This window comes from Dipodomys ordii, unplaced genomic scaffold, assembly GCF_000151885.1.
Source record: "Dipodomys ordii isolate 6190 unplaced genomic scaffold, Dord_2.0 Scaffold8, whole genome shotgun sequence".
Lineage (NCBI taxonomy): Eukaryota > Metazoa > Chordata > Mammalia > Rodentia > Heteromyidae > Dipodomys > Dipodomys ordii.
In genome coordinates this window covers 33871428-33943516 of record NW_012267224.1, presented here as the reverse complement: position 1 = coordinate 33943516, position 72089 = coordinate 33871428, and positions in this window count along the sequence as shown.

The following is a 72089-nucleotide window of genomic DNA, read 5'->3' as shown; positions in this document are numbered from 1 at the left end:
GACTGCACCCAATATGTCTCAATCTCTACTGGGTTATTTTAACATTATTAAATTTAACCAACATATACCATCATGTTGCATTGCTGTACATTCAGCCTTAGCTAAGACCCTTAATTTCTAAAATTATTATTAAATTTTCTAAAGACATTGGTTTACATAAGTGATATTAATCATCATTAGACTCCTTCTAAAGAAAACTCAAAAGAGGCATATATAAAAATAGAACTATTTGTCAAATAAAATAAGCATGTAACTTTGCATTATATTGAACAGAAATAAATGCTGACACAAAATTAAAGGCAAACATTTATAGAATTACAATAGATTTTTAACGTTAAATTAACACAGTGAGCATCTGATGAGTTATATAATAATGAGAAAAATTCAAATCATACTAGCACTTGCATATAAAATAAGAATCATAATATAATAATTCAAAGTTTTATAACAATACTTTCTTCACTTACCTGAAATTATCATTTCCACCTTACAATACATATAGCAGCTTGGAATACTGTATGAATGTAGTAGATATTCTTATATATTTTTACCTTGTCTTATACATTTGCATGATTTACTAAGTCTAAGATAGTATATATTTATGCAGGCAAATTTAAGGTGTGTGTTTTGTTTCTATTTTTATTTTTTGTTATTCATGGGGCTTGAACTCTGGGCCTGGGCTCTGTCCCTCAGCTCTTCAGCTCAAGGCTAGGGCTCTACCACTTGAGCCACAGCACCACTTCCAGCTTTCTGAGTGGTTAATTGAAAATAAGAGTCTCATGGACCTTCTTGCTGGGCTGGCTTTGAACTGCAATACTCAGATCTCAGCCTCCTGAGTAGCTAGGATTACAGGTGTGAGCCATCACGCACCCCCCCTTTTTTAAGGTAAAAAAAAGTCATGTACTCAGATAAAATAATCTTGCAGTATACAGTGTATTTCACTAAACTTTTAAACTGTTATAACTGGGTTGAAAGAGAACAAAGAGAATACATATGAATTCTTCATGTCCAAACAGTTCTATTCTTTGTAAATAGATAATCATAAAAGTTGAAATTAATTTGCTGCTGTATGCAAAGTTAATCAATATGAACTAGAAACCAAACAATAAATGTTAAATTATATTTTTCACATAGTGAAAATTGGTTGGGATGGAAGAAAATAATTGCATCTCTATCAGAGATAGTTAATGTCACTCTGAACAGACAAATTTACATCATCAAATTTGCATCACTTTCCACAGTTGATTTCTATCTGCATACAGATAGGAAATATACTAGTAAAGACAAGGAAAGGCCTTCTCCTTTACCAACCATCCACCAGCTGGGAAAAGACAAACAGTAATAATTTACTGATGGTTTCAAAGTGTTTCACATTTTCTTTTCATTAAACAAGTGTGTGTGTGTGTGTGTGTGTGTGTGTGTGTGTGTGTGTGTGTTAGGTGGGCATTCTGGTTCACATCTGTAATTCTAGCTAGTCAGGAGAGTGAAATCTAAAGATTGTGGTTCAAAGCCAGCCCATAGGAAAGATTATGTGATTTTTTTCCCCCTACTCCTGAAGCTTGAGCTCAGATCCTGGGCTCTGTCCATGAGCTTCTTTGTGCTCAAGGCTAGGACTCTACCAATTGAGCCACAGTGTCACTTCCCACTTTTCTTAGTAGTTTATTGGAGTTTATTTGAGATAAGAATCTCAAGGATTTTCCTGCCTCCTCTGGATTCTAACTGTGATCCTCAGATCTCAGCTTCCTGAGTACCTAGGGATTACAGGCATGAGCAGCCAGTGCTACCAAAAATAACCAGAAGTAGAGCTATGACTCAAATGAGACAGCACCACTAGCCTGCAGCAAAAAAGCCCAGAAATAAAAATCAGTGCCTAAGCACTGAGTTTAAGCCCCAGGACTGGCACCAAAATAAGAATAAAAATTAAAAAAATATATTTTAAAAAGGGGGAAATATCTATTTAAAGGAACCTATAGGGAATCAGGCATAAATGCATACAAGGAAACTTTAAAAAGATTCATGTTCTCTGATTTTGAATGTATGAGTAGATATATAAATTATGCAAATAAAATTGCATCTAACTTACTATAAATTGCTTCATATGGAAGCAATTGGTTGAAAGTCAGTTTCTTTGAAGATCATTGTTCCACCTTTGCTTAGAAGCAAGCTAAAAGATCAAAGATGACTGACTGTATAAATAAAATGTAAGTCAAAATAAAGATTTTATTTTCCATTTGTTTATTCTTATTCTTTTCTGATCAAAAGGCTATGAGATCCACCTGAAGAGGTCTCATAATAAAAACAAATACATAAAACTAGGAGATTGATTTGTATCAGGTATCATATATATATACTATATTTATATTTATATTATTAGTTGCATTGGCCAGGTAAATCCTAAATGATATACCTATATTGCTTTCTATGGATATCTCTCAAGTCAAAGAGTAATCTCTTATGCTACTTTCTTTTAGCCTTTGCCAGTAATGTGAACTCTTTCTGTGGGCATTAACCTCCTAGAAAACATTAAGCTTTGTCTTGAATTCACAGAGCTGAGAGTCTAGATGGTTCACTGGTGAAAAGGCTCATATCTGAGTTCTATTGTTTTTTCCATCAGGGTTATTAATATTATAAGAAAATTGCTCACAATAGCCATTTTCTTCCTCATTGCATTTTAATAAGCTGTGTAAGGTAAGAAGTTGTCTGCAATTCCACTTTTGTAAGAGGGGTCCACATGTCTATCTACAGGATAACCAGGTAGATTGTCCTCCACTTGGACTGAGTCATTTACATGCATCTATTAAATATGTATGAAAAATTTTCATATCAATTCAACTAGCAAGAGTTAAATGTTCCTTTTGACTCCTTTCAAGCAATAAAACTAAGAAAGATACTAGGGACTCAGAAAGATGATTCTCAAATTCTCATTAAATCTATACAATACAAATAAGAAAGCAAAATTCTGCAGATTCAAAAGAACACCCTAATCATTTTAAACTCTAAAATCACTGAAAATTTGTGTAAATAGTATATGCTGAGTTTATATTCTAGGCCACCATATTGGAAAATATTAAATATAAATTGTAAGATTTGTATAAAATCGACAGTAGCAGTGTTGGCTTCTCAGCTCTAGGTCTTTTCTATAATATAGGGGTTTTGGGGGGGGGCATTGCTTGTTTTTTCTTTGGTCAGTCGTGGGCCTGGGTGCTGTCTCTGTGCTCTTCAGCTCAAGGCGAGCCTTCTACTGCTTGAGCCACAGTGCCACTTTCGGTATTCTGGTGGTTTATTGGAGATAAGAGTCTCATGGACTTTCCTGCCAAACTGGCTTTGAACTGTGATCCTTAGATCTCAGCCTCCTGAGTAGCTAGGATTACAGGCGTGAACCACCAATGGCTGGCTAATATAGGGTTTTTACAGTGAACTTAACCTAAGAAAGAGTCAAAATGTTCTGCAGAAGCAGAGAACTAATTATCTTTTGTAACTGTGCATTTTTTTTCTTGGTTACAAAGAGCAATATAGTTTCACTCAATAAAGTCAACTGGATAGTATGGAAAATGCATACAAGAGGCACAATTTGCCTTTATTGAGATGCTCAAGTGATTCCCTTGCACATAAAAGTTTAGAAAAACAGCAATCAAAAGCTGCAAGCCTTCAACCTAACTCTGAAATGATGCAGTATTATGCAGTAAATTTTCATATGAAAAAAAATTTGATCTTTATAGGAAGATATATTAGATCATGTTGCTGTTTGAATGAGAATATTAGTTTCAATTATCTCTCAAAAGCACAATCCAAATGCTTAATACTTAAGACCTATCATGATTTAGTATAGCACAACCCTATTACAATTATATGCAAATTCCCTAGATATATTAAATGCATGTAATTTTTGGAAACTCTGTCTTTTTTACCTCTATACTGTACATGAGCCCATTGTTTTATTTCAATTTTTGCATGTATATCACTCAGTTAATTCTGAGAAGTTCAGAGTCAGTATTGTGTTATTTTCTATTGAGTTTTAATAATTTGGTCATCTAATGTGCATTTCCCTGTTCTTCATTTGGTGAAAATATGCCTACAAAAAGCAAATCATTCTGTAACTATGCTTAATTTAAATGATAAAATAAAATTTTAAGGTTTCATCAAAGGCAGAACTAAATGGGATCGAATTACAAGAAAATGGAGCTCATACCTGTAGTATCTGAGATGGAGAGCTAATATCTGCCTTGGGTAAACAGTATGAAGTGTACAGCAGTGATTTTTGAGACAGTAATTTAACTTACTCCATTTAGTTTCAAGTTATAGATTCTCAGATCTGCTGTACATAAAGTATAAGTAATGTAAGTAATTTTAGAGTAGTGAACTTAATGCATTCTGAGCATTCATGGCTTTTCCTCAATAGTGTTCTCCTTGGAATCATTTACCTGTAGATAGCAACAGTTTATTATAGCCACAATATTGTATGTGATTCAGTCAGATGAACAAAAGTTTTCTCCTTTGAATGAATGAGAAATGTAATGATTACATAAATTTGAATGAATTATATTATTATGGGAACAATATGGCTTCCTTGCTTCACTCTTCCCTGATCAAGATTTGTATTAAAAAAGTATACTCTCTGGAGAATACTTTATGTTCCTTGATTCAGTTTTATTAAATTTTACTTAAGAACAAACTATTACAGAGAAAGGGATCATCATTAGATCACATTTGTCTACCTTATATAAAGGAAAACTTGTATCTGTTTTTGACTTAAAGTATTACAATATTTGAACTATGATTCTTCCTTGTAATTGTTTCTAAAGTATTTATAAGGTACCATGTGACATTTTTTTTGCTATAACGTGTCCCTCCTCCATGGTATAACCCCTGTTTTCACTGTATTTGATGCTGATATAATTTTGGGAGGGTAAGGGAATAAACAAATTGTTTAAATAGGGATACAGATTGACCCATTGCAACAATGGAATTGAATGTATAAGATGCTATGTCAAAAATCGAACTTTACAATTTAGGCCAGGGAAGGGGGGAGGAGGGATAGCTGAGGAGGTGGGAGGGAAAGGATGGTAGGGGACAAACAACGAGGAGGCAACAATGCTGAATAAGAAATGTACTCATTACATTGCTCATGTATCACGTAACTGTAACCTCTATACAGTATTTTCACAATAAAAAAACTTAATTAGAAAAGAATTGCTTAATCATCTTTTATTTAAGATACATTAGTCAGTGAGAATGTTATAAATTATTCTTAGAAGTAATGGCTTAATTATTTTCAGTGCACACTGGCTCAACAAACCTCAAGAAAATATTCTGACCCAACAAACACAAAATACACCTATGTAATATGTATAAATTCTACTGTGCCCAGTCAATTCACCAAAACCCAAATCTTGGAGTAGAAGGATATTTGCCTGCTCTTATGTTTAGAAAGGAGTCCCCCGCCCTTGGAAATGAATGGTGAAAATTAAATTCCTTTTTTTTAAAACTGTATTTTACAAATGTAAAACTTATCCTTTGTACAATTGTAGCTGAATGGTATCTGAATACTAAGCTAATTTTCTAGAAGAAAAGGAGCTCTTGCATTGTTAATATGAACTAAAATAAGAAATAAAAGAAGAAATTTATCTACTCCATAAAAATAATGAAAATGTTTATTTACATGCAGAAATTTAGAAATTAATTCAACTAGCAATATGTAACTATGTTAAATTTCTCCACCCAAAAAGTAACAACACTTATTCCTACAATCAATATTTATGAAAATTAACTTGGGAAAATATGCCACATATCTAAAATATAAATGTAATTTTCAAAGGTATTATAAAGCTATTATAAAGCTAAATGTAATTTTTCAAAGGTATTATAAATTTTTCAAAGGTATTATAAAGTCCCATTGGTAAGGTTTGTAAATGGAAGTTGAACAGTGGCAAACCATTTCTTCTGATTGGAATATTAGCCCATACTAATTAGTGAGGGTGTGTAGAAATAAACACTACCATACCCTGTTCCTGTTGACCAGTGAGAAAATTTGTTCAACCTTTTTGAAAGTCAATATGCATAAAAATTAAAAACATACTTATACTTTGACCTAGCAATTTTACCTCTAGTTATTTATGCAGAGAAAATAATTGGAAAAGTACAAAGATGTACAGAAATAGTTTTTCACAGTCATATATATGGCCTCCAAACAGTACCATCAATTGAAATGTCAATGGGACTGGCATGTTTAAGTAATTTATGATTGCAAATATAATATATGGCTGTGCAGCTATATATAAAAACTGCAAAATATAAAATTATTTAGAGTAGATATCATTTGCATGTGTGTGTGTGTATGTGTGTGTGTGTGTGTGTGTGTGTGTGTGCGTGCGCACATGCACTGCTCCTGAGGCTTGAATTCAGGGCCTGGGTGCTATCTTTGAACTTTTTTTTTTGCTCAAAGCTAGTGCCCTACCAGTGGAGCCACAGCTCCAAATACAGCCTATTTTTTGGGAATTAATTTTTGAGAAAACTATGATGGACTTTCCTGCTTGGGCTGGCTTTGAACCTTGATCCTCAAATCTCAACATCCTGGTAGCTATGTTTATAGGCCAATATTATCTGCTCCCGGCTTCAGAACATAGTATATTTTTATTAGACAAAATATACTTTATTTTTGAAATCTTCAGATACCCAAGCTGAATCCCATAAAATAGATTATAACAGATAGGACCCGTATCCATATTTATCCAATTATTCTGATCAGACTAGACAGAGAGAACAAAATAAAAATATTTTAAACTTCCACTCAAAATTTCCTAAATGATTATATTACATTAAGAAACTTGAATATAGTTTACTCTACCTAAAGCATAAATAATAAAAATCTCATGACATCAAATTTTAGTAAAAAGTAATTTACATTTGTTGAAGTAATTCAACAACTTTTTAATATTTAATCTGCTCTAACATTGGAGTAAATAGATTAGTATGTACTTTGTAATGGCCCTCAAAATTAATATAAATGAGATTTTCAAACATTTGTAAAACAGTAACAATTCATAATCAACTTGAATTGGAATTGATCATGGAATGATCTTATGACTTATTTTTATGATAATTTATATTCATATTGGTAAATATTAAATTTAAGCCAGCTACAAAGAAAAAACTAAATTGTCTTTAGTTCTTCAATATATAATCATTAGAAACAAAATATAATTTTTCAAATTTATATTAGATTTATTGAGCTCAGACTTTCATTTCAGTAATATTTCACTAAGTTATTTGCAAACTATTTTGGTGTCATTAAAAAATAGAGTTTAGTTAAGAAACAGCAAGAAGTAGAAAACGTAATTACTAAGAATATTATTCTTTACTTGTCATCAAAATCCTGTAATTCTAATTGTCGAAACAAGTACTTTGAAGTGTACATTTTAAAATAACCCCTAAAAAGAGGACAGTTATTATTTACACAGAAATACAAATTGAGATGGAAAGGCAAAACCACATCTTAATACCAACAGCACAAATAGTAATTAAACCTCTGCCTACATAGTAAAGAATTTGAACAGCCTCAGATAGATAATGAATGAGAGAGACACAGAGATAGATGATAGATGAATGATAGATAGGTTGATATATTATAGATGATCAATCATCTATCTACAGCAGATCTCTCTTTCTATCTATAGCATTATACCTGCCTTTTTCACAAACATGTATTTATTTTTATTAAATTAATTAATTTATTTAGTCCATCTTGGGGTTTGAACTCAAGGTCTAGATGTTGTCCTTGAGCTCTTTCCTCTACCACTTTGAATCACAGCTCCACTTCTGGTTAACTAGTGGCTAACTGGAGATAAGAGTCTCATAGCTTTTCCTACCCAGGCTAATTTTAAACATCAGTGCTCAGATGTCAATCTCCTGAGTAGCTAGGACTATAGATGGGAGCCACCAGGGCCCAGCTCTTACACATATGTTTACATCTATCTTCATGTTCAGACAGCTTTTCTATCTGATACCTACCTTAGTCCACCCTTTCTACATAGCAGAGATCTTTCTACAGGAAGAAAACATTGATATCAGACACCTAACTAATATGGAGATTAACCTCAGCTGGCTATTGCCTAGATTTCATCTTTGTGTAACAAGATAAAATTTGCCCAATGTACCATTCATTCCCTTAACTTTTCAAGGCCTGCACAAACTCCCCTTCCCCTAGAAAGTTAAACTCCATCCCTTTGTTAAGTTCTATGTAAGTTTCAGCCTTTTTCTTTCTTTATCTTGCATTTATTAGATACTGAGTAAAAAATTTCAATTTCTTTTTTCCTTATTATTTCTCTCTTAATCACTTTATCTGATAGACTGAAACTATTGAAACTTCAAAAGGAAAAGAATAAGTTTCATGCTTCCCCACACAGGCGTTTTTCATGCTTAGAGCAATAACTATAAGAATTACAAAAATTGCTCACAAATGGATTCAAAGAGCTTTGGAAATGCAATAAACACATGGGAGAATGATTGTGATAATTATGTATAATGTCTATTACACTAGCTTGGAAGCATTTTAAAACCTAGAAATTTGGTATGAATATGTAACACCTACTTGTATATGGCTTTGGGCAAAATTACTTAGAATTTCTGATGTTCTATTTCATACTTTAAATAATGGAGATCTTGACAAATTTACCTCATGGTTATTGTAAGGATTAAATAATTTATTGAATACAAAGTGCTTAGATCAATGCCTAGAATATAGTGAACAAGTAATATTAAGTTTTCTACCATTATTTTATATTATATGTTTATATTTTAAAATATAATTACTCTTTAAAGTTTAATTTCAAACTGACTTTGTTAAAAGGCATCCCTTTTACATTTAGGAAGAATCAGATGTACAAATTTTAAATACACTTGAATCAAATCCAAATATTCAAATTCCGGAGAGGTTTGATTTACTAAAGTTTTTTCTTTGAATTTTGTGGTAAGCATTGTTTGTTTGTTTGTTTGGTTGGTTTTTTACTTGAGATAAAATAAATGCAGAAAATTACTATAACTTTATAAAATATGCTTCTGAATGTAATAAAAGTTTTTCAGTCTCATTTCCCTAGTCTATTGCTTTCTGGCTGTGCTAATGCCATTGTAGCTATCATTTGAACATATAAGTATAGCATTAAACAGTAATTCACTATTATTATTTGAGAAATCCTATCCCAAGAGATGGGGTCTAATATCACATTGTCTGTCATATGAAAGCTTTAAAGCATCCAGGGGCCAGGCTTAGATGGAGCCTGACAGTAAATACTGTTCCTGTCAATCAGATCCAAGTACAAAGTAGTACTTGGGTATTTTTGATATAGTTAATCTTCATGCTTAGCATAGGAGATCGAGTTAATCAGCCACATGATTCATATTATATGTCAAATATTCAAAAGTTGACACATTTCCCATAAAAAACATTGTTTATCCTCATGCGAAAGATTTTATAAGGCACAAAATAGCCAAAGACAAACAGTATATATTTTAATTTTGTCATCTTTCTAGATTCTTTTTGTTTTTTAAGTAACTATCACTACAAATTCTAACACATGTGACTTCTAGCTGTAGAAATTTCCCATGGGGGTTAACTAACAAATTAACACTAGTTTGGGTAAAGGTTTGCTAATGAGCTGATCAAGGCCTTCTGGCCAGGAGAGGAAGCAAAGCACCAAGATATTCTTAACACTTTATATACTGCTCTCTCCTCATCTTCCCTCCTTCCTGCTAATTCCATCTGATTAGTTCTGAGGCCTTGAAATCAGCTTAGCTATTGTAAGGAACCTTTTGTAAGTTGCAGCCTTTCTTTCCTAAATATATTTGTTGTCAGCAAGCCAAAAGTACCGTTAAAATCTTCTGTATAAGCTTCAGCTGAGGCGGATCCAGGCTTATTATAAGAAGATACTTTGCATACATATTATGTCTAGAATAAGGAGGAGTGGAGACTGAGAAATGCTATTATTTGGAAAGAAAATAGAGGACATTCTCTGATTAAAACCATTTTTAAAAGTTTGTGGGCCTGGAAGATTTATATTTCTTGTGGCACAGCAGCTGCAAGTTCAGGGAAATTCTGGCAATCTGCTGCATTCCCAGTGAAGAGCTTGTGTGACATTTAATTGAAGATCAACATTCTGTAGGAGTGTATAAAAAGGATCTGTGTGGCATTAGCACAAAGTAAAGTTCTTTGCCTATTCGGAATATTGGAAAACGTTCAAAATACTGTAGTGGTACATTGTGTATATGAAACCTTGCATAAAGTTTTAAAAAAACAATCTAATTAATATAACACATATCCCATTCACTTATAATGAATTTTCTTTCACAAATATTCTATTTATTATTATACTGACTAAAACATAGTGATATTCTGAAACAAAACACTGTGCCTATAAATGTAGATTTAAAAAATTGACAGTAGTATATTTCCTAGGTCATGTTTGAAATGAACTATATATCTGATGTTTAAATTGTTTTGACAAAAATACATTGTAGCTACAAGAGAAAAATCTACCATTCAGTGAAAAGTCAACATTCTGAGAAATATAACCACACATTCAATAAAGGATATGACCCAGGATGAAGTCCTCTGTTGGTCAAAGCACAAACCATGAAAAACCTGTGGCCAAAGTTTGACCACAATATGATTCAGTTATGTAACAAGAGGGTTATTTGCAATTTACTTCTAATGAAAAAGAGGAAGGGAGGTAGGAAGATAGGAAGGAAGGAAGACATATAGGAAGGGAGGGAGGGAAAGAAAGAAGGAAGAAGAAAGAAAGGTAGAAAAGAGAGAAAGAAAGAAATTTGATGACAAATAGACACCTTGTTCATGAGATAATACACTGACCAAATTAAAAATTTAATTAGCTAGTCATTTAGATTTTTGTGTGTTCATTTGTCCTAATTCCTCCCTTCTTTTTATCTTAAGTTTCTTAATTATTTTTTATTTATTTACTTTTCAGTGGATGATTATTTTATTTTAGTGGAATATGAGTTGACATTAATTATGGGTGGGAAATTCCTAGGAGTAATTAAGCCATGACAATTTTTTATTATTCATAAGTATAAATATTTGCTTAGAAAACTATTTTGTGAGGGGTCAATTTTTCCTGTGAGTTATGCCTTTAGTCTTACTGATCCCAAAAGACAGTCTTGTACAACCTTGCTCCTCTTTTATAAAGTTCATTAGACCTGGTAAGAGTAGGATGACTACATCCTATGTGAATCTTTCTGAGTGCAGTTTTAGAGATGTGAATTTACTCAGGTTAGATCAGTAGTGAAGATGATTTGGGTTATTTCAGTATTTACTTCTAAAAATGAACTTTTCTCTGGTGACAGTGACAAAGTTGTAGATTTTATACAGTTCTTTCCTTAAATAGAGATTATTTATGGTGCTCTTTTCTTTAAATTTAATATGTCATTAAATGTCCTTAGTGTGATATTAAGTGTCAGTCCCTTGTTAAGATCTCTTATCTACATGATTTCTCCTCCTTGAAAGGCAATGCAACATTTAATTGGACACAAATCACTAAACTAGACTAAAAATGATAAAATGTTAAATATTTTCTTCTTGTCAATCTCTTTATAGCTTATGACATCTCTCATTATTTGATGTCTGGTTAATTCTGGAAATTTATCTATACCAACTGCTCCTGCATTCATAAGAAAATAGGGGGATATTCTTTGTAAAATATAGCCACAACATATATCTCACTACATTAACTAGGTTTCTTGTTTTCCTCTATAAATCAATTTATTTTTAATCCTACAAACTGACACTTCTGCTCTTATTTGCTCACTCTGATCCTTGCCAAACGTAAAACTATATTATTTTATTTACATCTTTTTATGCAGTGGTATTTGGCTGCAATATAATTTAGGTAACTGTTCAGTAAACAAATAAATAACATATGGGTCATACTAATATTTCTATAGAGGTTGAGTTAAATAAGTATATAAGAAGGGTAGGATTACCCAGTGATAGACACCATAAAAGACAGGGGAAAAAAAGCTGAAATGTAACTCGCTGCACAAACATTTATTTGGCCTACCTCCATTGTACACTAAAACAAAATTAGATAATGCAGATTGTGAACTGTGGATATGATTTAGATAAAAATACATAAACTTGTAATTTTAAGATTTTAAAAGTTAATTACTGCATAAGCATGTTTACATATTTTAAATTTCAACGTAATATATTCATAATATTTGTTTTATAGTTTTCCACTAAAATTGAGTCTAGCATAAGTTCTATATCTGAATGTCTTTATACAAGTCATCTCTTAGCTTGAAACACTCAACCTATTCCTTTCCCTTCCAGTTAATTTCCTACTTACCTGACTTCCCTTTCCTTTCCATTTCCTATCTTCTGCCTGGCTAGAACACAGTTTTGGAAAGGCCATCTAGGGCATGACATTTATTTTTACTGTTAACAGTGTGTTTATTTTTTATTAAGTTTTTTAAATTGTGAAAATACCATATATACGGATTACAATTACATGAGCAAGGTAATGAGTACAATTCTTATGATTATTATTGTTGTTGTTGTACCATTCTTGGGGCTTGAACTCAGGGCCTGGATGCTTTTCCTGAGCTTTTCTTTTTTTCTTCTTAAGATTAGTATTCTACTACTTTGAGCCACAGCTCTACTTCTGGCTTTGGGGCAGTTTATTGGAGATAAAGAGTCTGAATAGCTTTCTTGCCCAGACTGGCTTCAAACCATGATCCTTTCATCTCAGCCTCTTGAGTTGTGAGGATTACAAACATGAGCCACTGGTACCTAGCTGTATTTGTGTATTCTATGCATGGGAAATATTTACGTCTCAAGTATTCCTTTTTATTTAAAAATTAAATTTTATTCTACTAATAAAAATTATTAAATTCAAAACTACATTTTCTTAAACATGTATTTAAACATTACAAGTATTATTCAACTATTCATTAAACTGGCAAATTTTAATAATCACTTTAAGTGGTCTTATGATTAATATTTGTTGTAACAAGCAAACCTAGATAAATTCACTAAAATTTTAAAGTGCATTTACATATTTAATACATTTGAGCTTCTCATTAAGTACTCCAATAAATCTTGTCAACTACTTAACTAATACTTGTGGATTTAATAAATTAAACTAATAAATATTTTTAATATTATCAGTTAAGTATTCCAGTAAGTTTATAACCTGATTAATGTTTTCATAATGTTTATATATAATACATGAACATAAAATATTTGGGGAAGAACTATTTCCCAATTAAGCCAAATTTTCTCAAGCATTACATATACTATTAATACCAAAGATGAAAAAATAGTCCCTAAAGGAAGGGAAGTTTCTATGTGTTTCATTAAGTTCAGTAATTCTACATGGAATCTTTAATTTTTCTGTGAATAACATGCATTGATGCATCAAGGAATATTTATGCAGTTAAGTGGAAAGTAAAAGATTATTGCACCTTATCCTGCATTTGCCCAATATTTTTCCCCACCCTAATCTCTAGAACTTCTACAAATTTATCTTAGATAGCAAAATAAAAATTTATAGATATGATTAAGGTTTGGATTTTTGAGAGGGATAAGGTATTTTATTCTGTTTTGTGTTGCTGTAACAGAAAAGGATTATTTTAGTTTACAGTCCTGGAAGACCCAGCACATGGTGGTGTCATTTGTTGATTTTTGTCTAAGGCCTCATTGTGGAAAGAAAAGAAAAAAAGATGTGTACTCAGAGAGCTTTTGTATTAAGAGGGGAAGTTACAGAAAGCTGGGAAATCAAGCTCATTTTAAGATAATGAGCTCCTCAAAGTAAGTACTCCAGTCACATGGGAGTGAATAGTCAGTCACATGTATTCTACTCCAATAACCCAAGTACCTCATGGTAGGCTTCACCTTAATGCTGTGATTCTAGGCAATTAAGCCAGAACATGAATTCTGGTGAGGACAAACCATAGTCAAAGTAAACACAGGAATTATTTTGGGTGACAAGATTTATCCCAAACAACATATAAGTCTTTGAAAAGAAAAATGTTTCCTGTCTGGGTAAGAAAGAAATGGCAATAAAAATATCAGTAAGATATAATCTGAAAAGGACTCAATTGGATCTCAAAAATGGTGAAGCCCATGAATGTGTCTTCTGGAAGACTGGAATGTTCTACAGCTGATGCTATTCTGAAACTTGAAAGAGAATTTTGCTAAACACATGAATGACCAAGGAAAAGGAATCTGTCTAAAAGTCTCCTAAAAGGAATGTGTATTTTCTATCACTTTCATTTTAGTCTGAAGAGACCTTTGTGGAAACTCTGATCTCCTGAACTATAGTTAATTGTTCCATTTTTTACCATTGAATTTATAATAATGTTCTATGGAAATAATATATAATTAACACAAGACCTAGGCAAATTCTAAGACAGCCTCTTATCTGATTCATGTAGCATGTTCGTGAGGGTTTTAGCCCAGTTTTGGACACTAAAAAATAAATACTTCATCCAGTTTTCTTGTGCTAAACTGCTGTGTTGAACTCTTGACAACCTTTTTCACGTTGGGACATTTCAAAGCTAAAAACACACTGCAGTTAATAGTACCAGAATTAATGTTATGATCTGCAAGAATATACTGTCAAGCTACCTTTTCCCATATGGACTAGTGCAGGCAGATTGATTGAGCAGTATATTTAACCCCAGAGTAATTACTTTTATGATCTAGAATTACTTTCATGATCTAGAACTGCTTAAGTCCAACAAAAGAGTACAACAATTAAACCAAAATTATGTTTTGTTTTGTTTTTTTGATCTGTTGTGGGCATGAACTCTGGGCCTGGGCATTGTCCTTCAGCTCAAGGCTAGCATTCTACCATTTGAGCCAAGTGCCACTTCCAGTTTTTCTTGCTTTTGTCATGCTGAGGAATCGAACCCAGAGCCTAATGCATGCTAGGCAAGCACTCTACCACTGAGCCACCTTGCCAGCCCATCAACCAAAATTATGTTTCAAGTGAATGGTACATGAGTCATCCCACTTACTGTGGCCAGAAATAGTTTAATACATCTCAGTTACTTCTCATCTCTTTCCTACAGATCATTCACTAGGATGAAAGGGATCTTACTTACACAGTAAATTTGGAATTATTCATTAAGGATTATTGAATCTCTTCTCAATATCTACTTCTTATTAATTAACTCTGAATCCAATATGTTAGTATAAATAAGTCTAAGCAAATTTCCAAGTTTAAATGAAAGAAATATATACTATTCAAAGGTACTAATTTATATTTTATATGAGCAAATTATATTCAGTTCTTTGAAGTAATTGTTATTATGACACTTTTTATTTATTTATTTATTATTATTATTATTATTTGGTCTGGAATGTTTTCACTTGTTGGCCGGTGTTCTACCACCTCAGCTTCATCTCTACCACCTTATGATTCTTTTGTAAAAAATTATTTTGGCAATAATAAGAACTCAGAATAATAATAACTCAGAATCTTGCCTTGGCTACTCAGGTGTTGTACAGCTTAAGCAATGTTCCCCCAAACTCTTCTTGTTTTATTAATTTTTAATATAGGTTTTTATTTTTGTGAGGGCTGACCTTAGACTATGGTCCGCCTAAGTATAAAATCAGAGTAACAGGCATTATGGTCATGCATCAAAACCAAAACAGGCTGGTTCTCATGGATAGGATGTAACTATCATTTTTCCTTGGACTGGCCTTGAATCGTGATCTTACAGATCTCTATTTACAGAGTAGCTAAAAATATAAGCTTGTACCACCATGTTCTAACCCTTAGTACCTCTTTTGATTATTCTAACAAATACAGAGGAGATGTTATACATTTTAATCAATAAAAATTAAGTTATTTCTTTCATGTCTTATAGTACTAGAAAAAAATACACCAAGGTAGCAGTAGAAAATTCAACATATATTAAGTACATTCTTGTTTTTGTACCTCACATTAATACCTCTGAACTTCATCTAAACATTTCAAGGAAAAATATATCTTCTGGTTCTGGAGTAGGGACTAAGTCACTGAATATGACAAGCTTCATGGTGAACAGTGCTGCTGTGGTGTGGAGTACATTATACTAATCAAATTCTATATCAGACTGCTTCCTATTAATGTTAGCTTAAATTATACTTGGGCACATTGTCTTCATCTTGAAAAGTCTTAGGAAAACTAAACACTATAATTGTTGTGCTTTCCCCTCAATTGTGCATATTTTTCATATCTTATAAAATCAGAAATGAAATAGCCTTGACTCACATGACTTCGTCGTATGTACTCACTGGGCTAAAACCCTCACAAAGATGCTACATGAATCAGATGAGATGCTATCTTTAAAATTTGCCTAGGCCTTGTATTAATTACATATTATTTCCATATAGCATTATGACAAATTCAATGGTATAAAATGGAACAATTAATTATAGTTCAGGAGATCAGAATTCGCACAAGGTCTCTTCAGACTAAAATCAAAGTGATAGAAAATACACACTCCTTTTAGGAGACTTTCAGACAGTGAGTGAGTACTTACGATAATGTGAGTATTTACTAAAGTGTCACTGTAGTTTAGCTCCAAAAATAATTTTAGAAAAATATAATTAGTAATAGTAAATATATTAAAATATTAAAATATATTAGTCTTTATTCTGCTTTCTCATAAACCCAATCTCAATTCTACAGTTTAAAATCTTGTCCTGTATTTTTTACAGTTTGAATACAAACTAGGCATTGATTGTTCATAATGCTATAAAACTCTTTGCAGCTTAGAAAAAATCACCACCATCACAAGTCTTCAATTTGCACTATATACCGAGACATGTTGTAACTATAAAAGCAATAAAATCCACTCAAACCTCTCTCAAGAACTACATTAAATGTTACTTCACCATCCTGGCCTGGGCTTCCAACTCTGGTCCAAGGATTTCCCGGTCTCTATGGTAATGACACCTAAAATCCTTGGCTTTCCTAGAAAGAAAAATCATTTCAGCACAGATGGAACTTTACTGAACCCTACAGGAAAAGCTTAAATTCCTTTTTATGAAAGAAATGCCCGGTAACAGACACAGAAATGATACATATAATGGCAAGTATGAAAATCCCCAAAAGCTTCTCCAAGAAATTTCTCCAAGTCGATAACTGACAACAGAATCTTTCTCTCTCTTGCTACTGTCCTGTTGCACATCTATCCCAGAAAAACATGGATCAAAATTAACTTTTTGATCATTAGACCGTGCCTAAGCCATCATCCTTGATGTTAATTGGAGTGAAGGGGAAATGTTATCCCCCAAAAGTTGTTAATTAGGAACATTTGAGTCTATTAAATGTAACTTAGTATTAATAATGGGCATAAGATATATTATTATTAAGGTAGGAAATGATATAAATTGATAAAAGGAATGCTTACATTTCTAGAGCATTTTTCTTTAGATAACATTCAAAAATAAGTTTGTATATATACATATATATGTATATATATATGTTAAATTGTAATTGTGTTCATATAATATTCCACTTATTTTATTCATAACTGCATCACAATGTCCTTGGGAATAATTTCAGGGGATTTCACAATTATCCCTGTGAAGATAATAATGATGGTACTTATAAACACTTTAATAGAGGATCATTCATTGAAAAAAAACAAGTTTTTCACAGTTTAATATGGCTACCTAATAAGATAACAAAATCAAAGAATATGAAATTTCTAAGACAGTACATGTCTCCTTTTGGAGTAGTGATGCTTCCTTTCCAAATTCTCAGTTGAAAACAAATTATCAGTTGAAATCCTTAACACATAATTAGTACATAGCTTGCATCTGGCGCTACACATTCTGAGAAGATATCAGGAGTCACAAGTATAACAAAATAAGCATGGTTTGGCTTTGTAAAGTAATTTCACCTAGTTATTGCAGTTTGAGAAATCACCACCCATATGTTTTTTTTTTTTCACTGATCTTGAAGTATTGAGGGCTTACTCTCCTGGTTTTGGTATATGGTAAGGTGAGGTGACTTTCTGTCATGGCAGCATTGTTCTTGGTTCTTAAGCTTCTGGAACATTTCCATTTACAAGCTACAAAAAGTAAAACAACAAAAGTGACATTTCACCAAGAACTCCACAGGTGTGAACAACAAGTTTATCAGAAAACACAATTTCCAGAACACTACCTCTCTTGAATTGTGGGCTGAGGTGTATTTTTGTTTGTTTTTCCTGTTGGAAATGACTGAAATTAGACAATAATACTGTTTAGCTGAACATAAAAGCAAATCTTAACACCTATGGTAGCAGCTATTGTCTTTCACACAACCCCCTTAATACATATATGTGCACACAGCTAGGGCTATTTAGAAGGCTGAGATCTGAAGATCATGGTTCGAAGCCAGCCCAGGCAGAAAAAACCCTGCGGGACTCTTCCTCCAATTACTCAGAGCAAAAGAACTCAGTGCTGAGACCTTGTTCAAGCCCCACAACCACCACAAAAAAAGGGGGAAAAAAGAGAGAGCTATACAATGTTGTTTTTAAGATTTTGATTAGAAAAATATATTCATGTACATGCTACATCATCTCACATTGCAATAAACAATTTTATCTCAAGTAAATAATGAATAAATACTGGCCAAATAATCTATTGTAAAAAACACAGTATAGAAAGGCTGGAATTGTTTTATTTTCAAGAGTGCACATATAGATAAACACTTTCACACATACATATACACAGAGAGAAAGATATATATATATATATAAATATATATATATATATATAGGGAGAGAGAGAGAGAGAGAGAGAGAGAGAGAGAGAGAGAACAAAGACATTGGCCAAGAAAGAAATTTCTTTCCAAAAGGTTATACATCAATTAGGAAAAAATAGTATATTAGTAACTGCATCAGAACAGACCTTTGACAGTCTTTTATTTTTCTCTCAATAAAGGACATATTTACCAAAAGTAAATTGAAACGCTATTGATTCTTTTTGAAATGCAATACAGTTCAAGGCTGACATTTAAACATAGAGTCAAGGTTTAATAATGTTTTTAATCTTGAATCTAGTTCTTTCATAGAGATAAAATTCTGTACTGCTGGAGTAGGTAGATTTACTGAAAAAAATTGTAATTGTCAAATAGAAGGAAACATACATATATACAATGGTAAATTTTTTCTGTCAACTTCATTGGGGTGCACATGCATATTTAGCAAGAATCATTTAGGTATACCTTTGTGAGTATTTTTAGATAATAACATTTGAACTTATAGTTGAACAAAGTCTAATGTCTTCCCCACTGTTAGTGACCTATAATAAGCTAAAAAAAGTAGGCATAGTAAAAATTCAAATTTTGCCATAATTATGAGGAATCACCTCCTTCTTTCTTTTTGAGACATCATTCTTGTACTGCCTTTGGAGTTGAATTTAAGTATTGGCTTTGGGTGGGTCTCAGAAATTTTGGATCTTGGATAGAAGCCTTCACCTCCAGCTCAGATCAATTGTGTGACATCTTAATATTTTTATGAATACAAGATATTTCCTTACACTTAAATTCTATTTATGTACATGTCTATATGTCATGCTGGGTTTCTCTGGAGAACTTGAGTAATACCATCCACTAGGGATTCAACTTTTCATTATTATTGTTATTTCATTTCTGCCTTTCCAACAGCAAATATTACAGTCCATTGACTTCATTTAGAACATTAAGATGTTATCTGTGATTTTTTATCAGAATAACCTCACAGGTAAATGATTTTCTTTGTCAGATTGGTTTGATCATTGGCCTGTGCTCAAGATCAATATTAGGAGAGTCAGGTCCTAATTCGATGAGGAACTTTATGACTTGACATAAAAAACAATTATTATAGTTGCTTATTCTACTTACTATGTAAAAGAGATGAAGTAGATAAGTAACCCCAAAGATATCCTGTTTATTAACAGCATTTACATACATACATTTAATTATGTGTGTTTACACACATGTATTTAAACATAAAAGCTCATATATAAATTTTAGTGAGCTATTTTTAATAGGCTCAAATCTATGTTCATTTCAGAAATATTTATGAAATGCTCATTCTATGTCAAGAATTATTCTGTTTATGGGAAATCAGAAATATTTATTAAATGCTCATTCTATGTCAAGAATTATTCTGCATATGGGAAATCAGAGAGTGAATAAAACACCTCACCCCCACAATGCAGACATTCATCAAAGAGACAAGAATGGTTTAAGAACAAATGTATTGCATTTGTTGGAAACGATCTGTACAACTTGGGGGAGGGGGCTGGGGGGAATACCAAATTCAACAAGAAATGCACTTGCTACCTTACTTATGTAACTGTCACCCCTCTATATATAACCTTGACAATAAAAATAAAATAATTTTAAAAAAATTTTAAAAAGCATCCAAGATTCTCCCACAGTCTTGCATAGAAATAAAAATATATGGCTATTTAGAAGCCATATGACTTTAGATGACTTGTTGGTTTAAAGTTATTCAAAGTTTTACAATTAAGATAATCCTATTACTTTAAAAGAATTTGGGGAAAATTCTGGAGATGCTGTCATTAGATTTAACAAGGTGTATATTAATAAATTTTATTCTTTAGAATTCAGAGACATTCAACCCCTGATGTTTGGTCCTAGTTATATAATAATAAAATACTTTATACTAATAGCTTAACTTGTTGGTTGTAGATCTCAGATGCCATGTTTGAGGAGTAGCAGACAAAGAAGTTGTACTTCCATGGACACACAGCTTCTCCCTCTTTTGAATAAATTTCCTCCTTCCTGTATACCTAAAATGATTGTGATTGCAACCCTTTCATTCTCATTTGCATTACTTAGACCTCAGCTTCTTTAGTCACCATCAGAGATATCACAATATGGCAAGCAAAATAAAAAAGAGAAAGAGAGAAAGAGAGAGAGGGAGAAAGAGAGAAAGGAAGAAAGAAAGAAAGGTAGGAAGGAAGGAAGGAAGGAAGGAAGGAAGGAAGGAAGGAAGGAAGGAAGGGAAGGAAGGAAGGAAGAGAAAGGAAGGAAGGAAGGAAGGAAGGAAGGAAGGAGCGAGAGAGAGAGAGAGAAAATTTTCATGGAGTAATGTGAAAGATACAACAAAAGAATGCCCTGTGGTCTCCTATTTTCTTGTGATAAGTGAATGAAATTAGCCCATGGGAATGAAATAGAATGCATCAAAGCCAACTATATATGGTAGATGAATCATTGTCACAGGGGTAAAGGCTGAAATCCTCCAGCAGAATACCAGAAGCAAGGAGGTTCAAGGGACAGAGCTAAATCCGTGACTGTGTATAGAATAGCACATCTATTTGTATCTGAGATGTGCATATGAAACGATAGATAAACATGAATGTATTCTCATATTTATACACACATATGCTTGGGCATGGGATATATGTTTATCACAGGTTTGGAAGCACATTAATGAAAGTGCATATGAAATAGGATTCTTCAGAGAAACAGACATTAAATATGTGTACAAATTTAGTCTTCTTTAATTCAAAATGAGCTGAAATATTTTCTCTCTGTTATATCTCTTAAATTAACGTGTTGATTCCTAGGTATTATAAGAAAATCACCCCACTGACAGCACTTATCCAGAAGAAGAAACCAGCCATGTGGGAGAAAAAAAATAGTTATTTAACTATTAGTGGGAATTATTTATTTTTGTGATTCCTGAATTAGAAATGTTAATAATTTCCTATGCTATACTAATGAGTAAAAATTAGTTTAGAGCTAAAATTCTAGGCAAAACATTCTACTACTCTTCTATCTGGGGAATTTTTTGAAGGGCTGTTCATCCACATTCTCAGAAATAGATGTTTCTAAAACAGTTTTGACTAGGACAAGCAGAAAAGGTCAAAAGCTATGTACATATGACCATATAAGATGATGCTAAGCGAAAAGAACCCCATGAGAGGGACACAAGTGGTTTTCATCTTTCTTGCGATTGTTTTTAACATGTTTTAATGTACTATGTTTTTTTTTGTTTCTTTTGTATGTTCCTCCCCTGTTTTCACTGTATTTGATTGTGGTGTCCTGTATCTTGTGTATACATTTATCTAATTTGGGGAAGGGAAGGGATAAAACAAAATGTTTAAATAAGGATATAGGTTGACCCATTGTAACAATGAGATATACAAGACACTATGTTGAAAATGAACTTTACAACTTCAGATGCAGGGGACTGGTGGGGAGAGAGCAGGGGAGGGAGCAGTTGGAGAGGTGAGGAGGGAAGGAAGGGTAGGCGATAAACAAAGGAGGGGTAACAATGCTCAATGCTCAATATGAAATGTACTCATTACCATACTCATGTAACTGTAACCCCTCTGTACAGTATCTTTACAAATACACACACACACACACACACACACACACACACAAAGTTTACAAAGCCAGGCTCTAGTAGGTCACACCTGTATACCTAGCTACTCAAGAGGCTGAGATCTGAGGATTGCAGTTCAAAGCCAGCCCAGGCAGGAACCTCCGTGACTCTTATCTCCAGTAAACCACCAGAAAACTGGAAGTTGTGTTGAGCTTGCCTTGAGCCGAAGAGCTGAGGGACAGAGAACAGACCCAGAGTTCAAGCCCCACGACCGACCAAAAAAATAAATAAATAAAAGTTCACAATATTGGAAGATGTAATAAAGGACCTTAAAAATAAAAATAAAGAAAACAATTTGGGTTTAAGTAACAAAAGTGGAATCTGCTTGACTATAGCAGTCATTTTGCCAAATGTATGCATAAGAAGTCATGTATGTAGTCCTTAAATATCTCCATTTAAAATGACAAATATTAAGTTGAGTCTAAAAAGCTCTTTATTAAAAGTCTTTGGAAGCATTCAGTATGTAGTTCAATCCACTGATAATTTATTTTAATTTTTCTCTGAGTTTTTAAAAGTCATACCCATGTAGGTATTGTGTATATTTTATGTAGGAAGTTATAAATTAATTTTTTGTGTTATTTATTGTAATGATTAATATAAAATACCGAGAGAAAAATCTAAACAATATAATTCCATATCACTTTTATTACACTAGATAGAGAGAATTAAGAGTTTGGGATTAAAATTATGTTTGGTGAAATACATAAGGCATTTCTTCAAGCCATATGTCATAAAATAATGTCTGCCAATTTATAAAGTCACCACATATTCACATTATCCATTTCTTATGAGTTATACTTTTATAAGTGATATTTTCACCATATGAATATTGGATTTTCTATGTACAAACCCAATTATATGATTTACAAGCCAACAAGTGATCATTCCAGACCATAATTACATACATAAACAGGTTTGCTATAATCCAGAAGTTAATCACACTCAAATGAATTTATTAGTTAACCAACATATTTGTGATAAAACTCCAATCTGTTAGGCACACACAATTGTCTGGGTTTGGATTGTGTTGTTGTTTGCACCATATGGTTATCTTTTCCCCCTTGAAAGCAAGTTTGGATGACCATTGATGATGGTTCTATTTTATTCCTTGGTTTTTAACACCAACAAGATGAACAAGATTAGCTTGTCCATAATAAATTTTGTATAAGATACTTGAATCACTGAATGGACTGGTAATAAATGTTAGTTGTAAATAAATTGTAAATGTAAAAGGTGTGTTCTTATGCAAATAATGCTCAGACATTGTATTAATGATGGGATATTTAACACGTAGAAGAAATGGTTATCTCAAGAAATGCCTCTAGGTGTTTTCATCAATAAGGAATGAGACACAAATTATTCAACATAGAAGATATAAAGTTGCACATATATAAATATTCAAGTTATTTAGAGTGTAAATTCTTTAGGATGATTAGTGTTATTGATGAGTTTTTGGCTATGGCATAATAGAGGGTTTAGGTTATTGCCTGTATATTAAGTATGGGGAAATGTTTACTGGGAAGTTAAAATTGTCAAGCATTTTATAAGGGATAAAACATTGAAAATAGAAGCAACCTTTTTGTTTTAAGAAAAATCTTATAACAGTATAGTAAATTTATGCTGGGCTAACATGGGAGGAGTCCAATTATAGAATGTAAAAAGTTTTTAATGGAAAAATTGGCAAAATGGATAGGAAAATGTCTAGAAAAATCACAGTATGCATGTTTACAGTATGAATTGTTCTTTCTTAAGTTAGATACATTAAAGAAAAACAACTGATATAAATAGCACTACCCAAAGATAGTATATATATATATATATATATATATATTATTCGTATAGTAAAGATTACATATAATCTTCATTATTAATATAATTAATAGGTAGAACATTATATTTGAATAAAGGGCTGAATAACAGATAGTTTTGTGAGGGGTTACAGTAATGATTTGAATATATTGGAGTTACAGGAGGAAATGATTATGTTTATTAGTATAAAAGAGATAAGTCATGGAAAGTTAGAAAGCTATGAAAGTTTGAGGAAGTGACAAAGATGTACTTATCTGAATATTGAAAGGCTAGAGAGCTATTAGTGACTAAGCTCTGTTAGTTAAGAGCTTTTACTAGTGAAGGAATAAACCTCTGAACATTCCCTCTAGCTATTTTCAACACAACTGGATCCACTTCAATACTTAGATCCTAGGATGCTTTTCTTATATTAATTTATAAAGTTACTACTCTCAATTACTTAAGGAAGATTAAATCATGAAATCTACCACCATACAAATCACATTTCATATGGAGAGAAAAATAAAGGGTAGAGAATCAGATAATATCATGAATGGTACTAATCTATACATCGACATATGCCAGAATTGTCTAATTAAGTTTAATTGCTACTAAACAAATGTAAGCCAATACTTTTAAATTCATTCTCAAATGAATGAAGCAATCTCACAAATTGTTTACTTTTGCTGATTGCAATAATTGAGATCAACTCCTTCCATAGAATTGGCTTACTTTTGAATACTTAAAATAATATTTATTTAATTAATATATTTATTTATATGCTTATTATTTCTAGTACCAAGACTTGAACTCAGGGCTTTGTGCACTTGTTTGAGTTGCTAGCTCATGGCTGATGCCATATTAGTTGAGCCACAACTCCAACCTATTTTTTGCTGCTTATTTGGGAGATGGATTCTCATGGACTTTTCTGCCAGGATGACTTCAAATTGCAATGCTCTAAATCTTAACCTCTTAAATACCTAGGATTACAAGCATGAACAATGGCTCCTAGCTAAATCAGCCTTTACATTTATCATTGGATGTTTTTTTAATTCTGTGGTCTTACTTGTTTGCCATTTGTAGAGGAATTTCAATTTTAATGTTTTTATTGTTGAAGAGTTGATAACTTCCTAAAACAATGAGCTAAGAAAATTACTTTCTAATTTACTATACTTCCATGTTATTTGTTTTGTCAACATGTCCTTCCCCACCTCTCAGTTTGTAGTTGTTTTGCTCTTGAGGAGCAAAACAAGTTAGAACTAGTTTTCCTACTAAAATTTCTAACCTACAATTATTTTCTGCAAATGTAAGTTTGGCTTTATACCAAGATTAATGAATGAAATACTCATTTGAGAAAAGTAATACTGTATAACAAAGGGATACCTTGTTAGTATTTGAAAACTTGTAAGTCTAAAAATGAACAGACACAGGGTTTGATTTAGGCTTTATCATTTATTGGCTTGAATCAGTTCATTATAATCATTTTTGAAGTGTGTCCATACAAAGATGGAGACACAATGTTTATAGTATTTTTTTTTAATTTATGTCTATCCTAATACTAGAACTCAGGGCCTGGATGCTATACCTTAGCCTTTTTGCTCAAGGCTAGCTCTTTCCAACTTTAGCCACAGCTCTAATTCTGGCTTTTTTTGGTAGTTAAAGGGAGAAAGGTTCTCATGGCCTTTCCTGCCTGGGCTGGCTTCAAACTTTGATCCTCAAGATCTCAGCCTCTTTTTTTTTTTAATTACTTTTATTGTCACGTTAATGTATAGAGGGGTTACAGTTACATAGTAAAGTAATTAACACATTTCTTGTTGAACATTGTTACCCTTTCCCTAGTTAGGATTACAGGTATGAATCACTGGTACATATTTCCAGTGCTTTTTACAAGCTTTTTATTACCAAGGTGTATACAGAGGGGTTACAGGATAAGTCACGTCATAAATACATTTCTTTTTGGATAATGTCATTACTCCTTCCTGCTCTCACAGTTTTTCCTTCCTGTCCTCACCCATAGTTTATAGTTTATTTTCAACATAGTGTTTATTGAGTAACATTGCTGCATTTGTTCACTCTTTTTTCTGTGGCATTTTTATTTAACAATCAGTATAAACCAGCCATAATTGCCATCCATCTAAGCCCAACAATACAGTTAGGAAGGTTTCACCTATACTCAGCAGCATGAGTTTAATAATATACAACTGATAACTAAAAACAAAATACAGAGATGAAAGTTATGGTAGTATCTCTGATTTAGTCTTATAAGCTCATGAGTAATATAAGAATATAAAATTATTAAAATTTTCTTCTGTTTATTTAATCTACTACTATAACGCTATATAGGAATCCACATCCCCTACTGGTGTGGACTTTTAAGTTTCACACTTTTGAACACAGTTTAATTTCAAACCATATAACCATGAACGCTTCAATCCTAGGAAGTAATGATCACAGAGGGAGCTCATCCTTTCATCACTGAGTTGAAGAATTATTTTGCTTTGTGCAATTCTACTGGATACATTGTGACAGATCTTCAATTTCCATTTATTTTCTTATCAAAAAAGAGTCATTTTCTTGCTACTGTTATTGATCTGAGCAGTTCAGAAGGAAGAAACAGGATCAGCAGGTACAAAGAATCATATTTAAATATCAATTTTCTCTTAAATTTGCTAAAAAATATTAAAGTCAAAGTTAATTTAGTTATCTGTTAGAAGAGCCAAATCAAATTTGTTAGAGTAAAAGCTTAGTGGCTAACCATGTGAGTGTTTAGGGCTATTGAAAATCTAATAGCTGTTACTGGCAACAGGTAGGTGTATAGGCAAGGCCAGAAGGTCTCATACACTAACTATGAGACAAAAGGAGAACATATTTGCATATATATGTCTATGCATATAGACATACATATGTAAACACACACAGTGACCTAACAAATTATATAGGAGTCTAGACATTTACACACCTAGGCCAAAGTAGGATATCCATAGGACTAGTTGACAAAGGTTCAATAGCTATGTGCATATGATCATATAGAAGGAACTCTAAAAGAGGAAAGGAGACAGTTTCAGTTGTCATTGTTGCTGTTTTTGTTTTCTCTTCTTCTTGTTTGCTTATTTGTATTTTGGAAGGTAAGGGGGCACAGAAATGGTGGGACAAAAGGTGAACAAATACAGCAGTGGTACTTACTAGACACCATGTGGAAAATGAACTTTACATATCCTATGGGTAGTGATGGGGGGGAAAAATTGTGAGAGAGTGAGGGAAGAGGAGACATGGTTCAAAAAGTATTGTACTCATTACCTGATTCATGTAACTGCTCAGTATAACAACTCTATAATAACAGTATAAATAAAATACAAATAAATTTTAAAAAGTTAAAAGAGAGGTTATATGTGGACAGAGGATAAAAGATAAAATAAAAATGAACAAGACTTTCATTGGAAGGTAAATTATTATAAATGTAAGATATTAGTTGTAGTTTACATTTATTCTTACTGTGTATCTCAAAATGGTTTTTTCTTTCTTTCCAGATTTTGAGAATTCACTAGAAAGGACATTCATAGCCCCTGCATCCATGTTTATCTTTCCAAATCCATTTATTCTAGTGGTGGCAATAACATTCATTGAGTTGCACCTTGAATTATTTCAAACACTTCTCACAGTATTATGAGTACAGATGGTCATAATCTCTTCCTTTAGATATTTGAAGGTGAGTGCGGTAAAGTAAGAAACCTGAGCCTCTCGGAGACCTAGGTTTTCTCCTATTCCATCCCCTAATGTTTGCAGAGTTTCTGCTTTGACTTCGAGATCTTTGATCCATTAGGAGTTGATTCTGGTTCAGGGTGATATAGAAGGATCTAGCTTTAGTTTTCTACAAGTAGTTAACCAATTTTGCCAGCACCATTTACTGAAGAGGCTGTCTTTCTTCCATTCTATTGTTTTAGCTCACTTATCGAAGATTATATGGCTATAGGTGTAGGTTCATTTCTGGGTTTTCAATTCTATTCCATTGGTCCTGAGGTCTGTTCTTATGCCAATACCAAGCTGTTTTGATTACTATGGCTTTATAATAGAGTTTGAAATTTGGTATTGATATTCTTCCAGCACTGTTCTTTCAGTTGAGGATCGGTTTTGCTATTCAGGGTCTTTTATTATACCATATGAATTTTTGGATTGCCTCTTCTATTTCCTTGAAGAATGAGGTTGGAGTATCAATAGGTACAGTATTGAATTTGTAGATAGCCTTGGGAAATATTGTCATTTTCACAATGTTGATCCTTCTAATCCAGGAGCATGGGAGGTTTTGCCACAGATGCTGGAGGGGATGTGGACAGAAGGGAACCCTACTGCATTGTTGGTGGGAGTGTAAACTTGTTCAACCACTTTGGAAAGTAGTATGGAGGTTCCTCAAAAGACTCCACATAGATATCCCCTATGACACAGCAATCCCACTTTTGGGTATTTACCAAAATGATCACAAATAAGACCATACTATAGCTACCAACACAATTATGTTTATTGCAGCATTATTTACCATAGATAAGATATGGAACCAACCCAGATGCCCTCAATAGATGAATGGATCAAGAAAATGTGGTATATATACACAATGAAATTCTATGCCTGCATCAGAAAGAATGAACTTGCCCCATTTGTTAGGAAATGGAAAGACTTGGAAAAAATTATATTAAGTGAAGTAAGCCAGGCCCAAAGAAACATAGGTCCCATGGTTTTCCTTATTTGCAATAACTAGTATATGCCTGAAACAAGCAGAAAAGGTCAGATAAGTTGATGTTAGGTGAAATGAACCCCAAGATAAGGACACAAGTGTTTTTTTTTCTTTCTTGCTATTGTTTCTAACATACTTATAAGATGATTTCTTTGTTGCTTTGTATGTCCCTCCCCCATGGTATAATCCCTGCTTTCATTGTATTTGATGTTGGTATAATTTGTGGAGGGGAAGAGCAGAAACAAACTGTTTAAATAGGGATACAGGTGGACCCATTGCTGCAATGAGATAACACAACTTTACAACTTTGGTGGGTGGGGGTGGGGGGTCGGGGGGATGGGAAGGGATGGGAAGGGGAAACAAAGGAGAAGGCAACAATGCTTGATAAGAAATGTACTCCATGTAATTGTAACCCCTCTGTACAGTATTTTCACAGTTAAAAAAAAAAGAGAGACCTGAGATACAAGACTGACATTACTGTGTTGAAACTTAGGAAAAAAATGTGTCTTCTTTCAGCATCCATTTCACTTGACATTGACCTGTGGCTTGTCAAACAAACTCAAGATAACTTCACTTCATCTTGCCTAGTTTGCAAACATTGGAAGTGAAGTGGCACAAGCAAAGTGTGTATGCCATTTTTATAGTACACAGTCTTCACAACTGTGTACTGTCCCTACAACATCACTCATGCTGTTATTAGTAGAACTGAGATTATTCTTGCCTTTCACTACAACATTTCTTATTTTCAACTGTTTTGCAAGTGTGATGTTTGTTCTTGGCTTTTCTCCCTCCACATTTCTTTTATAGGATACACCTTTGAATTGAGCTCATCTCCAAAAGTTTTCGTGGCATAGAAATTAGATATTGATGGCAAATGTGAAGTTACTTGCATACGTCTCTCGTTATCTGCAAAGATGTCTCTAGTGATGGCTGACTCAGAACTCGTTATAAATTATCACATATTAAGATTTAAATAAATACAAGTTACAGGAACATATAGTTCCATTCCCTAGTGAAAATCTGGTAAATATAGGTCCAGAACTAAAAAGTACACATTTGAATCTGAATCTAAAAGCATGTAAAAAATATGCAATAAAGAAAAAGTCTGTGAAAGACAATTTCTACAGTCTGTAACAGTTAAATATATGCTTGGAAATCGATGTTAAGAAGTTAAATGGCCCAAGAAGCATCAATAGAGGCATTGAAACATCTATTCGTTCACTGTCCCCTCCCAAGATTTTATACACTGTTTCAATTTGCTTGAATTTTACTTTGCACTGAAATTGAAATAAGGTGTTATGTTATCACCTAAAAGAGGATAAAATACATATTGACTTCAATAAATAAACACTTCAGTTTGAAAATAACTCAAAAAATACCCTCTGGCCCACATGTATTTTGCTCTTCAGTATGACATTTAAGAAAAAGATAAGAAAATAGAGTGTTAACTTTTGAAAGTCAGTGCTCAGTTGACATTTCTAAATAGCGAAGGATTATAACAATATTAGATATAACTTTACTAATCATCTTACATTTGACCTCACTTCGTGACCATATTTGTAATCACCTGTGATCAAATTCTATTACATTATCAGAAATTGAAAATACCACACAATAATATGACCATGAGAATTAAATGTTCTAAATTAATGCTTGTACAAGCTATATTAAAGCATATATTTCCAAAGTAAACATGTTATAAATTGGGTAGCTGAAGTGCATGGATAAATGATGTATTGTTTGAGGTAGTGAAGTAGCTTTGATTTTTTTAAAAAATATATTTATATCTTAGTCAAAATGTTAAAAACAAACAAGCAAAAATAATATGCACACATACCCCAAATTGCAATACCATATTGGCTTCCATTAAAATACTTGTCATTTGCAGATATATTTCCCAGATAATCAGGAGGACTAAGATTATGGTATCAGTACACAGAGGGAAGACTACCTAGACAATGTACTAGATTCCAGTTTATTAGAATACTTACCAAATTTAGATGGAAATTTTTTGCCTCTCTAGAATTAGGCACAGGTCAAGTGAATAGCATATATAATAGGCATGGATTTTTTAAAATTATCTTGATACTAACATAATTCTACATACTAGACACTGTTTATACATTTTATATTTTAACTAATTTACATTTTAACTAATTTACTTACTATATTAACCCCACAGAGAACTTTTTTTAATGTTATCCCTATTTACACACAAAAAAAATCAGAGTCACAATAATCACTTTGTTGGCCAAGAGAAACTAAATGGCAGAATATGAGAGATCTAGAAAACCTGGCAGCAGAATACATGTTCTTAATTTTTTTCTATGTATCCTGAAGAGCTCTGGACAAAACAAAATTATATTATTAGAAATACAAACTTAATTTAAAGAAAATTTTAACATAAGAAAATGTATAACATATGTGTCTGTCTGAATATTTGCCACAGGTTTATTTTTTTGTTTTTTGTTTTTTGGTTTTTTTTTTGGTTGGTTGTGGGGCTTGAACTCTGAACTTGGGCACTGTCTCTCAGCTCTTAGCTCAAGGTGAGCACTCTACTGCTTGAGCCACAGTGCCACTTCTGGTTTTCTAATGGTTTATTGGAAATAAGAGTCTCACAGACTTTCCTGCGTGGTCTGGCTTTGAACTGTGATCCTCAGATCTCAGTTTCCTGAGTAGATAGGATTACAGGTGTGAGCCAATGGTGCCAGGCTTGCCTCAGTTTTAAAGCAAAAAGATAAAGGATTGGTCAGTCACCAGGGACTCATGACTGTAATCCTAGATTCTTGGAATGTTGAGATCTGGAAGATGAGAGTTCAAAGCCTTCTCAGGTAGAAATGAATTCATCTCCAAAATTTTGAGTGAAAAATGGGGCTAGTGGTGTGGCCTAAGTGGTAGAGTGCCAGTTGAACATGGTCTGAGAACTGCATTCCAAACTCTGCTAGCAGCACCAGAAATAAATGAAATATAAATGAAATAAAAGAGTGATCAACCAATATATTAAAAATCTTGTGAGTGAAGCCAGTTCAAATGCATGATATCTAAGTAAAAAGCAACTTACCTGTATTTCAGAGTAATGTGGAATGTATGGTGAGTGGGTTGATTTGGCTTCTGAGGTACTCATGGCATGACCTACTGAGGTGTTGAGAGGAGACAATTAGCAGCCTGTTTGAAGAAAGCAGATAAAAATACAAGATGCTGCTTTGAAGCCTGATTTACTTTTTGCCGTTGTGAGATCTGGGGCATGTTGCGAAAATCCTGTTTCCCACAACTTTCTCATCGTTGAAATGTAGTAAAGGATAGTCCCTGGGTAAAAAGCAGACACACTAAAAACATTACAGGAAAGAATAGGAGAAACACTAGGGCTTATTGGCACAGGTCAAAACTTTCTTAATAAAGACCCAGAGACACAACAAATCAAAAAAAGTTTGGACAAATGGATTTGTATGAAAGTGCAGAGCTTCTGTATGGCAACAAAAACAGCTAGCAAGATGAATAGAAAGTCCACAGGTTGGGAGAAGATCTTCACTAGCCATACAACAGACAAGGGCTTCATATCTAAAATATACTTAGAACTCAAAAAATGAAGTTCCCCCAAAACAAACTCTCAATGAAACAATGACCTCATAAATAAGTAGCCTAAAGACTTAAAGAGAGATTTCTCTCAAGAGGAAGTAAGAATGGCCAATAGACTCATGAGGAAATGCTCAACATTTCTGGCCATAAAAGAAATGCACACAGCTGGGCACGGGTGGCTCACGCCTGTAATCCTAGCTACTCAGGAGGCTGAGATCTGAGGATCGCGGTTCATAGCCAGCCTGGGCAGGAAAGCCTGTGAGACTCTTATCTCCAATAAACTACTAGAAAACTGGAAGTGGCACTGTGGCTCAAATGGTAGAGTGCTTGCCTTGTGCTGAAGAGCTGAGGGACAGTGCTCAAGCCCAGAGTTCAAGTCCTATGACCAACAAAAAAAAAAAAAGAAAAAGAAAAAATATGCACATCAAAACAACTTTGAGATTCCACCTCACCCCAGACCTCACCCCAGTTAGAATGCTGGAGGGGATGTGAATACTACTACACTGTTGGTAAGAGTGTAAATTGGTTCGACCACTCTGGGAAGCAGTATGGATGATAAAAGACTAAATATAGAGCTCTCCTATGACCCAACAATCCCATTGTTGAGATTTACCCAATTCACCACAAACAAAGCCATACTAAAACCACCAGAACAACCATGTTCATCACAGCATTATTTACAATAGCTGAGATGTGGTTTATATATACATACAATGTAATTCTATGCTTTCATCAGAAAGAATGACATCACACCATTTGTAAGGAAATGGAAAGATATGGAAAAAAAATCATATTAAGTGAAGTAAGCCAGACCAAAGAAAAATAGGCTCCATGGTTTCTTTCATTTGTAATAATTAATATATGTCTAAGATGGTCCCAGAAGAGGATTATAATAGCTCAATTGCTATGTATATATGATGATATAAGATGATGCTAATTAAAATGAACTCCAAGATATGGAAGAAGAGGTTTTTCTTTGTTGCTGTTGTTGTTTTTAATGTGCTATGTGAACTGATTTCTTTTTTCTTGCTTTTTTTACTTGTTTTCTCCCTATGACTTATTCCTTGCTATCATTTAACTTAATTTTGGTACCTTGTGTATTATATATATATTTGTCTGATTTAGGGAAGGGAAGGGGAACAATGAAATAGTAAGACAAAGGACAAAAAAATGAACTAATGCAGCAGCAATATTCACAAGATAATATGGTGGAAATGAACTTTACTACTGAGGAGGGAGGCATTGGGGGGAAGGGAAAGTGAGAGAAAAATGAGGGAGGAGGGGTAACAATATTTGACAAAAAATGTACTCATTACCTTATGTATGTAACTGTAATACCTCTGTACATCACCTTGACAATGAAATTTTAAAAATACAAAAAAGAAAGGATAGTCTCTGGGTCCCTTGTTGCCATGAGAATGAAATGAATTAGTATTTAGAAAGTATTCCTAACTCTATCTGATACATATTAGAGCCATGTTATTATTTTAAGCAAAAATTAATTTTGAGGTATCACACTTCACCATGTAAGATACCAGGTTTGGAGAGAAGATATAAATTAACTTTGGGTTTGGTGGGATCTGTCATTAGCATAAAAATAAAATTTAAAAAATCTCACTAGTCCACCATATCTACTCACATGTAATTACTGAGGAAAAAATGACAATTTAAATCTATAAGTTTTTATTTATCAAAAATTTGGTAGAATTGGGATGAAGGGTAAGAGAAGCTTTATCAAATGTACTTTGAAAGAATCTATAGATAAGCTTAGCCCTTTCTTCCATGTACCAACTACAGCTGCAGTACTGAGAGGAGTGGACTAGTCTGGCAGTGAAGCTCGCAATACCTTTTAGGAGGTGGCATTGCACAGTTGCTGTTCACTGCTCCAGTTCCTGTGTGGTTAATGCACCTAGGACCCAACAGAGGCTCTTTCCTAAAACAGTGATAGAAGTAGTAAAAGTTTATATATGATTTGGAGCTAGTTGGTTTTTTCATGCCTCTTAAAATTAAAAAAAAAGGCAGTATAAACCCCCTAATAGTCTTTGATGCTATCCCCATTGTGCGCACTTCATAAAATAAGTAAACTGATGAAAAGAACAATTTTTCTTTCTTCTTCTATAGAAACTTCGGTTACATGAATCTACATGTGTGTGCAATATTTTCCCCTGTGGATCTAGACATCACATTCATTTCCATCAGGTTTGTGAAAATGGTGGTCACAACCCCTTTGGATTATAATTTTATAGATCAGTTGGCAAGCTAGTTTTAGCCTCATGCATTGAGTTCTAGATACTGATGGTTTTAAGACATAATTTTGTTTTTAAGTTTATTTGATTATTGTACAATTTATTTCAATGTATTTCTAAACATTTAGGTAGATAAGCATTAGAAAAGGACAATGTTGGGGAAGGGTTAGAAGAAATTTCTTAAGAATATAAACTAGTTTTCTTAAACTCAAAAAGAAGAAAAGATATGGGAGGTGGCAGGGGTCCGGGGGAGGGGGGCAGCATTTAGTCCTGTGCTTGGAGACTCAAGCCTGTAATCATAGCTACTCAGGAGGGTGAGATCTGAGGATTGTTATTCAATAGAGCCTGGGCAGTAAAGTCTGTGAGACTCTTATCTCTAATTAACTATCAAAAAACCAAAAGCGGAGTTCTCCTCAAGTGGTAGAGCACCAGCCTTGAGTGAAAAAGCTAAAGGAGAGTACCCAGATCCTGAGTTCAAGCTCCAGGATCTGCCACCCCTCCCCCAAATAAACAAAAAACAAAAGGGATGAAAGAAAGTTATTAAAGTGAACAAATGGACCTGTGCCTGTAAACACTAAAGGAGTAAGCAAAGGCTAGAGAGGAAACTTGGCTCCAGAGGACACTCAGTGTGATGTGAACAGTATTGTTTGTGTGCCTTGAACATCTACAGTGAAAATCTATCACACTGTGAATTAGGAAATAGTATTTGTTTAACGCTTCCTAAATTGTATTAGGCATTACAGTTTGATGACACTAACCTCTACTAAAATAATAATGGAAGTGTGAAAAAACTTGTTTTTCTTTATGAGTATTTTTTAGTAATTTATGCTTCTAAAAATTTACCCAATGTAAATTTCTCCTGATAATCAAAAAAAAATTGGAAAAGTACAGAAAAAAATCCCCAAATGAGCAAAATATTACCTATGATGCCACCATGCAGAGGTGACAATGTTTCCTATATTGGCATATGTCCTCATAACTTGTTCCTTTCACAATGAAACATTAACTTCTTTTATTTGAAAACAAGTAAAATAGGATGAAGAAAATCAGAATTTCAAGTGCTGTTATTTGAGGCTATATGTCTGGTAGTAGGTGTTTGAATCCTCAGTCATAAATATTAACATAGAAAAATATATTTGGGAAAAGTGTATTTCAGCCACATTGCTGAAGGATCAGGATGGTTGGGGGCTGTGATTTGAGAGCTCTTCTTCAGCTAGTTTATCATCCACACTTCAGTGATCTTTATGGAAATAACTGACCAGACTGGTACAAACAAGTCTACTGAGGAAGCTGGCTCCTAATACCCATTCTTATCAAATTGAATCACTATGGAACTAATCTTCTACAAATTATTTCAGAGAGTTGACATTTTATGTACACATTAAAGCTTTCTGGAAAGGCCCCATCAATTTGTAGACTGGCACAGCTGATTCCTGTCAGGTTTCAACTTGATACTTATTAAACTAAGTCTATGTATCCTTTAGCACAGGGTGAAACATGGCTACCTTTAACTGATTCAAGGTAGCAGCAGGAGGAAACAAAGCAGTTTTGCAAATGAAGCAAACAGAAGAGTGTTTTATTTATTTATTTATAATTTTTATTGTGATTAAGCGATTATGTAAATTTCACATATTTCACAGTATTGTGAGATAGTGATACTTATAGTCCCAAACACACAGAAGAGTGTTTCAAAAAGAGCTAGAAAAAGTAAGTGTATTTAAAAAATATTAGTGTTTTGACCTCTGATAAATGTATAGATAATATTTAACAGGATTGAAACTGTCATCAATGACTGATATGCCTTTTGACTTTTTATTGTATTTCTAAAATCCAATGGAAGAAATAGGAATTAGTTTGATTACAATAATGTCTGAGTGGCTGAAATGGAAGTTCTTTAAGTATATCTGAGCATAGAATCAAATATATGTTTATCTAACATGTTTTGAATCTGTATAATATGAACACTGTTAGCTTAGACATCACAGAGAATTTTATATATATATATATATATATATGATGTGTGTGTGCGTGCGTGCGTGTGTGTGTGTGTGTGTGTGTGTGTGTGTGTGTATGTGATAGGCCTTTACTCTATATTGAAAAGTTAGGTCTGGGGACAGAACAGGCAAAAGAGAAATAAAAAGGGACTAGGGTATTAGGATTATATTCAACTAGATTAATCTATCTCTAATATAAGTCATTTACCTATAGCCTTATAAAGACAAGTACCTCATATTTATTACATAACTTTTAGTTTTTAATCAAAGCAATCATTAAACCTATATTACTCAGGAAAATATTGGGGCTCACAAAACTGCATAGCTTTCTGAATTTGCCTTTGATTAATTATGTTAATAGTTTCTGGGACAAGGATCATCCTGTAATCCCACAAGATCTTATTATATGCTTGGAATACTTGAGAATTGCATATTTAAAATAATAAACTATAAAGTATCCCTTTGTATCTTTGATAACATGGATAAGTTTTCTACTTTGCATTATATTTCATGTTATAGGGGTTCTAATCCTCTGAACCTAAAATTTATATTAACATGCCAACTGCTATGGTGCATGTAGTTTTGCCTCCATTTTCTTACTATTTCAGAATCATTAAGCTAACGATGATTTCTATATCATTAAATTCTAAAGATATTTTTATGCATCATTATATTCTAACTTCAAGCAGCATTGACTACATTGACAGATTGATCTACGTTCTGTAACATTCTCTTGCCCTGATTTTTCCTGGTTTTAATTACTCAATTACAAATATCAAATTCTGTTTCCAGTTCCTCCCTTCCTATTGAGTTTTAAACCATATTCTCCTATACTTACTCATAAGGGAATTTTATCTACTTTCATAGATCTACTTACCAACCACATGTAGAATTTTTTCCAGATTTACATCTAAGTTAAGATCTAGAATACCATACCTATTCATTCATCTCTCTGAGCTGTCTGAGATCTCAAATTCAAAATGTCCAATATTGAACTTTATATTTTTCTCAGATCATAATGATTGTGGTAAGTAATTCCTAAGAAATAATTGTCTTAAGTTTAGTTTCTTGGACAACTGAAGAACATTTAGGCTAGATAGAAAGAGATCAACTAAGAATATTTGACTTTATAAGAAACATCTTAGTTGATATCTTATGTGGAGAGTCCCTATGCCCAATTAAGTAGTATAAGGTACATGGCCAAGGTATCCTGAGCTTTGATTATTTCAATTCTTCATGGCCACCAGCTCAGTTCTGTTTAAGGAAAAACTGAAATATGAGTCACTAAAAATACATTTGCTTATGTCTCATGCCTATAATTCTAGTTACTCAGGAGGCTGAAATTTGAGCATTGCTACTGGAAGACAGACAGGGAAGGGAAGTCTGTGAGATTCTTATATTCAATTAACTGCCAAAAAAGCAGGAAGTGGAGCTGTGGCTTAAGCGGTAGAATGTCAGCCTTGAGTAGAAAAGCTCAGGGACAATGCCCAGGCTCTGTATTCAAACTCCAGGATGAACTGCATGTGAGCACACACACACACACACACACACACACACACACACACAAATATTTGACATTAGCTGACTTATTAAAATATGTACACAGAGACAACCAATGATAAAACTTAAGAAAAAATAACTCCTGTTCTGAATTTACTATGTACAAATATTAAAATATACTGTAATGATCGCGCATGAAACAAGTACTACATTGGATGAGTTTTGTTCGATTCCTTCATTTCCTTTTTCATAGAAAAATTTGAGAAGCATCAATAGAAATGCTTTTTTTGTGTGTGTTTATGAATTGTGGGACTTTGAACTCAGGGCCTGGAGGCTGTCCTTGAGCCTTTTTGTGCTCAAGGTTAGCATTCTACCACTTAAGCCACAGTTCCACTTCCGGTTTTGAGTAGCTAATGATATAAAATCTCTGGAGCACTCTCTGGGCTGGCTTTGAAGTGCAATCTTCAGATCTCAGACGCCTGAGTAGCTAGGATTACAGTTATAAGCCACTGTCACTCAGCAGTAATTCTTTTTTAAAAGATCTAGTAGAATTTGGTAGTGACTCTATCTGATCTTGGACCATTTCCTTTTTTTTTTTTTTTTGAGACACTGTAACTGCAATCAGCCTCATTTTTGGTTATAGAACTGTATAAGTGAATATATTCACCCTTCAGTTTTTGTCTGTTAATGTACCCAGGTTTTAAGCTTGTTAAAACTTACCTTATGTCCTAAAATATTACGTACTTTTAAACAGTTACATAAGCACTTAGAAGAATGTGCATGATGTAACTTCTCCACAGAGGTCTGCTAAATCCATTTGGTGCATAGCATTCATTAATTTTAAAGGCTCTAGTTGATTGGGGGAGGAAAGAACAAGCAGGTGTCTGGATGACCTATCTCTTGGTGAGCATGGGGTATTGAAGTCTCTCACTGTTTGTGTCTGTGTCTGGTTTTGGTAGTTAAATCCTGTATTGTTTAAGAAAACTGCGTGCTAATATTTGGTGAGCATATTTTAATAGGTATTTCCTCTTCATGACCTGTTCCTTTTATCAATATGAAGCGTCCTTCCATTTTGCTACTGAATAATTTTAGTTTGATGCTTTTTATTAGCTGTGAGTATATCTATGTCTACTGCTTTCAGGACCTATTTATGCTAAGCCAATATTTGTCTTTGTCAGTGAGATAATGATTCATTTGAGAGTATTTTTAAGGATATTTTATATGCTAAATTCATGTTGGTTCTTTATTTCAATGAATGATTATCTGTTATTAAAATGCAAGCAATTTTATTCAAGACATATTACTTACTAAATATTATGATTTTCAGTAGAGATCTCATTCTATTTATAATTGTCTAAAACATGTTTATGTTATACGTGCAATGTCAACCTATGTTTGTTATCTTTACTTAATTACTATCATGAAACTGTTCCTAACATATGAGGTAAATATTTGCATCAGTTGCAATAAAATAAGATGAAAGAAATTGACAGGAAACCTTTTAAAATTATTGGCTTTTTTTTGAAATTGTGACAGTTTTTAAAGCAGAGAATCTATGACAGCTCCATGAAAGGATGTCATTATTTTGGTTTTGAAATTGCCTGCCAGTCATTGCTTTTATGTCTTATTAGCAAAATTTTCATCCTTGTCTTACTTTTAATGTTCCAGGTGCTTTTTATTTCCATTCAGTTTTAAAACTACAAATTAAAAGAAAAATAAATGGGCACTTTTATTAAAGAAATATTTATTCAAATTTCTTATTTAAAATAGTATCAGTTTTCAAGTATCCTATGAATATAAGCATAGTTCTTCTTGTTCAAACCCTCGTTTTTTATAGAATTTTCCCTGAGTTCTAGTGGTCTTTGTCTGCTCAATATATGCCACCAGTAAGGATTGAGTAATATGAATTCTCAACACAAGTGAATGTAACTATAGTTTTATTTAATGTGCTTACTGAGGGTAGATCTTTTTCTAGAATGTTTTCTGAATTTAGTTGTCACTGCAAAACAACATATATATATAGTTTAAAATTAGCTAATTAGCCAGGCGCCGGTGGCTCATGCCTGTAATCCTAGCTACTGAGGAGGCTGAGATCTGAGGATCATGTTCCAAAGCCAGCCCAGGCAGAAAAGTCAATGAGACTCTTATCTCCAACTAACCACTAGAAAACCAGAAGTGGTGCTGTGGTTCAAGTGTAGAGTGCTCACCTTGAGCTGAAGAGCACAGGGATAGTACCCAAGCCCAGAGTTCAAGCCCTGTGACCGATAAAATAAAATAAAATTAGCTAATTAAAGAAATGTCAAAGTCACAAATAAAAATTGAAGAAAAGCCTACTATCCAGAAACAATGATTATTGAATCTCAATACAATGTCCTTTTTAGTTTTACCCCTCACCCAAAATTTCATTCTGTTGTCTCTGTGTGAAACTGTTTGTTGTTTATATGATTTATTTTTGTCCCTTCAGCAAAAATAGCTCATGCATGGAGGGAAGGTAGCTGAAGCATTTTCTTCTTATCTTTTACAAAAAAAATACAGTAATTGAATAGAAAAATACCCATTTATAGTGTGTTAATAGAAACATAGGTTAAAATATCCAGTAAAAGAACCAATTTTTCATATTTATCTTTAGCTAAAACATGCACTATATAAACTTTTTTACTTAGTAGTTGAAATATTTGAAAATATTTCAAATTTTATCCAAAGTTATTTTACAAACATTTGTCAGGAATACAGTTAGTAATCTGTAACCTCTTTTACTTATGTAAGGTAAATAGGTTGTGATATACCACAATGTTAAATGAACTTCTATTTATTTATGTTCAATGTATATTAACCCAAATTGTAAAGTATACATTCATATGGATGCTTTAACAGTTTGCTTATTAAATCATAAGAATCATATTAAAATATATTGTGTAAAGTAACAATATTTCTTTTTAGAGCCTACCAAAAATTAAAATCTACCATACTGAGCACAACAATTACATATAAAATGTCCATTAGCAATTGTTATATAGGACTATTTAAATCTTTTGTGCATGAAGGACAATGAAGAGACATGCCACATCATTTAAACAATCTGGCCTTCCCCGTCATAGAAACTGTCAGATATCAGCCTTGCTGTGAGACAGTTACTCTTGTAAAATTTCAAAAACTGTCAGAGACACTGGTCATCATGTAACCTATTCCCATTATCCTTTTAACCAAGGTGTCAGGATACCTTCTGCACTTTCATTGCAAATACTCCAGAGGGGCAATAAATATTACCTAGATTCAGTAAAATTCATAAAATGAACATTATTATCTGACAAAAAGTATCAATCATAAAGAATTCCAATGTAAGGCTCAAGCAGTAACACGACAAAAGAATCTAAATCATAGGGTGAACTTGAATAGACTCTAACCTCAGAAGTTCTGAGTACAGAATATTGAGACAGGGGAATGAACAGACTTTACGAATTTAATGAGTCTTCTGCATTGCTTTACATCTGATTTACCAGAGGAAACCTAGTCAGTATTTATATTGTCAGAAAGTAATAATAATCATGTTTTACTCATGTTCTCTACTCTTGTATTGATCATCTTTGCCATGTCATGAGGCTCCACTAGATTTTGTCTGAATAGCTTTTGGTTGACATTAGCATCTTTTTTTTTTCTTAAATTTTATTGTCAAGGTGATGTAGACATGAGAATCTTTTGTCAACATCGCACCTCTGAGATTGTCAATTTGTTCACTTACCATCATTTATTACTATTTAGCTTCAAAGAAGAATGGCTTCATAAGCTTTACACTTTTCTTCAAGAGTCATTTTAATGCAGACAAGTAGTAAAGTTGTTTGTATGTATATATGTATGTATGTGTGTGTGTATTCTTCTGCACTCTTTAACTCTGGACTACAAAGTTAGGGATATTCTTTTATGTTTTAGGCACATGCAAAGCATTCCCAAATCCCAAAATAAACTACAATGAATACCGCAGCTACTTGAGCTTCAAATTAGAAACTAGTCTCTACCTCCAATTTGTTGGCTAATTTATAGTAATTGATTATGAGAAGACAGAATGACTTGGTATGGTCTTCTATCCACAAAAAGGCCTGTCCACACTGACTGGACTGATTGGCTGAACATGAAATCAGCACCTCAACTGTTGCTTCAGCTCAATCTAAGATATAGCTACATTCATGGAGAAAGATTTCCAAGAAATGGAGCAGCTGCTCTTTGCAACTTCAAAGGTGAAAAACCTCTCCTGATTGTCACACTGTTGATCTGAAGAGTGGAAATTGACTCCTGTGGTACTAGGAATCTTGAGATGCAGAATTCTGTAGGGGAAGTTTTGCACACTTCACTGTCTATGCTTTCAAATGAATGTGACTGCAAAAATGACAGGAACATAGTACCTCTTCTTGCATGGGATGTATTTTAACCATACGTATGTGTTCTACAGAGTACATTTCTCATTCCTCAGCCACATCTTCTAAGGATGTCAATCTGAGGGTTGATGACCAAATGATGTGGAACCACTGAAGTCTTGGGAGAGACTTACTGCATACTCTTGTGTTTGGTCTTTGGTCTCATAGTTCAAGCTGATGATTTGTAGGGTGCTCAGCAATGTTTGTGAGAAAATAAAATACTTTGCCTCTCTGCCAACAAAGCAAAAAGCTATGGAAAATGACTGGGGAAACCATAACCTGACTGGGGAAAGCATGTATAATTGTGTGTGTGTGTGTGTGTGTGTGTGTGTGTGTGTTTGGGGGGAGGCGGTGTTCCCAGCTTGCAAAAATATCAAAGAGATTCCAGTTCCAAAATAACCAGAAAAAGCCAGCCTGGCTCATATTGTACAGTGCTAGCAACCAAACTCAGCAAGTCTAACCCAGTACTTGTCCCAGCCTCAAGAATAAAAGTTGTTTCTCTTTCTCAACAGCTATGATTTAAACCTCAGTCACTTTCACAAAGAGGAATTGATTTACGACTACTGGCTTCGCCTGTTCTCTCATTAGGCATGCTCCATGAATCTATGAAGTTCAGAATTAGTTACCATGAACAGGCTAGAAAGAGTAGGGATATTCTTCTAAGAACAATTTATAGATGGAAACTCTAGTCTTTCTCCAGTAAAAGCCATTAACATGTATGAGAGAGTTTAACATTGTAATGCTGCTCATAAATCAGTTTCCTCCTAATCCATTTATTACTCATGTTCAAACACTGTTGCTATCATTCTCCTCTAAAATAGATACTAAAAAATATTTTTATTTTAATTTTAGAAACACTTTCAGAGGTAAACATTATTGGAGATTACCTTAAATAATTAGTATTTTTTCAGTCTTCTGCCTATAAAAAATGATATTTTGGGAGAGGAAAGTGGCAATGATTACAATGAGACAAATTTATGCCAGGAAATGTACTAAGTGATCATATGTATTATTTACAATAGCCATGTGTAGCAGTTCCTGTAATTATTCAGTTTAAATGTCACAGAAATCAAACTCTCCCTCCCTCCCTTCACCCTCCCTCTCCCTCTCCTCTCTTCCTCTTTCTTTTGGAAGCTGGATACTGGACCTGGGGCCTTATCTATGTTACAAAAGTACTTTACAGTAAGCTACATCCCCAGCCCCTCAGCCCCTTATTTCTCTTTATAGATTAATTTTTGGATGTCTTATGTCAGAAAGCTATGCCATGTTTATATTTTTATTTAAATAAATACATGTATATATTTATATGGGAAGATTTTTGTTTGTTCTTTAGCAAAATCATAATTTTGTCTGAATAATTGTTGCTGTTCTGGGTTTATCCATATTGTTTTATTGTACAAAAAGGAATGTATTTTTAATCTAAAATATTTGAAATTTATCTGGAATTGTAGAAATAATAAATATTTTAGTGCTGGGCACCAGTGGCTCATACCTGTAATCCTAGTTACTCAGAAGGTTGAGATGTGAGGATTGCTGTTCAAAGCCAGCCCAGGGAACAGAAAAATGGTGAGATTTTTTTTTTTAAATCTCCACTTGCTTACCAAAAATGTGGAATGGAGGTGTGAATCGAGTGGTAGAGTACTTGAGCAAAAAAGGTCAGGAATAGTGCCAAGGCCACAAAAACAAAAATTAAAAAAGAAAAGAATCAATATTTCATACATGTGGAATGAAAGGTTCAGGACAGCATTCCAGCCTTCAAAATTATTACATGAAACAGAATATCAAAAGAAGTATCCAATAAAGTACTTTTCATTAAAAAACAAAAACAATTATAATCCAGCACTGGTGGGTCCTGCCTGAAATTATAACTACTCAGGAGGCTGAGGTCTGAAGATTAACATTCAAAGTCAGCCTGGCCATAAAAAATATGTGAGACTCTTATTTCCAATTAAGCACCGAAAGAAAGAAAGAAAGAAAGAAAGAAAGAAAGAAAGAAAGAAAGAAAGAAAGAAAGAAAGAAAGAAAGAAAGAAAGAGAGAGAGAAAGAGAGAAAGAAAGAAAGAGAGAGAGAAAGAGAGAAAGAAAGAAAGAGAGAAAGAGAGAAAGAAAGAAAGAGAGAAAGAAAGAAAGAGAGAAAGAAAGAAAGAGAGAAAGAGAGAAAGAGAGAAAGAGAGAAAGAAAGAAAGAGAGAAAGAAAGAAAGAGAGAAAGAAAGAAAGAGAGAAAGAAAGAAAGAAGAAAAGAAAGAAGCAAGGAAAAGAAAAAAAGCCAGAAGTGGAGCTATGGTTCAAGTGGTAGAATAAACAGCAGTCTTGTGCACAAAAACACACAGATAGTGCCCAGGCCCTGACCTCAAGCCCAGGACTGTATAATTTGTGGAGGGGAAGGGAAAAAACAAATTGTCCAAATAGGGATGCAGGTGGACCCATTGCAACAATGAGATGTACAAGTCGTTATGTCGAAAAACGAACTTTACAACTTTGGTGCGGGGCGGATGTGGGGGGGGTGGGGTGGAGGGGGTGGGATGGGGGGTGGGGTGGGAGACATGGGAAGGGATGGGAAGGGGAAACAAAGGAGGAGGCAACGATGCTTGATAAGAAATGTACTCATAACCTGCTCATGTACAGTATTTTCACAATTTAAAATAAAGGACTGGCAGAAAAGAGAAGAGCGAGAATCAGAAACAAGGCCTTGTTCTTGCTAAATGAACACTCTAGATGAGTACAGCAACAAGCTCCTATTTTGTTTTTAAGAAATATTGCTGAATATACTATTAAGTGTACTTTTTTAGAGCTTCATGGTTAGAAGTTTGTCATTTTCTAAAGAACAATGCTTTCTGCTTTATGAGCATGCTGCTGTGTAACTGGTATTTTAACACATTTCTCTCTTCATGGCATCAAAATTAGAGAAAATTACTTCAACCACTCCTATTTTAGAAGTCTGTTTATTTTGGCCTTTCTCCCAGTTTTCTTGATTTCTTTCATCCTGATTATTTTTATATTTTTCTGTGTACTAATTATGTTATCTCTTTAAAAATCAGAAACCATGGATAGTCTTACAAATTTCTCATAAAGTGAAGAGATTCAAAATCCCAGAAGGAATACTTTACTTACTGCATGACAGAAAATAACCTATAACTTAAGTCAGAAGTCAGATGTACAAGAGGTTAACATCATCTAGATTTAGCTCTTTTATATCCATCAAAAAATTTCAAATTCTGTTATAATTGCTTCAGTCTGAAAATGGGTATGTCCCACCTATCCTTTCCCTATTATAATTTCCAGCTCTTATTTTCTTTATGTTTATACTTCTTTAAAAAAAAGGCCTAGGCCTTTCAATTTAAGAAAATTACCCTCAGTTAAGATTTAGGCTGCTTTGAGATCTTTCTTTAGCTCCCAAAGTGCTATATATATATATATATATGAACAATGTATCCACACATATATACATATATATACACACACATAATATATGCTTATATATAGGTATATATATGCAGTTACACATGTGTATATATACATATAGAATGTGTGTATGTATCATATATATGTATGTATATATATACATATATAATATGTGGGTATATATAAATATATATGTATGTATATATATGTATATATGTGGATATATATTCCTTTTAGAAACCACAGACTTTTCTTAGTATAAAGCTTTTGACATTAAAACATGTGTGTCGGATATTTAACACGTTTTTTCATGAATGAAAACTGTTTACTGCTTACAGATTTAGGTTTTGATGTCCCACTTCAGTTAGGCTAATTGCTATTTAAGAGTTCTAACTTCAGTCAGTGCTCTAAGGGGCATTACTTTTGTTCTTAGAAATAGAGTTTGCATAAATCTTTCTTGCCTTCTTCCCCATACTGAGGTTTCAGATAAAATTCCCTCAGCCAGGCCACACTGTTTTTCAAGACAAAAATAAATTACATTTGTTTGGCTTATATCATTAGGATTGTAAGATGGGAAAATACATATTCAAGTATTCTTGAAATTTTGCTTCCAAAGCTGAAATTTTGGAAGTTAGAAACTACATCACTGGCTCACCACACATTTGGATTGGTGCTATCATAAGCTCATTTACCTAAACTAAATCTCAACAAGCTACATATATATATATATATATATATAATATATTATTGTGAAAATACCTTACAGAGGGGTTACAATTACATGGGCAAATAATGAGTACACTTCTTATCAAGCATTGTTGCCTCCTCCTTTGTTTCCCCTTCCCATCCCATCCCATCTCCCTCCCCCCCACCCCCCACCAAAGTTGTTAAGTTCGTTATTTGACATAACGATTTGTACATCTCATTGTTGCAATGGGTCCACCAGTATCCCTATTTAAACAATTTGTTTTTTCCATTCCCCTCCACAAATTATACCAACATCAGTGAAAACAGGAGGTATATCGTGGGGGAGGGACATACAAAGCAACAAAGAAATCATCTTATAAGTATGTTAGAAACAATAGCAAGAAAGAAAAAAAAAACACTTGTGTCCTTATCTTGGGGTTCATTTCACCTAACATCAACTTATCTGACCTTTTCTGCTTGTCTCAGACATATACTAGTTATTGCAAATAAGGGAAACCATGGGACCTATGTTTCTTTGGGCCTGGCTTACTTCACTTAATATAATTTTTTCCAAGTCTCCATTTCCTAAAACATTGGTCAATGTCATTCTTTCTGATGAAGGCATAGAATTCCATTGTGTATATATACACAATACCACATTTTCTTGATCCATTCATCTACTGAGGGGCATCTGGGTTGGTTCAGTATCTTAGCTATGGTAAATAATGCTGCAATAAACATAGTTGTGCTGGTAGCTTTAGTGTGGTCTTGAGTGAACAAAAAGTGTGTTGACCATATTTACTCTGTTTTATCCTCTCCATTAATTCTCTCTTCCCCAATACTCTCATCTTATACAGGACCAATTTATATCCCTGTCATTCTTTTTTAAATCATAGGTTTCATCATGGTGTTTGTCATATGCACTGTACTCTATTCAGATTGACCCCTAGCTTAGTCTCAGTTTTTGCTCTGCCAAGTATTATTCCCAAGCTTTGTTCTCATCTTCATTTATGGATGCAGTATATTTTAGTATTGTTCACCCTCTCAGGTTCATTTTCTTTTTTCCCTAATTCTCAAAACCCCTCATAAATTCCCACAACTATATGAAGGTATAAAAGGAAACTAGAGCCCTTCCAGAACCCAGCTTATTAAACCTACTATAATGATCTCTAGTTCCTTAATTTTCCAGCAAAGTCTTATTTATGACTGAATTATGACTCCATTGTCTCAGTTGTGTTTTATTTTTTTTAACCAAGTGGTTTCCTTCATGTTTATTACTGTGTGAGAGTCCACATTAGAAATCCCAGATCTATCCCACTGAGCCATACATTACAAATTTTAATAATTTAGTATTAGGATCATAGTGATCACAGTATTTGGATCATGGTATCTATGCACATAAATAAAAATCAGATTTTATCCTTTAAGTATAATTATGTGGTAACCATTCTACCTCATGCTTTTGCTTTTGGTAGAGAATAGTAACTAAGAAATTTTAGAATTAGAATGTAACTCCTGAGAGTTCTTATTTACTTTTCCCATAACAAAAAGTAATTTTGAGAGTTAAAAATTCTGTTGTTAACATCCCTAGCCATAAAAGAAATGCAAATCAAAACAACATTGAGATATCACCTCACCCCAGATAGAACGGCAAAAATCAAGAACTCTAATAACAACAGATGCTGGAGGGGATGTGGACAGAAAGGAACCTTACTTCATTGATGGTGGGAATGTAAACTTGTACAACCACTTTGGAAAGCAGTATGGAGGTTCCTCAAAAGACTTCACATAGAACTCCCTATGACCCAGCAATCCCACTTTTGGGCATTTACCCAAATGCTTACAAACAAGACCACACTAAAGCTACCAGCACAACTATGTTTATTGCAGCATTATTTATCATAGCTAAGATATGGAACCAACCCAGATGCCCCTCAGTAGATGAATGGATCAAGAAAATGTGGTATATATACACAATGGAATTCTATGCCTCCATCAGAAAGAATGACATTGCCCCATTTGTTAGGAAATGGAAAGACTTGGAAAAAATTATATTAAGTGAAGTAAGCCAGGCCCAAAGAAACATAGGTCCCATGGTTTCCCTTATTTGCAATATCTAGTATATCTATGAGTCAAGTGGAAAAGGTCAGATAATGTGATGTCAGGAAAATGAACCCTTAGCTATGTATTTTAATGTTTTTTCTTTCATGCATGTGTTTCTAACGCATTTATAAGATTATCTCTTTGTTGCTTTGTATGTCCCTCCCCCACAGTATAACCCCTGCTTTCACTATATTTGATGTCAGTATAACTTGTGGAGGAGATGGGGGAAAACCAGTTGTTTAAGGATACAGGTGGATCTGATGCAACAATGAGAAGTACAAGTTGTCATGTCCAAAACGAGCTTTACAACGTCGGTGTGGGGGGGGGGAAGGGGGTGGGGGGGAGGGGGGAAGGAGAAGGATTGGGATGGGGGGAGGGGGGAGGCTGGGAAGGGATGGGAAGGGTAATAAAAGGAGGAGGCTGCAATGCTTGGTAAGAAATGTACGCATTATCCTGCCCATGCAATTGTAACCCCTCTGTACAGTATGTTCACAAATAAAATAAAATAAAATTTAAAATAAATTCTGTTGTTAGGATTTAAGTTCAATTCTTTCTCACAGAAAAATCAGTGGTGTGTCATAAACCATCAGGCTAACCCACACATTTTATATTAGCCTCTCATGTGCCAGATACTGAACTATATGCTGTAACCCAAATAAGAGAAAGAGAATCAGGTCCTGTTCCCGAGATCCTTATTTGTGGTAAAGGGTGAATTATAGCCTAGGTGAGGTTCATTCAGAGGTATTGCATATTTTAGAACTTGTCATTCAAATCCTAAAGTCTATTATTTAAAGGAGTGTAATGCACACTAAGAGCAAAGCAATTCCACATCACCACCTTTAGCTATGTTTTGTTCCTATTCCCCATGAGCACATGATCGTGTTTGCGTGGTGTAAAGTGGGGCAAGAACTGGCAGCTTCTGTGTCAACATCAACATAGCATATTTATGTGGATGCCCCATGTATCATCCAAGTCCTTATTCACCCAAGATACAGTGAAGCTGTTAATTCAAAACGGAGGGACTTGGGGGGGGGATTTTTAAGAAAACACAAATAGTGTTTTCCACTAAATTTAACCCATCTAAACAGTTATAAGGGTCAAATGAGATCTTACAAGAAAAAACTGGCAAATAGTGAGATCTACTGTAAAGGTAAGTGGTAATTATGACACTTGGAGCAATAAAAATTTTGGGATACATAATTTCTACTGGGAGGATAGTTCTTGTTTGCTAATTTTATATTAATAGTAATAATATAAAAGTAATGTATTTTACTACATTACTCTTGTCTAAATAGTAATACTGTAAATAGCTATGTCTAAAAACAAAGTGACACATCTATCTATCTATCTATCTATCTATCTATCTATCTATCTATCTATCTATCTATCTATCTATCTATCTACCTATGGAAGATAGGATCTGTTTGGCACCATCTTGGCTACATGGTGGATGGTGGTAGGGTCTGGCATCTCTCCTGCATTGTGGGTGAGGGCCATGCCTCAATCTCTGGAGAAGGGTGGGGACTTGGAGACAGTGTGTATTCATTAGTTGTTTTGCATCTGGGCTGTTCTCATAGTTTGGGTACTGTGAATAGTTCTGAAATGATGAGGCATGTGAAATGCTTTTATTGTAAATGGACACATATCTTTTCAGATATTTGAATAAATGGTATTAATGGATCATATTTATATTTTATTTAGGAACATGCCTACTAATTTCCATGATTATTTCATTAGTTTACATTCTACCAATAGTGTATAAGAGTTCTTTTAACTCACCTTTTCTTGGGGGAGGGGGGTTTGTGGGGCTTGAATTTAGGGCCAAGGGTCTGCTCCTGAGCTTTCTGCTCAGAGCTAGATCTCTCCAACTTCGACCTACAGGCCCACTTCCATTTTTCTTTTTGTGGGGGTGGTGGTGGTGGTGGTTAATAGTAGATAAGAGCTAACAAGTTTTCCTGCCTGGGCTGGCTTCAAACTGAGATCCTGAGATCTCAGACTCCTAAGTAGTTAGGATTCCAGAAGTGAGCCACCAATGCCTGGTTTACCTCAACTCTTTACCAGCATTTTTGTTTGTTTGTGTTCGTAATGATGGCTAATACAACTGGTGTGAGATGAAATCTCCATGTCATTTTGATTTGTGGTTTGTCTTTATGGTCATGGATGTTGAGCATCTCTAAGTATTTGTTGGTCACTTGTAGTTGTTATGCCAAGAATTGTCTATTCAGTTTAATTACCCATTTATTACCTATTTTCTTGCTGCTTTAAGAGTTTTACTTTTGTGTTCCCTGTATATTCTCATTATTATTAATCACTTCTCAGATATAAAATTGACAAAACTTTTCTCCAATTCTATAGTCTGTCTCTTCATTCTAGTGACTATGTTCTTTACTGTGAAGAAGTTTGAAATTTTTTTTAAAAATTAAAATTTTGTTAACTTTTTTTTATTGTGAAAAGAGAAGTTTGAAAATTTGATTCAATCTCAATTACCAATCCATGCTCTGGTTTACTGAGCTGTTGGAGTTCTTCTTGGAAGTTTCTGTCTATCCCCAGTCACTCTTCAACATGATTCTTGCTTCATCTCTTCTATGGTCATTTGCAATATTACTTTTCTCATATATTTATATGTTTACCTTATATTTGTTTTTTTCCACTTGAATGGAGATGCTTTAGGACAAAAATTCTATTGTTTTTCCAATTCCCAGAATCTGGAAGAGTGCTTGTAACCTAAGCAGAATTTAAGAAAGCCAGTTCATCTCTTTTCATTATTTCCTGGCTTTAAAGAGGCTTTGTTTATAATATTGTTGAAAATGACTTGTGTGTAAAGCATAAGTTATTTTTAATGCAGGTATGTTTCTATAAATGATAGGAGTTCTTTGGTTTTGTCGAATTAAAAAACAAACAAACAACTTACTGGTAGAGGATTAATTCTTTCTAAGAACTGTCATTCAAACTGAAAAATTATTCTATAAATGATTATATAAAATATAATGCATAGTCAATGCACCTAGAAAAAGAACCCAACAAATAACAAAATAAACTAGTGATTTTTCTGTACTAAAATGCAATTAATATAAAGGAAGAGCTGATGCAGTCATAAAATTAAGTATGTATCTTATAAAATTAAGAAAATCGGAAGAAGGAATGTGTTTGGGAAACTGGGGAGAATGCTAAAAGGGGTGATAGCTATCAAGATGCAACGCATTAATAAACCGCTTTGTTGAATCAAACTCCTTTGTACAACTACTGAAAGATAATGAAAATAGATTAAAAAGTATTAGGTGGCGTGCAAGAATATGTCAATATATGCAGAAATGTCCTTGTGATGTTTCTATATTATTATAAAATGAAGTTTACAAATCTCAAAAACAGAATGCAATATTTTATGGCTAATCTAGACAATTACAGATTAAATAATGAGGCAGATGTGGTTGTAGTTCCATCTAAATTTGATTATTGTAGAAAAAGCACTCTTCTGTGGTGAGCTTAATGCCCAGGGAGTGGGACAAAAAATGTTGGCTTTAATTGACAGTAGGAATAAAGAACAGAAATAGCACAGAAAGACTCAGGGGGAATGAAAAAAGTGGCCAGCATCCAGTAACGTGGCTGTGAAATGTGTGCAGCCTGTTTACAACATGGTATCTTCAATTACTGGGTAGAATCAAATCCTGACCACATTAAAAAACCAAAAACAAAAACAGGATATTACAGACAATTACATTTATGTTTATTATAGTTTGACCATTTCCTGAACCACTACGATGTCTATAAATAGTAGCATTGAAAGAAACTTAGTGTTTCCAGCAAAACTAAGAGCTAATGAAGTTTGGATTTTTTTTCTTCCAGAATAAGTTTCTCCAAAACTTTGCCTTTGGATGATAAGTGAAAGCTTTAGCTTTGACAAAGTTCTTCATTTAGTGTTCTCTGGGGTAAAAATTTATAAATTCTCAGCTTATCAAAAATGGCTTTTACTATATACCCTACTTATTATCCTTTTGAAAGTCTTTGAGACAATAGATCGGGAGTTTTTAGAGGTACTATGACAGTAGAAAGTGAGGATCAGAACTTTGTCAGCACCTTTTCTATTCAAGGTAGGTTGAAGGGATGTCACCTAAAATAGTAAGCCAGTTTCTGCTTTGTAAGTATTTCTAATGCATAATTTGAAGTCTCCAATAGCAATCTGAGAGAGTCTAAACATAGGATGAAAAGCAATTACCTTCCAGCACTCAGCACTAATTAATAGAGCTCAGTTAAATTTTTTTTGAAAATTTTAATGAAAGCTATTTTTTTTTCATTGTTGTAGCTGGTCTGATGCCTGTGAAGTATGGAGCTGTTCTTGGGTGGTTTGTATTGACTCCTATTTGTACCATTGTTCTATCTTTTCCAGAGACCTCTATTATTAATTTCTATTTCCAAAGCCTTACATTTCTATAGTGAAGAAGAGACTGTGTCATATAAATTCCTCACTGAAAGGATGCCATTTGAGTAAAGGTCTGAGGAAACCTCATGGACCATGTGCTTACGCATATTCCTGACAGGGAAAGTTCTAGCCAGGAAGTGGTGCTGTGGCTCAAGTGGTAGTGTGCTACCGGTGCTACACTTGAGCTGAGGATCTGAGAGACAGCACCCCGGACCAGAGTTCAAGCCCCAAGACCAGAAAAAAAACACAGTAATCAGCCACCTGAAGACTGATGAGATCCACACTTGTAAAAGAGGGATGGGAAGAGTGGGAGGGCATAAGGTCATCTGGGAACATAGAGAAGATATGTAAATCAAGCAGAGTTTTATTGTGTTGATAGCTTGGCTATAAAAAATGGAGGAAAGACTCAGAAATTCCCAAGAAACTGATTAGATAGGAGAAGGTTTGCCTCTATCCTATAGCATTTATAGAAGTTAAATGCGACTCTCACCAGTTAACTATGTTTTTGGAAATGAACTCAATGACAATGCTCACAGTGAAAGGACTAAGGGGACCATGAAAGTCTAAGAGATCATGCTCTTAGCAGTTATAGCTGAAGATTTGCCCCACATGCGTCATGCTCTGTTACCCAGTCTTCTTTTCCCAAACTCTTTTATATTTACTCCATAATAGTTTGACAGAGGCTATGGTAACAAAGTGTAACTGGAGCCATCAGGCTTTCCGATGCATGCGTCAACCTCAGGTGGAAAATATTTGGAAATAAAATTGAACAAAATCGAATACTTTCTTCTGATTTACTCCGAAATAATACAAAAACTACCCCCATTTGGTATCAGATGCAATCTAAAAGTATGTGAGAAGTTTCTATAAATTATATGCAAATATCATAAGACATTTATTTACGCAAATCTTTTGGTACCCACAAGGTCCTATAATCTACTATGTGAGAATGCCAAGATGTAGCCATTTACCTTGCCTACATTGAATCTTTACTCAAATATCATTCCTTTCAATAAAACTAATTAAGGTCTTTCTATTTACACTTGTACTTTTCTTCTTCTTCTTCTCCTATATTTCCTTCCATTTTTCTTATGCTTTTTAGCACCATGTAACAGTTTTACTCTAGTCTGTTTTCTAAAAGAATTCAGATAATCCCCATAGAAAATCATGTTTTCCCTTTGATCAATGTTTCTTTAATATGGGTATCTTTCATTTCTGTGTATATATTTTAATTGATTAGAACTGGACCAACATCAGCCACATAAGTAAGATTTCATGGATTGAATTAGCAGCCTGCTAATTGGTTTATGAAAAGAAATGACTACATTCCTTTGCAAGAAGGAATAGATATTTGGGATATGTTTACATGCTCATAAAACAGCATTTCACACCAAAAATCCTGACTTTTTAAAAGCTAACCTTTAATGAGATGTTATGTCAGTTAGGGAATGAAATCTAGCAGTTGACAAAATGCTGAAATGGTAGACTTGCATTTCTCAGGGAGTTGCAATATTTGTTTCAGCTCAATAATTCATCTAATCCAATTACATTGTGTCTGTGTGATTCAAAGTCCATAAGAATTTCTTAGATTTTCAGATAGTTAAATAAAAATTGAAACAATTATTTAGGGCAAGAAAAAGGAAGGCTTCTGATCTTGCTTTTCTTTCTCTCATGAAACTTCTATCCTAAATCTATGTTTACTGTGAGAAAAATAATGCTAGCATCTCCTTTTTGTTTTTGTTTTTGTTTTGGTGTTGGTCACGGGGTTTGAACTCTGAGCCTGGGTGCTCTTCTTCAGCTCAAGGTAAACACTCTACCACTTGAGCCACAGTGCCACTTCTGGTTTTCTGGTGGTTAATTGGAGATAAGAGTCTCACAGGTTTTCCTGTTCAGGCTGGCTTTGAACTGTGATCCTCAGATCTCAGCCTCTTGTGTAGCTAGGATTACAGGTGTGAGCCATTCAAGCCCAGCCATCTCCTTCATTTCTAACTTTGGTTCATTACAAAAATTGGACAGAGTAGAAAGGAAGAAGAAGAAAAAAACTTGTATCTCTAAAACACTATCATAGTAATACCACAGAGAAGATTAAATGCCAAAAGAATCATAGATAAGAGTTAAGGCAAACAAAATTAGGCTCAGACTTCAGCCAAAATATGTTAGAAGAGAAACTTGGGACAATAAGATTTTCACGTTCTGAAGTCCTAGACAAACAGTGTGAGAGAATCCAAGGCCCAAGGCAAGAGAATAGACAATGACAGGCCAGATTCTCATTCCCCCAGCTCTAGGGAAATCCAGTGTAAGTAGATTTGATGAGCACATGCTCCCCTGGAGTCACAGAGGATGAGAATTTGGCTGTATTCTTTAATTCATACAAAATATGTTTTGATAAGGGAGAGAACTCTAAGAATTGCTGTTTTGAGAGAGATGGAAATCTTCATTGTATTTGGATATAATACAGAAAGTACTGTACCCAGTGTCCTACCTTTACAATTGGAGGAATCATTTTGAGTAAAACATGTTTACAAATCATATTGAGGACTTTGTGATTTCTCTCTAGATTTTTGAAAGCACATTTTATATAAAATGAGAGTCTCTGAGGCCATATAATATTGTATTACGCATAGCAATCCTGGCTACCATAAGTGAAACTGAACCTATAAAAATATGAACAACACTCAGTATTTTTTTCAAAATTATGTAGTTTGTTGCTGAATTCTGCCTCCATCCCCCACACATGAATTATATAACTACATTCTTATTTCATTCAAGCATCATTGTAACTTCTTCATTAATTTAATGAATATTATATATTACACTTATATTATCTACCATTATCTTATAGTCTCTACCTCATTTAAAAAGAATTTCTAAATTAAAATATAAAATTAATCATAAAATTCTAGATAAAAATATTAACAACAATCTTTTTTAACACTTTATGAGGAAAATAAGTAAAAAATGTTGATACACAAAATATGACTAATTGTTGCAGATGAATAATTCACTTTAGATAAAATTTAAAAAATATTACAAGAACATGGACTTTCTTCTAAACAACCAACTTGAGTAGCAAGAGAAGATATTGATATTTTTTATGTTTCCAATTGTAGTGGTATTCTTATATTATATAATTAAAACTAATGCTAGATGGTATGTGCCTAATGGAAATTAATTACTGAAAATAATACTTTTAGTATACTTTACACAAAAGTCACAGACATGGAATAATTGCTAGTTTTAACTATGAAGTTAAGTCTCATTGACTATGAGGTATATTTTAAATCAGCAATGCCCAGAGTTTGTCCCTTGTCTGTATTTAGCTTATGCATGCAATGTTTAGTAGACATGGGTGCTAATAGGAACACTAACAAATAAAAAGGACCTAATTCATTGTATCGTGCTAAGCCAGTTTAGACAGTTGTTACTGATATCGGATGTGTCTGACAAAAATCAACTAGTTTAATGTTTCTAAGATTAGCTGTCAAGATTTTTCTGATGCTTCCTTTTGAGACACTTAAAATATTTAGGAATACTTTTATTTTTTGAAGGTCTTTTTAATCATATAAATCAAATATTCTGGCTTGAGTTCAGGGCCTTTCACTCTTCTTTGGCTTATTCCTCATTCAGATGAATAATTCTACCATTTGTGCTCAGTCCCTGACCTTCTTTGTGCTCAAGGCTAACATTCTACCACCTGAACCATAGTACCACTTCTGGCTTTTTCTGAGTAGTTTCTTGGGGATCAGAGTCTTGTGGACTTTCCTACACAGGCTGGCTTGAATCATGATCCTCAGATCACAGCATCCTGAGTAGGCAAGATTACAGGTACAAGCCACTGACACCAAGCTGCTTTCATTTTTGTGACTATTTTCTCTAACTACAATGTGAGATTTTACGTATTTGAAACATTACTCATCTATGAAGCCTAAATAAGTGATCCAATTGAAAAATATTGCTTGATTTTACAAAGTAAGGTCTGGAAAATTGATTTTAATATATTTTTGGGGGGGTCCAGTTGTGGGGCCTGAACTATGGGCCTGGGCGCTGACCCTCAGTTCTTCAGCTCAAGGCTAGTGCTCTACCACTTGAGCCACTGTGCCACTTCGGGCTTTTTTCTTTTTGCTTATGTGGTGCTGAGGAATCGATCCCAGGGCCTTATGCATGCAAGGCAAGCACTCTACCACTGAGCCACCTTCCCAGCCCCAGATTTTAATATTTTTTAGTCAAAAATTACTTAGACAATGGCATCAGTAACACATACGTACTTAAAATCAAGTGTACAGAGGGCAGAATCACATTGACTGCTTATTAAGCTTTGCATTTTAAAATATAAGGTTCATAATCTGAAACATATATTTCTTTTTTTCTTCTTTATTGTAAATATGTTGTACAGAGGGGTTACAGTTACATGAGTAGGTTAATGAGTACATTTTATAACAAGCACATTGTTACCTCCTCCTTTATTTTCCCCCTACCATCAATTCCCTCCTCACCTCCCAAAATCCTCGTGCCCCCCCACCCTGACACTGTAATGTTTTTTTCAATATAGTGTCCTGTACATCTTGTTTTCACAATTGGTCAGCCCACATCCTCATTTAAGCATTCTGCAATATCCCTTCCCCTCCCCAAATTACAAAAATATTTATACAAGGTGCAGAGCACCAGCATCAAATCCAGTGAAAACAGGGGTTATACCATGAGGGAAGAACATACAATAGAAACAAAAGAATCACATAGTGTACTGTAAGTACATTAAAAACACTAGCAAAAAAGAAAAAAATCTCGTGTCTCTGTCTTGGGGTACATTTTGCTCAACATTATCTCATAAGGTTACATTTACATAGCCTTTCACCTACTCTGCTTGTCCTAGACATGTACTAGTCACTGCAAACAAGAGAAACCGTGGGACCTATGTTTCTTTGCGACTGGCTTATTTCACTAAATATGATTTTTTCCAAGTCTTTCCATTTCCTAATAAAAGAGGCAATGTCATTTTTTCTGATGAAAGCATAGAATTCCATTATATATATACCACAATTTCTTGATTCATTCATATACTGAGGGGCATCTGGGTTAGTTTTAGCTACAATAAATAATGCTGTGATAAACATGGTTGTACTGGTAGCTTTGGTATGACCTTGTTTGTAATCCTTTGGGTAAATGCCTAAAAGTGGGATTGCTGGGTCATAGGGGAGCTCTATGTGGAGTCTTTTGAGGAACATCCATACTGCTTTTCAGAGAGGTTGAACGAGTTTACACTCCCACCAACAGTGCAGTAATGTTCCCTTTTGGCCACATCCCCTCCAGCATCTGTTATTAGATTTTTAGATTATAGCCATTCTAGATGGGGTGAGGTAGAATCTAGTGATGTATTGATTTGCATTTCTTTTATGGTTAGAGAGGTTGAGCATTTCTTCACATGTCTACTGGCCATTCATTTCCTCTTCAGAGTAGTCTGTCTAAGTGTTTAGCCCATTTGTTAATCGGGCAGTTGTTTCTTTGAGGATTTGTTGTTGGGGGATTTCGTTTTCTGAGTTCCAAGTATATTTTAGATAGGAGATCCTTGTCTGTTGTATGGCTAATGAAGAACTTCTCCCAATCCGTGGGCTTTCTATTAATCTTGCTAGCTATGTCCTTTGCCATGCAGAAGCTCTGAAGTTTCATGCAGTCCCATTTGTCCAACCTTTCTTTGATTTGTTGTGCTTCTAGATCTCTATTAAGAAAATTTTGGGCTTGTGCCAAGGAGCCCTAGAATTTCTCCTATTCTTTCCTGTAATGCTTTTATGGAGTCTGCTTTTATTTTGAGGTCTCTGATCCATTTGGAGTTGATTCTGGTGCAGGGTGATATATACGGATCTAATTTTAGTTTTCTACAACTGTGTGACTAATTTTGCCAGCACCATTTACTGAAAAGGCTGTCTTTCTTCCCATTCTATATCTTTAGCTCCCTTGTTAAAGATTAGGTGGCTATAAGTCTGTGGGTTCATTTCTGGGACTTCAGTCCTATTCCATTGGTCCTCATGTCTGTTTTTGTGCCAGTACCATGCTGTTTTGATTACTATGGCTTTGTAGTAGAGTTTGAAGTTTGGAATTGATATTCTTCCAGTGCTGTCCTTTCTACTAAGGATTGTTTTTGCTATTTGGGGTCTTTTATTGTTCCATATGAATTTTTGGATTGCTTCTTCTATTTCATTGAAGAATGAGGTTGCAATGTTGATAGGTATCACATTGAACTTGTAGATAGCCTTGGGCAGTATTGCCATTTTCAGGATGGTCATCCTCTCAATCCAGGAGTATGGGAGGTTTTCCCACTCGCTTAGTTCTGCTTTAATTTCCTTTTTCAAATGAACTTTACAATTTTGGTGGGGGGGGGACGGGGGTGGATACGAAGGGATGGGAAGGGGAAACAAAGGAGGAGGTTACAATGCTTGATAAGAAATGTACTCATTATCTTGCCCATGTAATTGTAACCCCTCTGTCCAGTATTTTCACAATTAAAAAAGTTTCCTTTTTCAGGTTTTTAAATTTTTCATCACACAGGACCTTCACCTCTTTTGTTAAGTTAACTCCTAAGTATTTTATTTTTTGTGGGGCTATTACAAAAGGGGTTGTTTTCCTAATTTCAGCTGCACTCTTCTCATTTTTGGCATATAGGAAAGCCATTGATTTCTGAGGGTTAATTTTGTATCCTGCTACTTTGCCAAAGTTTCTGATCAGCTCAAGTAACTTGGTAGTGGAGTCCATGGGGTTCTTTAAATACAAGATCATGTCATCTGCAAAGGGGAAGAGTTTTACTTCATCTTTTCCTATTTGGATCCCCTTTATGTTTGCATCTTGTCTTATTGCTGTAACTAGGCATTCTAATACTAGATTGAAGAGAAGTGGAGAGTGGACATCCTTGTCTCATTCCTGAATTTATTGGAAATGGCTTTCACTTTTTGCCATTAAATATAATGCTGGCTGTAGGTTTGTCATATACAGCCTTTATTATATTGAGGAATGTTCCATGGATTCCTAGTTTTTCCAGAGCCTTCATCATATAGGGGTGTTGGATCTTGTCAAGTGCTTTTTCTGCTTCTATTGAGATAATCTTGTGGTTCTTATCCTTGCTCTTGTTGATGTGACGATTTATATTCATTGAAACATATATTTCTTAAAATTAAATTTTGGTATTAAATTCAAATAGCTTTAGATATAAATAATAGCTCATCCAATTACTAAATGAGACTTAATTTCTCAATACTTTATATTTCTTTATCTTATTGGAATGCATAAAATGTGCCTGCATCATGCTGTTTTGGAATGAAATATCATTTGAAATGTACTTATCACATTGCTTGACATATAGCAATTATTATGGCAGAGAAATATTTGTGATCACCAAGTGACTGTGATTTTCTGTTCTTGGAAACAGGAAAATGACATAGCACTGAGATGAGACTAACTAGCACTAGCAAAGGAAATGAAGTGTTTCTTGAAAGCTGAAATGAAGAACTAGTCCTTTGCTCCATGATAATCTCCTGCCCTAGAGTCCATCCAGGCATTGTTGTAATATTGCAAGTCTATTGGATGGAAACAGAACAACTCATGTCTTTGCTATAAGAAGCTTGATTCTCTGAAGCGACACCAGGTCAGGCCATCTTTGTGCAGGAAAGAGATAAATGTTTACCTGGTAAGTCAGTGAGAATAACTAATGAAGTAGATAAGTAGCAGCCATAGTAGTAATTACTGACAATATTTTTTATTATATATATATATATATATATACACGCTTGAGTAAAGTATATCAATATCAATTATAAAAATTCTGTCATATGGTTTCTACATGAAATAAATGCAGAGATTCTGCAAAGATTTGCACATGACTTTCTCTAGTAATCCGTGTGAAGCAAACAGATTCAATTACGAAGATAATTTATTGAAAGTATTATTTTCCTCATAAAAAGTGTCCAAAACAGAGTTACTATTGATTTTTCCTAAATTGATTTCACTTATAAAATGAAAGCATGCAATTTGAAAAAGTTAATAGCACACACTTTGAAAATAGATGAATTTAGGAAGATAAATCCTCCATAGTTAAATCCATATAAATAAAAAAATGTTATTATATACTAGAAAATATGCCACACATCACACCACACCACACCACACCACACACACACACACACACACACACACACACACACAGTTTCCAGTTTATTGAAATGGCTAAGTAGTGTTATGTGTATATGTATAGCCACAGTCAGTGACCACTGAGAGCTTTAATTTAGTACTCAATTACAACAATATTTTTATACATTTCGAGGCATTCTACTGCTTTTGCCTACTTCTTGCCTTCACTGTCACCTATCAGTTTTTATGTATTTTATTTTTATTTTTGAATTTGAGTCACACTGAATTTGAGGCTGTCCTGGATCCCTGATTCTCTTGCCTCTGAGAGCTGGAATTGCAAATGTGTGTTACCATCCTCCATTTTGGCCTACCATCTCTCAAGCCTGATTACTGGAAGCATCCTTCATGAATTCTGTATCTCTTCATATTGCTAGTCAATCCACTCTGCCAAACCCATTGGCAATTTCAATGTTACAGACATAAAATAATTATTTCTACTTGCATGTGATAATTCTTTTCTACATTCTTATCAAGTCAAAAAATTCCCTCTATTTGATTCCATTTTTAACATATTGTGTGACTTACTTGAAAGATGTCATCACAGTGAATTTCTACAGATATTTTCAGTTCCAGAAAGAAGATTTGCAGAATATTTCAGTTGTTGGAATTAAAGTCATTTTTGATATAGTAAATTAATTTTTTCCTTTAAAAGTTAGAGGAGTAATGATCTGATCCATGGTTTAACTCTCTCTCTCAGCATGATTTTGCTCAGTGCTCAGTGTTAGGAAGTAGGAGATTTCTCATTCCATTGTTACAAACCATGACTGATGGACAGCATTAATTCCTTCCAAATTAAGTAGCTCCTTTGTTTAGCACCAAATGATTAAACTTTACATAAAAAGCTTTACATAAAACAGCTATTAGAAAATCAAGTAAATGAGAAAGACTAAATAATAATTACCAACATTATGGTATGCATAATAGAAGGCTAAATATATTTTTTAAAATAATAAAATTAATAGCACACTCCCAAATTAGATGTCTGTGCTTTAACACCTCTTGAATATTCTTGAAACAAATTGCCTATTCTTAGCAAATGGTAGCACCATTCGTTCATGCCACAAACTTTGTAATCATCTTAGTTTTTGCATCTTACTCTATATTCTATACATTTATACATATCCCGGGGTTCTAGAATCCAAACATATTCCAAATCTAACAGCCTTTTTCCATTCTTTTGTACTTTACTCTCTAAGGTAAACAAAATGGTAACACCAATGGTGTCCACAACCCACTTCGTCAGGTGTGGGAATGTGTTAGAATACATGACATGGAGAAATAAAAGTTGATGGCAGAATTAATTATGACCTCTAAAGAGCGAGACAATCCATTGAGGCACAGTTAAAGGTAACAAAAAATTTTACACTATTTACACCAGAATGGGGGCCTGCAGCTACCTTGTCCTGGACTAGATACCCAGAACCAAGAACAGCCTGGACCACCAAACCTCCAAGCCTCCAATAGGCAGCCCAGACCTTTATTAGTTGGTCTGCAAACCTCCGTACCTCAGACCTTCAAAGTTCCAAAGCTCCAGACCTCCAAAAGGGAAGGCCTTTTCTTTTCCTTCTTTCCTTCTTCTCTACAGGACTCTCCACTCTCCACAGGCCTGCCTGGTTCTGCTCTGGGAGGCGCCTCTCACAAGCCTCTCTAGAGGAAGGTTCCAAATGACCTCCAAATGGCCTCTCCAGAAGACTTGCCCAGCCTTCCACAGGCCTGCCAGGCTCTGGTAGGCTCCTCTTGCCTGCTTTCCCCTCCAGTTGTCTCTCTCCCCCACTCTCTCAAGGCTACTGCCTAATGGTTTCCATTTGCCATTCATGCTCCTTCCCCAAGCTGCCCACTGTCCAATCACTTACAATAGGCAGCTCAACATGTGGCACTCCAGGCCCCACCCCTTCCATTTCCAGCAGCACAATCCTACCCCTTTTGTCAGCATGCCCCGCCCCATGGGGTGGTGACATCAAGCTCAGGACTTGCCACCCCATGTCCCCCCCCACCCGTGGCTCTGCAGAGCTGTGAGCCTTGCCTCTTGATGTCCCGCCCCCTCCATAGATGGGGGAGGGGCATACTGATTATAGGGCCTTGCTGATTATCACGCCTCCCCGCTGATTATTACAAATTAAGATAATTGACATTAAGAGGAAGATAATCCTGGATTTCCTGAATATACCCAAAGTAATGAGATGAATTCTTTGAAGAAAACGGCACGTGTAAGAAATAAAGAAGCCAGAAACTGTCCTTGGGAGAAATACTTGCTTAAAATTAGAACCTTAAACTTGTAGGATAGGGTCACAAACTAGGAAACAAATGGCCTCTAGAAGCTGCAGACATGTAGAAATATACTTTATGCTGAGTTGTCTGATGACACATTGCTGTTAACATTCTGTTATTTCATTTCACTGGCGCTAATCAGGCCACTACATTAATATCTCATAGAATTTAACGAGTTTTTATAACATCATTTATATTTAAGGTATTGTCTTTACTAACACAATAGCCTTTGGAATAGTCTCATAAATCCTGATAGCTTACTAGAATTTGTAGAATCTGTAAAAAAATATGTCCACTTGGGCATTGAATCTTATTGAGATCTCAGACATCTGACTGGATAAAATTTTAAGCCACCAGAGCCTGGTGCCTTTATATTTTCTAGCTCTCGCTCTCCATCTTGCTCCACTCTCTCAAAACCTTTCTCTCTCTTTCTCTCTAAGAGTGTGCATTACCTGAAGCCTCACGTTTAGAACCTAATGCTTGGATAATTGATAAACCATATATAATTATACTTTTATATTTGTTTATAGTTTTTATTGTAATATTCTACTATCAAGAATTTGAACTAAATCAATTAACTTAAGTACTTAAAAAAACTAACGTGCTGTTGGGAATAATATTAATTTGTAGATAGTAACTAAGAAAAGGTGAAGAAAATAACATATAGCTAATAAAGCTCCATGTATATGTAAAGATTATTAATTATTAATTATTATTAATTATTAAAGAGTTTATAAGAAAAATGTAATTTTACTTGCAAGTCATCTAGTTCAAATTAGAGTCTTACCATACTAGAAAGATGAGTGAATGTATTCTTTTCATGAGTATATTTAAGATGATAGGATTGATAAACAGATGACCTTGCATACCAGAATTAACATTAATTTGTTTTGTGTAGAAAAATATGGTAAAACAATGTTTACAAGTCTGCAATTTAATGAAATTGTAGAATTGATATTTACTTTCTATGAATAGGATAAACTAATGCAAGAGTATATGGCAGAACAAATGTAGTATGAAAAGTGATTTAGCACGTCTTAGTTACCCTAAGATTTTGAGTGTATGTTTAAGTAATTATATGAGAAATGACTAGAGAATATTAAACATCAGATACATAAGATAGTTTACTAAAATATTCATTTTGTTATGAACTTCAATTTCATTAGATATGCCAATTTATGAAATTTATACTCTAAAACTCCACAATTATGCATTATGATATATTTGGATATGCTAGTCAAAAACCTCTTTTTCACATTATTTATTTAATTGGTCATTTTCTGGTTGATTGTACAGATCTGACACAGGGTTGAGCATAAAGTGTCACTTTGAAAATTTATGTTGTCAAACAATTGGCAAGATTCTTATGAAGCTGAATCCACTGCAGAGAAGAGCCCATTTTTTTTTGAGTAATATATCACACTGTGCCTCTTTGCTAAAGATCTATTACATGAACACACCAGCTAACATGACAGTTGTGATGATGTATTGGGCGATCCATCATGAACGTTAAGTTTTGTTGCATTCCTCAAGGAGTTGTACACCTGCCAAAGAAGTATGAGGCACAACACCAGAGTGAGTTCAGTTCCAGTGGAAGGGTTTGTCAATCAGTAAAATGCAAAGAATGTATTTAATCCTCTGAGCATGATGCTACAGAAGAAATTACAGAAGGATGCTATATGAACAAATTAAGTTATTCACCTTTACAAAGAACTCTACAAAGTGTGGACTGAAATGTATCCATTAGAAATGGAGAACTTCAGTCAACACATTATACTTTTATTATCCCTATTTATATAAAATATTCCAAATGCTAGTATTGAAAAATTATTTTCTATCTAGGTGGATTGTTATAAAGGTAAGGAAGTTATCTTTATTTTAAGAATAAATAAAAGGTGAAAAATCTTGGTTGATACATAAACTACCTTTATTCATATTTTGGATTTAAAATAAGTACAGACGCTTAAATTAAACCAGGAAGAGAGCAAAGACTTTTACCATATATCTGCCTTTACAGGAAATGACTTGCATATACTAACTCTTGTAAAGATATTAAACAAGGAATATGAATTGTCTGGAGGGTGTCATCTATATTTTGGGAATTCCAGTTCTGTGAAAAGGCATGTTCTTCCCCTTCGTATAAATCCTGTTTTGATGTCGGTGCCCTGCATCTTGTGTATATACTTTTCTAATTTGGGGAGGGGAAGGGAAACAACAAAAAGCTGAAATAAATATACAGGTTGACTCATTGTAACAATGAGATGTACAAGACACTATGTTGAAAATGAACTTTACGGTTTGGGGAGGGGGAGGGAGGAGTTGGGTAGGTGGGGAGGAAAGGATGGTAGGGGATGAACAAAGGAGGAGGCAAAAATGCTAGGTAGGAAATGCACTTATTGCCTTACTCATGTTACTGTAACCCCTCTGTTCACTATTTTACAAATAAAACATTAAAAAATATTTATTGTGAACATACAGTACAGAGGGGTTACAATTACATGGGCAAGATAAGATAATGAGTACATTTCTTATCAAGCATTGCAGCCTCCTCTTTTGTTTACATCCCTTCCCAGCCTCCCACTGCCCCCCCACCCAATCCTCGCCCCCCCCAAAGTTGTAAAGTTCGTTTTGGACATGACAACTTGTACTTCTCATTGTTGTAACGGGTCCACCTGTATCCTTAAACGACTTGTTTTTCCCCTTCTCCTCCACAAATTATGCCCACATCAAATATAGTGAAAGCAGGGGTTATACTGTGGGGGAGGGACATACAAAGCAACAAAGAAATAATCTTATAAATGCGTTAGAAACAAATGCATGAGAGAAAAAAATTTAAATATATATCTAAGGGTTCATTTTCCTAGCATCACATGATCTGACCTTTTCTGCTTGACTCATACATATACTAGATATTGCAAATAAGGGAAACCATGGGGCCTGTGTTTCTTTGGGCTTGGCTTACTTCACTTAATATAATTTTTTCCAAGCCTTTCCATTTCCTAACAAATGGGGCAATAAAACATTAAAAAATTTTTAAAAAGAAAAGGCAATAATGTATTGGGAAATGCCCAGATAACACTTGTTGGTCATTAAATTGTTATAGTACTCTGAACATTTATATTATATATATTAATATTCACATCTAGCTGTACATATAATATGTATATGAATATGTATATATATACAAATATACATATCCATAAATTCAGCCAGAAAATTATGAAATGACAAAATTAAAATATAAAGTAAGGCTGCATTATTTGCATATTTAATATGCATGGTTTTCAACAAGTATACACAAATTAATAAACAATTTTTTTTAAATTCTCATACATGTATTCTACAGTTCAGTTGATAGAAAGCTTTCAGTCAGTTATAGATTGTTTCCAGTTATTTTAAAAATGTTTTACAATCCACAGTTTGCTGTTTTCATGCTTTTTATTTTTCTGAAGATATGCCTCTGAAAACAGCAAGGTAAAGTTATAGTAATCTGCCAAAGGGGATAAAAAGGCATGGAATATGCTAAATTTAAGTGATAGAGTGAAAATTTCAGATTTATTGAAAGATAGTATGCTCAGTATATCTTTAGCAGAAGGTGAATGATTTTATGAGAACAATGATGGGTCATGTGTCCATGGAATTGAACACAAAGAACATGGAAATGATGCCATTTATGGTCAATGTTAATGTACATAGTGTTAATTTTTGTAACAGTTAAATATCTATCCCATATAATATAGATATATTTCAATAAATTAGAATACTGAATTCTGTATGTACTTAGCATTAAAAGCTATTTTAGTTGGTAGTCTACTTGAAACCATATACCCATGGGTATAAAGTGTTTCCTTATTATCTTACTTGGAAATAATGATCATAACATTTTCCACTTAAAGTTGTTCAAAGGTCTGAGACAAAGTTCTCTAAAAATTAACTAGAAATTGTGATTCTCTGCTAAGACTATCATAGACATATACTAATTATTATAAATGAGGGAAACCATGGAATCTATGTTTCTTTCTGGCTTATTTCATTTAGTAAGAGTTTTTCCAAGTTTTTCCATTTCCTTATGAATAGAGTGATGTCATTCTTTCTGATGGAAGCATAGAATTCCATTGTGTATATATACCACTTCTTCTTGATCCATTCATCTACTGAGAGGCATCTGGGTTGTTCCATATCTTAGTTATGGTAAATAATGCTTTAATGAACAAAGAGCTATGTACATATGATCAGATAAGATGATTTAAGCAGAATGAACTCCAAGATATGGAAACAAGGGTTATTTTTTTCTTTATTGCTGTAGTTTTTAATGTACTATGTGAAATGGAAGGGGAACATCAAACTGCTGAGATAAAGGACAAAGGGTGAACCAATATAACTCACAAGACAATAATGTTGGAAATGAACTGTTCAACTTGGGGGGGGGCGTTGAAGGGAAGGAAAACTGGGAGAAAATTGAGGGAGAGGGTAACAATGTTGGACAAGAAATGTACTCACTACCTTACATATGTAACTGTAACATTGCTGTACATCATCTTCATGATAATTTTTTTTAAAGAATAAACTAGCAAGATGGAATTCTCTGTCTACCTACCAGCTCAGCTTCATTTCAAACCCCATACCTCATAAGTTGAAGAAAAGTATATTGGCAGCATATTAATTTTTAGTTGTAATACATATTTTAATTTTTAGTTGTAATACATAGTTCAATGTATTGCTTTATACAATACAATAATTGTACTTATCAACCACAATAACAAGATGTTTACGTGTAAATTATTAAATTAGGAAAATTAATGTATATATTACCTTAATTTTGTAATAAATACAAAATACTTTTTTAATATTTAAAATACATTCTTCTAATTATTTTTATATAAACAGTATATTGCTAACTTTGGTCACCCTACTTGCAAGAGAACCTATTCTTTTTTTACGGTATTTATTTATTGTGAAAATACTGTACAGAGGGGTTACAATTACATGGGCAAGGTAATGAATACATTTCTTATTAAGCATTGTTGCCTCCTCCTTTGTTTCCCCTTCCTATCCCTTCCCATCTCCCCTCATCCCCCGTTCATCTCCCCCCCAAACAAAGTTGTAAAGTTTGTTTTTTCGACATAACGTCTTGTACATCTCATTGTTGCAAAGAGTCCACCTGTATCCTTATTTAAACAATTTGGTTTTTCCCTTCCCCTGAACAAATTATACCAACATTAAATACAGTGAAAACAGAGGTTATATCGTGGGGGAGGGACATACAAAGCAACAAAGAAATCATCTTATAAATATGTTAGAAACAATCACGAGAAAGAAAAAAAAGCATTTGAGTCCTTATCTTGGGGTTCATTTCGCCTAACTTGAACTTATTTGACCGTTTCTGCTTGTCTCAGACATATACTAGTAATTGCAAATAAGGGAAAATGTGGTATATATACACAATTGAATTCTAGACCTCCATCAGGAAGAATGACATTGCCCCATTTGTAAGGAAATGGAAAGACTTGGAAAAAATTATATTAAGTGAAGTAAGCCAGGCCCAAAGAAACATAGGTCCCATGGTTTCCCTTATTTGCAATTACTAGAACCTATTCTTTGTAACTAACTACATCATTAAACACATTGACTAATCTGTCTGCATCCATTTGCTTTCATATTTGTCCCAGTCTCCAGAAACCTTTTTCACATTCAACTTCAAGAGACCAAAATTTTTATATTTTAGAATTTGACTATAGTAAGATCAAGCAGTTTTTTTTCCTTTATCTTCCCTTTTGAATTAACATAGTGACCTCTTGGCTCATCTACATTGTTATAAATAGCAGAGATCCATGATTTCCTTAATGATGAACAGCCATTAATAGTAAGAATAATAACATCGACAATATACATGTATATATACATATACATATGTAAATATCTCACATTTCCTTTATCCATTTATCAATTGGAGGAAAATTGTGTTGAATCTCTTCGTTTTTGTGGATGATGATACAATAAAAATAAGACTTTGGGGCTGGGAAGGTGGCTCAGTGGTAGAGCGCTTGCCTTGCATGCTCAAGGCCCTGGGTTTGATTCCTCAGCACCACATAAGCAAAAAGAAAAAGCCGAAAGTGGCTCTGTGGCTCAAGTGGTAGAGTGCTAGCCTTGAGCTGAAAGAGCTGAGGGACAGTGCCCAGGCCCAGAGTTCAGGCTCCACAACTGACCCCCCCCCAAAAAAAGACTTTGCATTGCTTCCACAAACTTATCATTACATATGAATAGATACATAAATTTATAAATATTTATACATGTTCATATATACATACATACATACATACATGCATGCATGCATGCATACATACATATAGGATTGGTAGATCACGAAGAGGTCCTACTTTCAATCTTTTGATTTTTTTCCATATGGTCATATTAGTTTACACACCATCAAACAGTATATCCAGATGACTTTTCTTCCACTTAACCAATACTTTTTTTTTGAAATAATAATAGTCATACCAGAGTTAGGTAGTATCTAATTGTGATGCTGATTTACTTTTCTATAATGATTAATGTTCTTGAACATTTTCATACTCTTTGGCCAATTAAATGTATTATTTGAAGATATCTATTCAAATCTTTATTACTACTTAAGTTACTTGTTTCTTTGTAATCTTTTTTATTTTTAAAATTTTAATTTCCCATCCAATTGCATCCATTATATAGATTCTGTTTTAATCATGTAAAAATCGTACAGTTATGAATATATTCTTCCATTCTGTAGTTGTAACCTCACTCTGTTATTTGTTTACCTGGCTATATAGAATATTTTAATCTGAAATAATCTCAGTTGTCAAATTATGCTCTTCCTAAATTTAAAGTTATACTCCTAATAAGTTTTGATATATATGATAAGCATTCACTTTTTCCCACAGGTATAGTAAATTTTCTGAAGAAGTATTTGATATATTATTCTAGGTCTATAACTTCGAAACAAATGTGAAAATCACACATATAAAATAATCGAATTTTCTTGTCTCTAATTTTAATCCATGCATACATATAGCAATCAAATAAAGAAGTCAAATGGAAAACTATGCATGTCCCATTTATGTTAATATAACTTGAGAAATAAATCTCTATTCAATGTCTATATATCTAGTACATCCATCTTGAGTATAAAAATTAAAATTCATTAAACATGTTAGCAGATGCCAAAACAAGTTTTCTGAAGCAATTAAAACTAAGATTAAAATGCTTATTTCCTTTGAAAATATCTATTGCTTTGTTTAACTATGATTTCTTGCTACAAAAAGTAATGAAAGATGCTGGGAATCTCCATCAGTGACTTTTCTAGAATAGAGCTTTCCATATGAGTTTCCCCCACCTCCCCTTCCCTTAGACTCTATGTTCTTATCTTCTGACCTAAACATACCTTTTTTATATCTCTAAAAATAAGAACAAGGACCCAAGTGTGGAAATGATCATGTATGTCTCCCAGACTATTTTACCCAACGGGAACAAGATTTTCCCACCAGCTATATTAATGTATGTTTCCTCAAAAAAAGAACCTTACCCACCAGCTATATTAATGTATGTTTCCTCAAAAAAAGAACCTTAAAAAGTGGCAACAGCTTCCAATGGCTGCACAATTATGTGCTCACTAGTGATGTCTTTTTAGATGTCATTTGCTTTAAATGGCAAAATGAATATTAAAGAAAAAATTTAAAACACCATTAATATACAATGAAATGCAATAAGGATGGAGATTTTTTTTAAGATGCAGAACTTATATAGAGCTGCCAAACCTAGTTACACTAAAAATGAGTGAGAAAAGATGAAGATTGCCTCCTGAGCTCTCAAAAACCATCAGACACTCAATGTGTAGTAATGACTGAACCCATTCGCTGTACTTAAAGCCTATATAAAAAGAAGTGTCTAGAGAAATTTGAATTAAAGAAGATGCGATGAAATTTGCCTAAGTACAGAATGCACATCTATTTTGAATTTCCTTGCTTTTATTTAAAACAAGTGGCAGATAATTTCACAGCTGTCAGTTAATGCACATAATGAATGCCTTATAAAAGGAGGAAAGCATGAAGTTGTATTCATGCCCTCCAAGTATGTAAAATAAATTCAAAAGGATGTCAAGATCTGGTATGAAATGAAAAATGCAAGAACATTTGGTTTAGCATGTGTGGGGGTGGGTGGGGTGGAGATGTCGGTGAAATCCCTCCCTTGTCTTCACATAAATTCACTCAGTAAAAGAATAGGCAATGCACCAACTGCTCCAAGTCTTTCATTTCCACATCATTTTCTCTAGGCTTTATTTTATAGCAGTTTGTGACATTCAGTCTAATTTTGATTGCTTCAAAACACTTTGTCTCAAATTTAAGACTAAAGCTTGACATTATTTAATTTTTAGA